We start from the raw sequence: 72,089 nt of genomic DNA on the forward strand, positions 1-72,089 counted from the left end.
TACTGTGCTTGGCACTGCATGAGAGAGAAACATTCTAATGAAACTATTTCTTTTCTTACTCGTCACACTGTCTAGAGTGGCTCACTACTGTGAGTGCCCACCTCAGGGCACACTGTCAAAAACAGGGCAGACACCTCAACAGGTGGTTCTAGAATTAGATTTCCCCAAGCCAGTGACAAATGTGAACTCCTGGATCACTGTAACAGTCTTACCATGGAGTCACAGACAGTCCCCTTAGACTCTCCATTCTTATCTTGCCACCGATACAAACTGGACTTAGTGACAAATGGTCACTTACACCAAAAATCACACCATATTTAGACTGCTTCCAGGCCCAAAAGACTAGTCACTTACACCAGATCAATTGATATCCTAGATCTTACACCAAATATAATACCTCTAGCCAATCCTGTAATAAACTTTCTAAAAGTTTATTAACCAGAAAAAAGGAATAAGAGAGTCATTTACAGGTAAAAGAAACCAAACATATAACCTAAATTAATTATCATGTAAATCCTAACAGTGACAGAATTGTAGTGATCTGTCAATTCAAAATGTTTTTCAGAGTGGACCCCGGAAGCCACAGGATCTCTGCCTTCAGAGTCTCAGGCCCTGTCAGAGTTCAAACAGCTAAAAAGATTGAATAATTTCTTGTGATTTTGTTTTATTTTGTTCAGTCAGCTTCTGGTACACAGGATGAGCTTCCTTGGAAGTAGCATTTTTCCGGTGCAATTAACAAGTCCTTTGCATTGCAATGTTCCTAGATGATCCATCTGATTTAGATAGTAATTCTGGATGGGCTTCGGGTACAATCCCATGTCTGAGTTCACAAGTTCAGAGCAAACATTTTCAAAGTTATAAAGTAAAAATTACACATTTTCTTATAGCATGGAATACCTACGTTACAACTGAGATGGATGCATGCAGCAATTTACAAGCATTTCACAGAATCTAAACACTAAATACATTCTTATAAGACTAATACCTATTTTGAGCAAAACTAATATACCATTAACTGTTCTGGTCTCCAGCTATAAGTTTGTCAGTTCTCTGCTAGTGCCTGCAGCCAGGGCAAGAGCTGTTGTTATCTGGCCTGCCAGCATCACAACTGCAGCAGAAAGCTGTTGTTCATTTTTTTTTTAAATACCTGAAATCGTGCCACTTCAGTCAGCTATAGTGTTACAGTTAACACACTGTTAAGCATCAGGGGTGAATCTGTAGTTAATTCTGGAGGTCCAGAGCCCTCTGGCAGTCACTCAACCTGGTCACCTTATCCAGTTGAACCCTCTGCTCAGGGAGTTCCTAGAACTCTGGTGATAGTTTCTGGGCAGCTATAAATTAGGCTTTGTTTTAGGTGTGGCTTCTCAACTGATTCTTACAAATAACTTAAATGGGGGATTCATTCAAACATTGGTTTAAAGAGGTTTTAACTCAACTATAACATGATTTCACACAGCTCATAACAGTATGCAGGTTAAGGATGGCCTGAATACCAATGGTTATTTGCTTTGATAAGTTCAGTAGCAATTGTTTCAACATTTTTATAAGCACCCAGAATAAATATAGGGACTGTTTAAGAAATCGAGGAAGTAAATAAATGTTCTTTCATTGCAGTAAAAATAGTTATGTGAGACTTATGTTATTCTAAAGTGTTCACTGACCTTCTGCTGAACACGATGGGGGAGGCCACTAGGTTCAGAATTACATTCACCTGCCATTCTGCAAGCCTGTGCATGCACCTCACAATAGTTTTTTTTCTGTACAAATATACATTCAAAATTCACTGGGTTGTGAGTGCTGTCAAATTGTTATATTTTTCTTTTTCAGATTTCTTTTCTAATGATTGTTCTACAAATTGTCCAACTGTTAAAATAACTGTGTGGAAACAGAAACATGGCTGGAGCACTTGGGACATATGGTTACATCTGATGAATTACTTGAGCACTGGACCATGCTGTATACATACAGAGATTTTTGAACATGTTGTCACAGCAAATGCTGTTATGGAGGCAAAAGTACTGAGTTTGCTCTGGGGAAGCATATTGCTGATTTGAGAGTGTAATGGCCCCTGACAAACCTATTCATAAGTGTTACATACAGTTGACACAGTAGCAGTAGTTCAGGAACATTTTCCCTAATTGCTTTTTGCGGTTGTTGACAGGTTTTGTTTTCTCAAACAAAATCAAGAAAAAATAAGTCTATTATCCGAGTACATAGTAGACAAGAAGCCAATCATTTTGGCTTCTGCTGAAGATTTTAAACTATATTTTTATACTGTAAAATATAAATATATTTTTCTGTAGTGGTGGGTAGGATATCTGAGTTAAAATTACTGTAAATTAAGGTAGTTTACTGTTAAGCTCTTGGAAGTTGACAATATAGTCTCTACAATTGGCTGAATTGCAAAAAGAATATATTATCTGTGGAATTATGCCTTTTTATTCTGTTATTCTGTTTGTCAAATGATCTTCCTTTCTACAAATGCATTTGCAATTCATAACTATTTGCTGAATAGCCTAGATCAGCAATTATTCAGCCTGTGGGTATTTGTGAACTGTTTTCTGATTATTTCCTATTCATAATTTGTGGTGTGCAGCTGGTCATGCAAGATACATATCTTTGTTTGGATGACTCTTGATTTGAGAATTGAATGACTGACACCTTTTAAGCAAAGAAATAACAAGTAACAAATAATAACAACACCCTTGTAGAAGTAAGAGACAGTTGCCAGGATTTGCAGGTCCGTGGTGACCTACTTGGGAACAGTTAAGACATGACTTCTCTGAATCACGGACTTCCGACCATCCTTGAGTACATTACTGTAGTTCTGAATAGCATCCTGGCTGAGTTTATTACTGTTATGATAGTCTTCAGTTCTGAACCTCAGAATGCTGTATATTGTAGACTTGTTTGATGACATCCTGCCATCCTTCAAAACACAGAGGGTCAGCATTGTGGACTGCACCCTAGACTGCCTCCTTCGCTCTTTGAGTCTGCTGGAGTTCAGCAGAAGAGGTATTCTGGGGCACTAGAGCTGGTACAGAGGCAAACACCCTTCACACAGAAGTCCTTGTGCTTTGCTGGGTACCCAATATTCAGGATTTGAGGACCCTTGCTTCTTTCTTGGGGAGTGTGTGGGGGCAAACATCAGCTAACATTTTTCACCTGTGACAATTATCTGCAATCCCAAATGAGAGCTTTGCAGGAAACAGATTTTAGCCACAGGTTTGGATAAAGATCATATAAGTGTTGCATGAATTGCTCAGCCATGCAATTAATGAGAGATAACGGGCCTCAATTTGTTTCCAAACAGCTGTTTTCCTGTAAACATAAGTGGCATTCTGTAACCCTGCTACAAATGCATGACTGAAAGGTTGGAACACATTTTAAACAAGCAGACAAAAGGGATATTAAAAGGAAGAGTTTGGGATGTTTTGAACTTTCCCTTAAAATAACTAATACTAGATGCAAGCAATTGTCACAGTGTCAATCTCTTACAAATGTCTGGGAGAGTTCTCAAAATATGAAATAGATTCTGGGAGGATGTGACACTGTCCACCAGAGGGTGATGGCTTTTTGGTTTGTTTGTCATGAATTTCCATACAATAAACAATTAGTCTCTCTCTCTCTTCCTGTTCTTTTATCTAATGCAAGTTTTGTTCCTGGAATGAATATAGAGAGGTAATATGATAGAGAAATAAGCAGCCTTTTTCACCAAAAAAAAATAATTCAAATACATTAGCACTGAGTGGCCTATGCTTATTTTTGATTATTTGAATTATATCACTACATGGTGGAAACAGAGGGTGGCACAGAGAGATGGTTCCCCAAATTACACACTATAAGGTTTTGTTATCTTAAAGGGAGCTTCAGCTCATGACACTGCCCTGCAAAAAATCAATTAAATGCCATCATCTTCTGGAGATTGGTCTTGTGATAAAGACACTAGACTGGGACTCAAGTGACATGGATTAAATTCCTGGCTCTGCCACAAATTCCTTTGTGATCGTGGGCAAGTCTTTTGCCTTAGTTCCCCATCTAAGATAGTGACACTTTCCTTTGTCTGTCTTGTGTATTTAGACTGTAAGCTCTTTGGGACAGTGATTGTTTCTTACTACATATGTATACTGCTTAACAGATGGGGTCTTCTAGGCACTAATGTAGTATAATTAATAACAATATGCTAACTTCATGATTTACTGTTGTTTATTACCAAGGAAGTGAGTCAATTGTTGCTTCATGAAGCTGAAAGAAATTCAGAGCACTATATTTTTCTTTTTTAGCTCTTCAAATTCTGCTCATGATTAACTTCATTTACAAAGGTAATAGAAGTATTACAAAAATGTTCAATTTCTTAAGAAAATTCAAGAAACATGAAACATAAAATCACTATGTTTTTTTTAACACCTCTTTTTATCTTTGACTCTTTGATCTCTTTGTGTCAATTGAATGCTAAGCCAAGATCTGGAAAGTAACTTCACTTTGTTTAATGCAGTACTTTTCTCTAAGCTATTTTTTCATTAGTAATTTGTGAGAGTGCACAATTCAGAGATATTTAATTCCTCCGTGACATTGTGAAAGGCTCCTTGAAACTTAACAGAAGCCATCATGACTTTCATAATTAAGAAAGGGATCAAGGAAGGAATTTACAGTCCCCTACAGGATTTGAGGATAGGAAAAGTCTTTGGTGCCAAAGGTATCATATAGAACAATATTAAGACAACAATTTTTTCCAAGTCTTCAGGAATGTTTAAAGAGAAGGGCAAGAGAAATCAATCAGAGAAAATAATAGTGGCAGGTGACAGCAGAGAGGCAAGCAATATAATATTATATGCCTAAAAGATTATTACTAGATACGCTACTGAGGAGCCAAGACTCAGCACTTCCCCGCTCCTGCCCCTCCCTCCCAGAAAGTCCTAAGTGAGAAGTGCTGGAAGGGAGGGGGAGGAGCAGGGAAGCCCCGCATCTCCACTCCTCTCCCTCCCTCCCAGAAAATCCTAAGCACCGCTAAACAGTTGTTTGGTGGTGGGGGAAACACTGGGAGGGATGGGGAAGAGGCAGAGAAGCGGAACTTGAGCGGTGCTCCCTTGTAAAGTCACTGCTCTTCCACAGACTCTTACAAGCAGGCAGCCACACAACATTATAAGGGACCATTGCACAACTTTAAACAATCTTGTTCCCTAATTGAGCAGGGAGATAACATTGAAACAACAGTTCATGGGACGACTTTAAATGAGGAGTTACTGTTCATACTGAAAGTGCACTGGTAACTGGGGAGGAAAGAAATGTTCTGAGTTAAAATAAAACACAACTTATAGCAATTTAAAATGTTTGAAAGAGTTAATATTGTAAACTAAATTCATACAATAAAAATGGTGTTCTCTGCTATAAAAGCAAAACTATTTTAGTGGATGATTTTGACAGTAATTCTGCAAGGCTGAGCAACAAAAAATACTCCAACATATGCTATTTTTGCCTTGCATTTTCTTCATGAAAGTATTTCTTTTTCTTAGTGGAAGATATAAGGTAGTGGAGCTGCCATTCATTAAATGGTTTCAGAATTTTCAAAAGTCCCTATGTTTTAATAGTTTATATAGTAACCTTGTTGAAGGCAACAATATGTCATGGCACCTTAACATAACCAAAGAATAACATCCCTGGTCAACTGTAAACTATTCAAAATGTCCATGGTGAACACATTTTACATTTTGTATTGGTATTTTTCCTACATCATAACTGAAATACTTCTGGTATCTCCTTTGTTGGCATAGTATTTCTGAATGGAGTTAGCTGAAATCTTGCACACAATAATTTTTCAGCAAAAAATGCATATTTGTTGATACCAAATTTGTGTCAATTTCATCTGTTTTGAAAAAAAAATCTTAAAAAATTATAAGTGGCCTGTTTTGACAAAAAAAATACATTTTGACTTTTGGTTTGAAATAATTTTGTTTCAAAATGTCTTTTAATTTTATTTTTTAAAATTCCATTTTTTAAAGAAAAGCTCAATCAGAACAAAATACTTTGTCTCAGCCTAGCTGCCCTAGAGCTCAGAACTAGTGGCAACCCCTGAAATACCCCAGCTACTTAAACACATCTTTGGCCCAGATCTCCCTCTTAAAGGTGTGAAGCTTCTGGTTACAGTTTAACTCTCCTAGGGGCAAATGATAGTTGTGAAGCAGTCAACGCACACACTTTGCGCAATCTAACACCTTTATGTAAAGGGCAGATCATACAAATCAATTAACATTTGACATTGCAGTGTCCCTCACTTCCTAATCTCTCTTCTGTTGTGAGTCCTGGGCAAACCATCTGGGTTCATAGAGGTAGGCAGGGTATCCCCTGCCTTATATAGGCTGTTACAGGGTGTGTGGTCTCTCATGGACTGCAGAAAATGCTTAGCCCTTTTAACACCTTCAGCTCCCTGTGTCAGGTGACACCCTTGCCAGCTTCCCCAGTCAGGTGACTTTATTGCCAAGGTGACTTCTGCACTGCTAACCAGTTTCCCTGTGCAGGGACTGTCTTTTGTCTAGAGTGTATAGATTCCCAAGGAGTGGGTATGTTTAGAATCCAAAAATTGTTATTCTTTTGCCACCAACCTTTGGAATTTTCAACCCAATATAGAAGCAAACAGACCACAGAAAAGGCAAAAGTCTGCACGTTCAAAATGGAGCTTGCAACCTGAAACAGAAACAGAGGGTTCATAATATCACACATAATTCATGCACACATAATTTGTATAGACATATTCCCGATTCATGACAATACCTAGCTTTCACACTGAGCCCAAACTGCTGTTTTGGCATTCAACAAAATAACATATTTTTATCTTTATTACTATGTTCCAGAAACAAGACACTGAAAACTCTACGAGAAAATGTTATGATTCTTCCAGCCCAATCAGTGATAGGAAGTTGTGACACTGAGGGTACGTCCACACTACAGCTTAAAATCAATATTAGTAAAATCGATTTTATAAAACAGGGTTTATAAAATCGATTTTACGCGTCCACACTAGGGCACATTATGTCGGTGGTGTGCGTCCATGGTCCCAGGCGTCCATTGATTTCAGGAGCGTTGCACTGTGGGTACCTATCTCATAGTTCCTGCAGTGTTCCCTGACCCTTGGAATTATGGGTTACTACCCCAGTGCCTGATGGGGCAAAAATCACTGTCATGGGTGGTTCTGGGTACAGCCTCACCCCCTCCCTTCCTGAAAGCAGCAGACAGCCATTTCGCGCGTTTTTTACTGGGTGAAGTGAGCAAACGCCATTTTACAGCAAGCATGGACCCTGGTCTGATCAGTACCTTGATCGTGGACGTTGTAAACAGTTCACGCATTCTCGTGCTGTCTATGCTGAACCATGAACAGCAAATGCAGGAGAGGAGGCTGCAGCTACGGCAGCGCGGCGACGAGAGTGATGAGGACCTGGAGACTGAGTTCTCCGAAACCGTGGGCCCCTGCGCTTTGGAGCTCCTGATGGTAATGGGGGAGGTTCTACCCATTGCTCGCCAATTTTGGGCCCGAGAAACAAGCACAGACTGGTGGGACCGCATAGTTTTGCAGGTGTGGGACGATTCGCAGTGGCTGCGGAACTTTCACATGCGTAAGAGCACTTTCTTTGAACTTTGTGACTTGCTTTCCCCTGTCCTGAAACGCCATAATACCAGGATGAGAGCAGCCCTCACAGTGGAGAAGCGAGTGGCAATAGCCCTCTGGAAGCTTGCAATGCCAGACAGCTACCGGTCAGTCGGGAATCAATTTGGAGTGGGCAAATCTACTGTGGGGGCTGCTGTGCTGCAAGTAGCCAAAGCAATCATTAAGCTGCTGCTACGAAAGGTTGTGACTCTGGGAAACGTGCAGGTCATAGTGGATGGCTTTGCTGCAATGGGATTCCCTAACTGTGGGGGGGGCCATAGATGGAACCCATATCCCTATCTTGGCACCGGAGCACCAGGGAACCCAGTACATAAACCGCAAGGGGTACTTTTCAATGGTGCTGCAAGCACTGGTGGATCACAAGGGACGTTTCACCAACATCCACATGGGATGGCCAGGAAGGGTTCATGACGCTCATGTCTTCAGAAGCACTACTCTGTTTAAACGGCTGCAGCAAGGGACTTACTTCCCAGACCAGAAAATTACAGTTGGGGATATTGAAATGCCTGTAGTTATCCTGGGGGACCCAGCCTACCCTTGATGCCATGGCTCATGAAGCCATACACAGGCAGCCTGGACAGTGGTCAGGAGTTGTTTAACTACAGGCTGAGCAAGTGCAGAATGGTGGTAGAATGTGCATTTGGGCGTCTCAAAGCTCACTGGAGAAGTTTACTTACTCGCTCAGACCTCAGCCAAACCAATGTCCCCTTTGTTATTGCTGCTTGCTGTGTGCTCCACAATCTCTGTGAGAGTAAGGGGGAGACCTTTATGGCGAGGTGGGAGGCTGAGGCAAATCACCTGGCCGCTGATTACGCGCAGCCAGACACCAGGGCAATTAGAAGATCACACCAGGAAGCGGTGCGCATCAGAGAAGCCTTGAAAACGAGTTTCATCATAGGCCAGGGTACGGTGTGACTGCTGTGTTTCTTTCCCCTTCCTGAACCTCCCCCCCCCGTACTGACTCCTGCTGCAAGCAACCTACCCTGCACCCTTCCATAACAGCTTGCTTATGGAAATAAAGTTACTATCTTTTAAAAACCTTGTATTCTTTATTAAAACTCAGTTGCTGTAAGCAACCCACCCTCCCTCTTGCTTTAAAAAGAATGTAATTAAAAATACACCAGTAGGGGTTTTGGAGGAGGATGGGGGGGGAAGAAAAAGGCAATTAAGGAAGCCTTGAAAACGAGTTTCATCATGGCCCAGGGTACGGTGTGACTGCTGTTTCTTTCCCCTTCATGAACCTACCCCCCCATGTATTGACTCCTGCTGCAAGCAAGCTACCCTCCACCCTTCCGTAACAGCTTGCTTATGGAAATAAAGTCATTCCCTGTAACCAACCCACCCTCCCACTTTCTTTGAATAGCATGTCATTATAAGAAGAGTAAGAGAAAAAAAAAGGCACCCCGGGAGTGGTTTGGGAGGAGTATAGGAGGGAAGAAAAAGGCCATTAAGGACATTTCAAAGTAATGACAGCCTTTTGGTTGGACTGTCCGCGGGGGTGGAGTGGGCAGGTGCAGAAAGCCTTCCCCCACGCGTTCTTACACGTCTGGGTGTGGAAGATGTGGGACATGGTGAGTACTGAGGGAGATTAAACATGGGCTGAAGTGGCACTCTGTGACCCCACAGCTCTTCCAACAGACTTCGGAGGATGTCAGTTTGGTCGCGCAGCAGCTCCAGCGTTCCATTCCGCCACCGCTGATCTTCCTGCCGCCACATCTCATCTCGAGCGTCCTTCCTGTCCTCACGTTGGTCCCTCCTGTCCTCACGTTGGTCCCTCCTGTCCTCACGTTCACTGGCAGCGTTCCTGTCCTTTGCTACCACGTCTTTCCACTCCCCCAGATGAGCTCTTTCACTGCGGGTTACTGCCATTATTTCTGTGAACATCTCCTCCCGTGTCCTCTTCTTCCTTATTCTCCTTATCTGACCTATCCGTCGGACTGGGGTAGGGAGGCTTGAAAAATGTGCAGCTGCATGAGTGGGGGAAAAGAGTGATAGAAGGATCATAAGAGATACATTTCACAGAACAATGGTTATACTCTTTCACAGTGAACTACACTATTCACCATACGTAGCACATGTCACTTCACTACAAGCTCGCCCTTGGATTCTTTTAGTATTTAGTGCTTGCAGCTGTGGTGTCAGAGATCAACACAGACGCAGGTCCGGGGATTACAAATCAGCTTGCAGGCGGACATGGTAAGGCATACATCTAATGGCAGTTAACCGTACAACCTCCTCCTTTCCCCCCTACCCGTGGCTATTACCATGTAACATTCATGCTTGGCTGCCAAACTGCTAAAAAGCACATCTTTTGCTTCTTTTCTTATGCCATCAGAAAGGTTAAGCACTAGAGGAAAATTGTGAATGGTTTTCCCCCCCACTCTGCATGTCTGCTGTAATGGCAGGTCACTGAAACCTTACCACCTCCCCCTTCCCCCCTCTCCCTTGGCAATTAGCAGCGAAAATTCCTGCTGCCCAAATGCTAAAAAGGTCAGTGCCATTAGAGACACCTCCCCGTAGGAATGGGCTGCTTTTTACCTTCCCCCCCCATGGCTAACTGCAAGGAAAGGATTTTTTTAAAGGCGCAGGAAAGCAGCAACGAAGGAATGGTCATCTCTGTCCCCTTAATAAACTACATTACTTTTTACCAGGTGACCATGAACGATATCACTCTCCTGAGGATTACAGACAGAGAAAAAGAAATTATGCTTCTTGAATGCCAGCAATCCCCGGGACCATACGCAGCTAGGCTTTGTCATGCAATGATACCCGATTACGTGCTCCAGGCATGGCGTGCTAAAGTTTCGTACCATGGTGGACGGAATAAGGCTGCCCTGCCCAGAAACCTTCTGAAAAGGCTTTTGGGGTACCTACAGGAGTGCTTCATAGAGATGTCCCTGGAGGATTTCCGCTCCATCCCCAGACATGTTAACAGACTTTTCCAGTAACTTTAATGCCAGCTAATGCATGCAAGCCCTCATGGCAAATCAATCATTAAAAAACACTTGCTTTTAAACTATGTTTTTTATTTAAAAAAGTACACTCACCAGAGGTCGCTTCCATGGCTTCATTGTCTGGGCTAGTGGCTTGGGAGGGCTGGGAGGGTAATTCTGTCTGGGTGAGAAAAAGCTCCTGGCTGTTGGGGAGAATGGAGTGCTGTGTGGTCTCTGCCATCTCGTCCTCCTCTTCCTCCTCCACATCTTCGCCGTCCGCAGAATCATCAGCAATGGCTGAGATTACTACCCCCACCTCTGAATCCACAGACAAGGGGGGGCTTGTCGTGGCGCTGCCCCCTAAAATTGCATGCAGCTCCGCGTAGAAGCGGCATGTTTTTGGCTCAGATCTGGATCTGCCATTTGCTGCTTTTGCTTTCTGGTACGCTTGTCTGAGCTCCTTCACTTTAACTCTGCACTGCACCAAGTCCCTGCTATGACCTCTCTGCCTCATGGCATTAGAAATTTTTTCAAAAGTTTTCTCATTTCGTCTACTGGAACGCAGTTCTGATAGCACAGAATCTTCTCCCCATGCTGCGATCAGATCCAATAACTCCTGTGTGTTCCATGCTGGAGCTCTTTTCCTATTCTCAGGAGACTGCATTGTTACCTGTGCTGCTGAGAGCTCCACGCTGGCCAAACAGGAAATGCAATTCAAAAGTTCCCAGGGCTTTTCCTGTGTACCTAGCCAGTGCAGTAGAGTTCCTTTACCTGTCCAGAGCGGCCACTGGTGCACTGTGGGATACTCCCGGAGGCCATTAACTTCGATTTCCGTCCACACTAGCCCTAAATCGATTTTGTAAAATCGATTTTAGGGTTACTCCTTTCGTTTAGCTGGAGTACAGAAATCGATTTTAAGACCCCTTAAAATCGATTTTAAGTGCCTTGTAGTGTGGACGGGTACAGCGTTAAATTGATTTAACGCTATTTAAATCAATTTAACGCTGTAGTGTGGACCTGGCCTGAGTCAGCAAGGGTTAAACAACCAGCAGGCTAAGTGACCCAAAATCAACCTTTATGGATATATTAGAAAAGTATTGAAGTGGTAATGAGAGCCATTCTTTGTAGATAGTTATCAAGGCATTGTGAAATAGACGAGACTTCTGCATTGTTAGAGAATTAGAGGTAGACACTAATTGTATTTGTCTGTGTTTACCTATATCTGTTAGAAGTTTAACAAGGTGATCTAATTAGCTTGTAGATGCTAACCTTCTGTTCTTCTCTATGGTATTTTATTACTATATTCTATTGATTCAGAGATCGAAAGGGGATATTAAGATTTAGATTAAACTTGTGGAGTAATAATATCATTCTCTTTATTTCTCTTTGAAGTTTGTAGTAAACTACCTGTGAAGCATTTGAATGGCTAATTGTCTTATGCTATCAATGCAACTAGTTATCAATGTATGCCTACTAAATAGATTTGCTTCAGAGTAACAATGTATATTACCTATTCTTCCTTGGTAGGAGGTCCTGCTGTGACAAGAGACTTCTTAGCCTCCTTAGGAACTATAAAAAAGTTCCCTGGCCTGATCCCTTTAATCTCAGATCTGCTTAAACTTTATCAGGGGAAATTCAAGTTGCAAGACTGAGGTCCCCAGGTATGTCCTGGATTATCTGTGATATTTCTCATGGAAGACTTTGAACAAACTCTGCACATGGACTGCCTATACTATAACCCAAGGGTAGTCAATTATTTTTTGTCAAGATCCAGATTTCTTGGTCAAGGTATAGTCAAAGTCGAGATTCGAGAGGAAATATATATAAATAAGTAATGATAATAGGTAAATAAAAAGATTTTGGGGTCCGTTCAAACATATCTGGTGGTCTGCGTTTGGCCCATGGTCCACCTATTGACTACCCCTTCTATAACCTGTTAAACTGATTCTGGAAGGAATTTTTTAAAAATCAGCAACTCACAAACTCTGCTATGAAACTGCCCCAGGAACTTTATTCATATCTGAATATATGATTATCTTTAACCACAGTAATTCTTTCTTTCTTTTCTAAAATACATTTTAGATCAGTTAATAGGAATTAGCTGTAAGCGTCAATTTGGGTCAGACCTGAAATATTCATTGGTGAGTAATATGTCTGATCTCTTGAGATTGGTATAACTTTATATATGGTGAATAAGATTTTAAGTAATCCTCAATATATAAGACTCGGCTGTCTGTGTGGGAGCCCAAGGCTGGATTGCTTAAAGGGAACTGTATTTTAGCTTCTGGATAACTAGTAAATTATTACAGAAACTGTTTTGTTGCTAGCTTGGTGAATCTAATTATTAGAAGAAAACCACCAGTTTGGGGAATCATCTGCCCTATTCTTTGCAGTTTGTCCTGACTGAGAATTCTCAGTATAGCCCCTCCAGCTACCACGGTCACAGAAATATTGGAAAACTCATAAGAAAGATTGTTCTCAAGAAATTTCTTCTCCAATTATTGATAACTAAGTGTTTCATTTAATTCAGATAAGTTTCAACTATGCATCCTAATTTTTGATTGCCTGTTGAAACTTTGCCTGAAATTAGACCATGCTGACTATTTCATAGAATTATAAAGCTCTAAGAGCTATAGACCTCCTAATTTCTGGATCATCACTTAACCCCAGTTGTAGATAGCTGTATTGTTGAAAATCATAATGAGAAGATGGAAAAGTATCTTTAGGTGGTGTCTTCAGTCAAACACAAATGATTGGACTCAATGCAGGGGTGATTCTGTGAAATCCTGTTGCCAGTGTTATAGATAACGTCAGACTAGATGATTTGCCCTTAATATCTATGAATTTGAATGAATCTTGAATTTCATCTGCAATTAAAGCAGATATAATTCTTAGACTTTCCTGCTATGGTCTCTATGGGTATCAGTCACCATGGTAATTTTACATCTTAGAATTTCGAGCATCCTATCTTCTCTCAAAATCTGCTTTAACTTTAGGATCTCTAGTGGCTGGGATCCTCACTTTACATTGGCAGCCATTCTACAAAATGGAGTTCCAATCCTGAAAAGTCCTTACTCACATGAGCAGTCATACTGATGTGTCTGACTTGTATTACATGACATGAGTAAATGCTGTAGAAGACACAACCTTTTTGTGCAAAATTCTACAAAACAACAGTTGTGAATATCATACAGATTTTTGACCTGATCACAAGAGTTTTAAAGCAATAACCTGAATATATTTTATTTAATGTCAAATGCATAAAACTAGTCTTTTTTTAAAATACCTTATGGCTTTTCTAAAATTCACACCTAAGACTGAGCTTCAGAAAATATAAGAACGAAATCCTGAATAAAGAGCAAAACCAAACAAAAAAGGGCTTACATGTGGTATTTATTTCTGATGTTAAAGCAAATGTGTACACAATATTGGGAGATCACTACAAACAAAATAATGTAAAGTGTGGATTGATTTTGCACATAATCAACATGGATGATATTTACCAATTTGGATTAAATTCAAGCCATTCCACTGCACTGAAATGATCACTTCCAAAGCTATGTTTTTGTTCCACTTTTTTTCCTTTCTTCTGTTCTATTACAAGCGCTGTTTACCGTTGTGCTCTTTTCATAGCTGAGGCATTTTCAGAAAGTGAACACCTTCAATATATTGTCTGTTACAAAAGCATTCTAAGTGTGTCATAAACAGAGTGTTAAGGGTTAATGTCTCTTGTACCTGTAAAGGGTTACAAGCAGGAAACTGGACACCTGACCAGAAGACCAATCAGAAGACAAGATACTTTTAAGTTTGGGTGTGAGTTCTTTGTTCTTTGTTCTTCTCTCGGAGGGTCTGAGAGAGACCAGACATTACTACAGGCTCTCTAAGTTTCTTTTCAAATAGAAGGTAAAAACCAGGTGGTTTAGGCTTTTTAATTGTTTTACTCTATTTGCAATTGTGGATCTGGCTGGTTAACTTTTATATGTGTAGTTGCTGGGAATATTTTGATTTGTATTGGTACTGGGGGGAAAGTCTCTCTCTGGTATCTGTAAGCTATAGGGCCCTGTATATTTACATCTTGAAGTTACAGAGATAATTCTTTACTTTTTCTTTCTTTTATTAAAAGATTTCTTTTTAGAGAACCTGATTGATTTTTTTCTTGTTTCCCTTGTTTTATCCCAGGGGATTGGGATAACTCACCAGGACTGGGAGGGGGAGACGTGAGGAGGGAGAGATAGAATCTCTCTCTGTTTGCCTTGAATCTGTTTGCCTCTTTGTGAGAGGGAAGGGAGATGCTTCTCTGTATGGTGATTTAAGAGGTTGGATCAGTATCTCTCAGAATAGCCCAGGGAGGGAAATTCTGGGAAGGGGAAAGGTGGGGGAATGGCTTATTTCTCCTTGTTTTAAGAACCCAAGGGATCTGGGTTCTTGGGGTCCCCAGGGAAGGTTTTGGGGGGACCAGAGGGTACCAGGGCCTGGAAAATTCCTGATTGGTGGCAGCATATCAGACCTAAGCTGGTAATTAAGCTTAGGGAAATTCATGCTAGTATCTCATTTTCCGAACTCTAAGGTTCAGATCTGAGAAAGAATGCTATGACAAAATGATATGACACTTTTCAAAACACTGGGCCTAAGAGGTTCTTTTAATGGAGTTGAAAGTGAAGGTATTATATTCACATATAAAGTTAACCTTCTAGCTAAGTCAAGTATAAATAATCATGACAATGTTCAAAAGCCTTTAAGTTATATATTTAAAATGTAAATACTTGATATCTGTTTAATTCATGGCCTTTTGGTATCAGCAGCAAAAAGAGGCAGAGAGTTTCTATCAGATGCTTTATATCAATTACTTTGTCCATAGTTTTTACTACAAAACATACATCAAAACAATTGTTTTAAAGGACATTTATTGCTATACTTAAATTTCACTTAGAGTGAAATTAATTCCTGTGCAGAGGACCAACACCTCTTAAATCCTTGGAACAGGGCATCAGTGATGTATGGCCCCATTTATTTGGACCCATGAGGTGAATTTAACTTATACATTTCTGTGAAGTTGTGACAACTACAATATTTGCCATTACTAAGTTATAAAACTAGCCATGTTTCTTCTTCCTAGTCTATACTGTGAGGATATATAGTTAACATTTTAAAGCAGCAACAATGGCTGGATATGGGTATCTCTAAACTCACTTTAAAGGGACATATTTCCAGAAGTCTGTACTAATATTACATCCAGAAAATGTGTGAATTAACATGAAAATGGATAGCCTTTACATGCAAACATGGTTAATTGCACAATAAATTGAGTACTTGTTTATGTGCCCGTGTACCTAATTTGTACACACATTTATCCTTTTGTCCACATAGTATCCTAACCTGCAGAATATTCCTCTAGCACTGTGGTTCCCAAACTTGTTCCTCCGTTTATGCACGGAAAGCCCCTGGTGGGCCAGGCCGGTTTGTTTACCTGCCGCGTCCGCAGGTTCGGCCAATAATGGCTCCCACTGGCCACGGTTCACTGCTCCAGGCCAATGGGGGCTGCTGGAAGCAGCGCAGGCTGAGGGATGTACCGGCCACCACTTCCAGCAGCTCCCATTGGCCTGGAGCAGCGAACTGCAGCCAGTGGGAGCCGCAATCGGCTGAACGTGCAGACGCGGCAGATAAACAAACCGGCCCAGCCCGGCCCACCAGGGACTTTCCCTGCACAAGCGGCAGAACAAGTTTGGGAACCACTGCTCTAGCATTATTCCTTACAACTGTCAGGAGTCCCATTGCACTCAACAGAACTCATTCTAGCAGTAAGGAAACACCACTACCTGATCCCATTGCATGATTAGGGCCATTCTTGGTACATGAAATTAAAAATCTGATTTTTTAAAATATGGTCTGATTAAAACATTGTTTCTCCTGGTCATGTACACATACTTGTGCTCTCTCATTGAGCTAGTGTTAGTATAAATAACAGTGTTGCTGCAGTGGTGTGGGTAAGCAGCCATGCCGAGTACAAACCTACCTGAAACACAGTATGAGTATCATATCCTAGTTCATAGCGTTGATATAGCCTGAGGGTATGTCTAGACTGCAGTTTGAGCCAAGGGTTAGTAGGACTTGAGTTAGCTGAACGCATGTTAGAAATCCCCAGGGCTTGAGCATCTACACTGATTGTTAACTCTCCATTAGGGATTTTCTAACCATGGCTTGAATCTGGGGCTCTGGCACCCACACTGCAGTTCACACACATCCAAGTTAAACCAACTATATCACAGACTCCCTACTGTCCTCCTGTAATGTGATTGTTCTAGCCCTTTGACCAAGGTGCCTGATGGAAAAACTTTATTGCCCATCCTGCTCATTATGGGAAGTTTGAACAGCCCCCTGCCCTCTGAACACAGCCTGCTGAGCAACATGGAGAAGACACTTTTCAAATAGTTTTCTCTTGTTTCTGCTCTCACTCTTGTCAGGAAACAAGCAGAGCTTCCTTGAGGTGCTGATGGACATTTTAGTGGTATTTTCTGATGCACCGAAGGCATCTGGCACAGCTTATAATAGAGCAAGAGGAGGAAGCAGAGGAGGAGGAGTAGCCATGCATGGCAGACTTGCACTAGCCAATGCTGCTCAGGACACTCAGTACAGATGCCCCCTACATAGACTGCTGCTTCTGAGTCAGGGCCACAAGCAGAGACTGTGGGACCAAATCATCATGCAGATCTGAGATAACCATCAGTAGGTCCAGAATTTTCACACAAACATAGTTATATTTCTGGAGCTTTATGAACAGCTTGCTCAGAGCCTCTATCTTAAAGAGATATGCCTGAGGCCATCCTTCCCAGCCCAGAAGCAGGTTGTTCTTACCATCTGGAAGCTGCCTACCACAGACTACTACAGATTCATTGCCAACCAGTTTGGTGTTGGATGCCAGCGTCATCAATGCTGTCCACATTACTGTGGCTTGCTGTGGTCTTCAAAAGCTTTGTGAAACCAGAGGTGAGCATCTCCCCCTACACGGACCTATGACAGTGAGGTGTTGCTGAATAGGCACACTCAGCCAGAAAGTGCACCTGCCACAGCGGAACTGGATACACCTGGGCAACAGAAACTAGGGATGCTTTGTGCTCCCACATTATGGACTTGGATGGCTCAGTGGAAGAGGGGGAATAGTACAATTGTGAATGTGCTTTTGGGGCACATGAGGCTAACTGATGGGGGGTGGTACAGTGCTTGGGGAGGAGTAGGGGATTGATTGCCATAAAATGTACTTATGTGTGACATGATTTATGAAATGGGGGTGAGGATAATTCACCGTATGGATTCATATAAGGAAGTGATTGAAATGTGAGTTCTGTACCCAACTGCATAGGGGAATAGTGTTTGCTTGCTAATTCCTAATTGTTCTTTATCATGTATTTAGAGTTATTATTTCAAATACTGATTGTATGATGAGATGTAGTGCTAGCAATAAACCTTCCTGACTATATAAAAAGCTGCCAATACAACACCGAAGGACCAGTTACAACGCAACCTTTCCAAAACACAGACACAATGTGCATGAACAAATGAAAACCCCCTATGGCTTCATGGTCCCTGGCCGCCATTCTTCTTTCCCTTCTTTCCCTGTTTTGCACACACTTGGCACCAGAAGCATCCACAGGAGAGGGGGTGCTGAATGGGACTAAGTTGCCCTGCCCAGCTGCTCATGGGACCTGATTGCATGAGTCATCCAGCCATAGAATGTTTTGAGTTGTTTCTGGACTGAGGGTATGTCACAGGGGAATCAGGCAATGATGTGGGAGAGGCAGCAGAAGCCAGTGCTCTTGAGGCCAAGATTGAGCTGAGCCGTTCAAACAGTTCTCTCTGCTGATCTTTATCCTCCTCCCTTATCTGCCATTTCTATTTCAGGAAGTATGTAGCAAATGCCTGCTCCTGTGCTGAAATCTTCTCCTTAAGCTGTGAAATGAGCCTCAGGCTTTCCTCCTCCTCCCAGCATGCCTTTTCTCCAGTCTTAAGTTCCTCTTTTTCTGATACTGGTCTTACTTGTTGGTTCTCCTCAGAACTTCAACCATAAGTCCATCACAGAAACATTTCCTCTTGGAATGGTCCATGAAGGTACATTTTGCCAGGCTTGTTCTGCACTGTAGGTGAGTTGTGGAGGTACAGCACCCAATAGAGGTTGAGGGGCCATAGGAAAAGATAGAGAGGGGTATTGTCTCAAATAGCTCAGTAGAGCAGCACAGAAATAATTCTTGTGGAATTTCAAGGATATAAAAAGTTACATTTCAAAACTGAATTGCAACATATTGTGAAAGGGATGCTTCAGTCCACATAATCTTCCTGAACACGGCCTGGTTAATCGCTGCTATATAGTTAAAGAAGTACAGAGACAATGGAAGTTAAAAAAATCTAAGTTATTTTTATTTTATAAAAATTGTACTACTACTTGTATGGGAGGGAGGGGGAGTCAGTAAATGGCCTTATTACACAAAGATTGTTCAGGACTTTCAACATTTTGGAGGACATAACTGTTCTATCAGCAAAGGGACATGTTACAAGCTGGTGGTGGAAACCAACAGTGTTTGCAACTGAAGCATTCAAATCCATTGTGACTGAACAGTGCATCTGTGAATGGAGTGGGCTGATCAGCTACTGAGGTAATGATGGAAAATATGTCCTTCCCTGCAATGTGACTACCAATCTGGAGTTCCTGCTTCAGTAAAAGTTGCAGCTATCAGCACCCAGGATTGAGGGAATTAATAGGATGCTATGTTAGCTTCCACATGGCTTACCCTGTTATGGCTGCATGCAAACAAGAAGTACTCCATAGCCTTCCTCCTCCCTGTCCCCGGCATGTTTCTGGACAAATATCCAAACCCCGATTGTACTTGGGACACATGATTTTGTCAGCTGTGGACTTCATGGACTACCTCTAACTGAAATGGACTAGATTTGGAAATGGAATGTATTTCCCCAAACATACACACACAGTGCTGGCTCCATGGATTGTTGAGTGGTTACAGGATGGCAAATTTAGACACGGCAATCTAAGATTATTATTTTTAAGAAGCTGGTACATCCCTATAAAAAAAACAGTGTCTTGCCAATAAAAATATTCTTTAAAGATGTTCTTTACTGTTTGCATTTCCTGGTTGCCATTTTGAACTCCATGTGGAGGTGGGGTAGAGGAGGAGGATTGCCAAGGAGCTGAGATACAATTTACCATTAATGGGGCTTCTCATAACTTTTGCATTGGTTTGTAGAGCAGAAATCCCTCCCATTATTATTAATAAACATTACAATAGAGCCAGAGGCTTACTGCGCTCAGGAGCAGCTTTGATACCTACCACAATTGCTGTAGGCCTGGCAGTGGGCTGTTGCTTGGGGGTTATGTCAAGCAGCTCCTCTGAGTATGGACCCAGAATTTGCTGCCGAACAATTGGCTCCACACTGGTTGCAATTCCCAGCACCCAGTCAAACTCCTCATCAAACAGACATAATGTCTGCAAGTTTCCCATGGTGTAGTTCTGGGCCTTGACTTTTTGGTACTCACTCCTGAGCTGCTTAATACACTCCCTGCACTGGCCACTGGTATGAGCTTCTTCACCATCTGCTGGTACGCATGATCATTCCTTGTACTTTTACTAAAGTCAACAGTTTTGCTTACCTTGCACCAGAAATTCACGAAATTTGGCTGTACTGTGACTATGAAGCAGTGCACTTTGAAAAAGGAATCATTCTGGTCATTTTCCATTTCAAACACAGCAGGCTCTCTGATGGTGTGTTTGCTATTTGGTGGGCAGAAGACAATGGAAGGGTTAATGCTGACTCACTGAGTTGCTGCTGTACACCAAGGGGAGCTGTGTCTGTCTTCAGTTGAGTTGACTGGAGATAAAGAAAGTTGACCATGGGATTGTAGGATACTTTTGGTTGCTCCCATGCCCTAAATCAATCAGGGCTGCATCTACTCTGCAAAGCAATAGTGCTTGAACCCTATGTCCTGGCTTGACTCAGCTCTGACTTTCCATCCCCACACAGTCAGGTCCAAGCCCAAGCCTGAGCGATTGTGTATAGACCGAAGAGGGATTTTAGGAACAAGCCTGAGTCTGAGCCAGGGCTTACATTGCCATGTAGCCAGACCACTTGAGAGTTTCCAGCCTAGAATTATTAACATCATGTATGAGAGAGAAATAGGTAACAGTTAATATTTTAAAAATACATCTTTCATTGTTATTGAGTATTTTTATGTTGGTGTTTTCTGAAAATAAATTAAAGTAGAGGTCAGTTTCAGAAAATCAAATGCACATAAAAGGAGTATCAGGTAAATAATCCATGTAAAAGAGGGACTATATCTGGAGTTTTAAAATTGCAATGAAAATGCATTAGTGGTGTTTCTTTAAAAGGGTTTATATAAATTGTAAGGGGAAAGGAACTTTATTTTCAATGTCATTTTCTCATGTTCCATTTTTTTCTATAACAGCTGAGATTTTAAACACCACCATGGAGATTTGGATGCTCAATTCTCATCAATTTTAATGGGAACTGGGTGTTAAAATCCTTTGGGGTGACTGAAAAGCTCATCCAGGATTTCCCTTTGTTCATGAGATCAGTCTCTAAAACCAGCAAAGCACACAAAAACCTTACTCTATTTGGAAATCTGTCAGCATATCTGTTGGATCCCCACTACACTGAGTGGAGTGTAGAGTGTGGTTTTACTCCAGTTTAGGATCCCAACTCTTGAAACATGGAAACAAAATTACTTTGCAGAAGCCATGATATAAACTGGACACTAGGAAAGTTTAGACTTGAAATTAGACGAAAGTTTCTAACCATTAGAGGAGTGACGTTCTGGAACAGCCGTCCAAGGGGAATAGTGGGGGCAAAAGACATACCTAGCTTCAAGACTAAGCTTGATAAGTTTATGGAGGGGATGGTATGATGGGATAGCCCAATTTTGGCAATTAATTCACCTTTGATTATTAGCAGGTAAATATGCCCAATGGTCTGTGATGGGATGTTAGATGGGGTGGGATCTGAGTTACTACAGAGAATTCTTTCCTGGGTGCTGGCTGGTGAGTCTTGTCCACATGCTCAGGGTTTAACTGATTGCCATATTTGGGGTTGGGAAGGAATTTTCCTCCAGGGAAGATTGGCAGAGGCCCTGGAGGTTTTTCGCCTTCCTCTGCAGAGTGGGGTACTGGTCACTTGCTGGAGGAGTCTCTGCACCTTGAGGTCTTCAAACCACGATTTGAGGACTTCAATAACTCAGACATAGGTTGTGGGTTTGATACAGAAGTGGGTGGATGAGATTCTGTGGCCTGCATTGTGCAGGAGGTCAGACTAGATGATCATAATGATCCCTTCTGACCTTAAGTCTATGAATCTATGAAACAGTACAGACAGTTATCAAAGCTGGATTGTTTTCCCCACTTCTTTTGTAAAAATGTGATATTTTTGGAAAACAGGGAATGTCAGAGGCTAGAGAGGTAAAATGCTCTCAGATATACCTTGCAGAAATGACTAACGTCCTGAGTAAACCAGTCTAAAATTTAATTTACAAGAAATTGTGAAGTGGAAGATGTAGCTCTCAATAATTTTTCTTTTCACAATTGACTAGGTCTCACTAAAGTCACTAGTGATTCAGCATCTATTGAAATCAATGAGAGACCTTCCATTAATTTCAGTGGTATTGATAAGTTCCTTATGTGATTAAGTGATACTTTGGGTTAATACACTAACCTTTCACTTCTGGCAATCTGAGTTCAAATTAAGGCTTAGATGTCAAGATAAATGGGAAAAAAGCTGAATAAATTATTTGTGATGAATAATTTGTCCAGCTCTAGTTTTAACTTATTTTTATGGGATGTTACTGCTCATCTCAAAATGTCTATATATTGGTACAGAATTTTAGCAGAACACAACATGAATTAATATTTCACTACAGCTCTTTCCTAAGCAGGCCACCAGCTCCAAATTATCCTTTCACACCCAGCAGGGAATAAGGAGCACATAAAAGAGAGAGACAGAAATATAATGGACTCTTCAAAACAGGGATCTGGTTTTTCTATGTATCTGTATAGCCCCTAGGATAATGGGACGTTGATCCTGACTGAAGCTTTAGGGTGCTACTAAAATATAAATAAAGTAATGAAACAATATAAATTAATAATATGGGGCCCAGAGATAGTAAATGATATCTTTTGGGGAAGGCATAACATGACAGGATGTCTCATATATTTTCCACTTAGAATGGCTGGGGATTGTGGGTAACAAACTTGCCCATTTTGTATTCATGAAGATCCTGATTCAGCAACCTGAAGTATGGTTTATAGTTAAGCCCACTTAAATATGGACTTAACCATAAATATGTCCATAAATTCCATTGAGTTCAAATGTTTTTTCATCAGTAAAGCCCTATATCTTTAATCTACTAAGTATTCATTTGGATATGAAAAATTAAGAATCAGGGAAGGCCTTTTAATTGTACATATCTAAATTTCAATGTCTCCCATTATAGAAACCATTTTCTGTACTTTCCTTAGTTTATAAAATACAGTCAGTGTATTCAAATGAGTAAACACTGTTTTGCTATTGCTTTGTTGAAATTATTTTGTTTTAAGTTAATGAACTTAAATCAATTCCTTTTTTTTCCCAAGTATCTTTATAATTTATTGTGGAATACTAAACTACCGGGATCATCAAGAACATTAATCTTTAATAGAAGGATAATGTAGTTGTCTTTCCAGAAAATTTTAATTAGAATGTACTCTTCAGTTGCTCGATGCCAGATAAAATTCATCATCTTAATGTTCAATTTATCATGTTTTGGCAAAAAAAAAAGTAGCATTTCTGTGTAAATGAAATGCAAAGAAAATGTCTTCCCTCTTGAAGAGAAAAAGATGTTTCAAACAACTGTTTTCAGTCTGTGCTAGAATACTATAGGATAATATATTCCACTTTCCACTTTTAGTCAAGCAGTTTCATTCTTCACCTGACTGGGAAAGTCCTTGGAATAATTTTTGCTGTCTGTATCCAAAGTCTCTGTTTTTCTAAACCTACCATTTGGAAAACCTGGAATGAACATTGTGGTGTAAACAATTCTTCCCTACAGACTGGCATCAAACCAGTACACCCATAAACTCTCTCCTTCATATCAGCAGCTGGCTCTGTCAACATCCAAAGATCTTATTACTTCTATAAACAGTTGCTATCAGTCTGATAACCTTAAAATACACAGTCATATCATAAAAACATTAAACTTCAAATCTCCGAAGGTTAGGCTGAAACTTGGAAAATGCACATATGCAGTTGAGTAAAGGGAAGTAAATCCCTGGGTGGGCTACTCAGACTTTGGATTAGCACGTGTAAGAGGAAGGACGTGCTGCATACCTGCTTACTCCCCCACCACTGCAGGTGAGTAGGGAGGGATGTAGAATGCGCAGAGTCTTGGCTCCACTCTGACTTGTTGTTAAGTGTAGCTAAAATGACATTCATGGTATGGATGGAGGGAACATGCTGTATTGTTGACCAGTGGTGAATCATAATCCCACTGTGGTAAGAAGGAAGCAGGGGAGGAATGGCGGTGCCCCTGTGTTAAAATGCTTCCATGGGCTCCATGTTGCTTATGCACCAGTCTTTGCTCAGCTGGTATCAAGCGAAGTGCCCCAAGGGTCGGTCCCGGGGCTGGTTTTGTTCAATACCTTCATTCATGATATGGAGGATGGCATGGATTGCACCAGGGGTCAGCAAACTTTCAGAAGTGGTGTGCTGAGTCTTCATTTATTCACTCTGATTTAAGGTTTTGTGTGCCAGTAATACATTTTAATGTTTTTAGAAGGTCTCTTTCTATAAGTCTATAATATAGAATTAAACTAATGGTGTATGTTAAGTAAATAAGGTTTTTAAAATGTTTAAGAAGCTTTATTTAAAATTAAATTAAAATGCAGAGCCTCCAGACTGGTGGCCAGGACCCTGGCAACATGAGTGCCACTGAAAATCAGCTTGTGTGCTGCCTTCGGCACGTATGCCATAGGTTGCCTACCCCTGGATTACACCCTCAGCACATTTTCAGATGACACTAAACTGGGAGGAGTGGTAGATACACAGAAGGGTAGGGATAGGATACAGAGCGACCCAGACAAATTAGAGGATTGGGCCAAAAGAAATCTGATGAAGTTCAGCAAGGACAGGGGCAGAGTCCTGCACTTAGGACTGAAGAATCCCATGCACTGCTACAGACTAGGGACCGAGTGGCTAGGCAGCAGTTCTGCAGAAAAGGACCTGGGGATTACAGTGGATGAGAAGCTCAATATAAGTCAGCAGTTTGCCCTTGTTGCCAAGAAGGCTGATGGCATTTTGGACTGCATTAGTGGGAGCATTGCCAGAAGATTGAGGGAAGTGATTATTCCCCTCTATTCAGCACAGCTTTTGGCTCCCCACTACAGAAAGGATGTGGACAAATTGGAAAAAGTCTAGCAGAGGTCTAGAAAATGATCAGGGGGCTGAGGCACATGACTTAGAGGAGAGGCTGAGGGAACTGGGCTTGTTTAGTCCACAGAAGACACGAGTGAGGGGGGATTTGATAGTAGTCTTCAACTACCTGAAGTGGGGGTTACAAAGAGGATGGATCTTGGCTGTTCTCAGTGGTGGCAGATAACAGAACAAGGAGCAATCTTCTCAAGTTGCCATGGGGGAAGTCTAGGTTGGATATTAAGAAACACTATGTCACTAGGAGGGTGATGAAGCACTGGAATGGATTACCTAGGGAGGTGGTGGAATCTCCTTCCTTAGGGGTGTCTGTTCCATTTTGTTTCTTACAGCTGTCCCCATACTCCATTTTGTTTTTGTTCTCCTCCTGTGGCGTCCCTTCCCTGGCTGTTAAGTTGCTTACCAGGGCCACTGCCCTTCTCAAAGGGAGGGCCCCTTGAGTTGTTTAACAAGAGCCATTGCCCTTCTCAAAGGGATGGCCACTTGTGCTGCGTGCTAAATGGGACCACTGCCCTGTTCAAAGGGTTAGTCCTGTTATCACCTCGTTGAACCTGGGCTCGGTGTAGGGCAGGCAATGTCCAGAGCTGCAAAACCTACTGTGTTTTTAAGATCCTGGGCATGAGTCATAGGTCTCATGTGCTTTTGAGTCACCTATTGCACAGGACTCTGCCCAGACATGTTTCTGTGCTCACCTGCCTGGTTTTTCCCCCATGCCTCCTCCCCTGTGACAGAGGGAGCCTATCACGATTACTGGCAGGAAACTGCCTGAGTTTGCCTTTAAAACCAGACATTTTTGAAACCAACATCAGAAAGGTTCCTGCATTGCTGCCTGGTCTGATCAGCCAGGGGTTCTGGGGGGTCCTTTCTCCGCTCTCATTTTATTTTTGAGCATACCCCTGGTTTTTTACCCCTCCCCCCATGAAGAACGAATTGCTACCTGAGAGATCTCCTGATTATTGAGACTGTACCGAGCCCTCCTTGCTTCTTCTGATGTTGCTGCTGCTTCTGCCTTTGCTGCTGCCTTGGTGACTGGTAAGAATCCCTCTGTGAAACTTTCTGTACTTTTATTTTATTACTTTAGCTGCCGGCTCTGTTTCCCCAGCACACAGACTCAAGCTAAACCTTGGTCTGTGTCTTAAAACCTCTCTTAAACTCCGCGGCACTTTGCTGCTAAAAAATAAGTTTGTGCCGCTGCTAAGCTCTGCTCCTGTGGGCTTTGCCTCGGGGCTTCCTGCTTTCAGCTGTATCCCTTGGCTTTAGCCACCATTCCTTGGCTTCCTTGAGAGCTGTATCCTGGGCACATACCACTCTGCCCTCTGTGACTTCCCCACAGCATAAGGTACACCATAGGTTTTGGGGTTTTTTAGTTAATAAGTCATAGTTTGTTAAGATTGCAGAGCTTGTAAGTTCACCTGCCTTGTTACAGTTTACTGTTTTGTTGCTCCGTATAGTTGCTTGTTATAGTTTTGCTTAGAATTATGATATTTGTTGCTTTGCCTAGTGGTTGGTTAAGATAGATAAGGTTTTTGCTGCTTAAATTCGTCTTCCCGCTGTCCCGATCTCTCCCTGAACTTTCCCGTGTCTGTTTTTCCCCCGCTCCAATCTCCCCCTTTGTGTACTTCTCCGTGTCTATAGACAAGGTTTTTGCCGCTTGAATTCGTGTCTGTTTTTTCTCCCGCTCCAATCTCCCCCTCTGTGTGCTTCTCCGTGTCTCCCTGTTTATAACCCTTTGCCGCTTTTTTCCCCGCATCTGCACTCTCTCCGAACTTGCCGACTCCTTGCTGCCTCCCCCCCGCGTCTGCATCACCCTCCGAACTTCCCAAACCCCTTGCTGTTTCTCCCCCTGTGAAACTTCCCAAACCCTTTGCTGTTTTTTTTCCTTTGTTTTTGGTTTCCGCTGGTTGCTTAAATCTCTCTCTAGCCCTTCTTTACACTTCTCTGCTGCCCCTCCCCTACCGAAAATCACCATCACGCTGCTCCATTGTCCTTACCTTGCAGCGCTTCAGAGGCCCTCGCTGCTTCCAGCCACACTCTCCTCTCATCAGTTGCCACTAATCATTCACCCTCTCTCCTGTTCCTTGACCCAGCACAAATTAAGTCATTAACTTTCTTTTATACCGTTACATTGCATAAGTTCACTTATATTCTCATTTTACTTGTAATTATAACACCCCATTGGTTGCTTCCACTTTTCTAATATACTTTGTATTTGCATTGATACCATTGTGTTACATTGTGTATAAGGCCACCAACCACTTAATACATTCTATCTAAGATTGTTGACCATTTTATATAGAAGCTACCATTTTATTTTGCATTTCTTTTTGATACGCTTATTGACTGTACTGTACCCCATTGTGCTGAACCCCACTTACTGTACCCCACTGTTAGAACTCCCTACACTGTTCAATAAGAAGAACCCCCCCATCATTGTCTATTGTAAACACCCTATACACCCCATCCCATCGTATTTCATTGTTAAATTCCCACCACTTCCTTTTTCCTTTAATAAAGAAATTAATTGGCACCCCACCTGTGTGGTAATTGCTCCCTAAGATCCCATATACCTGCTGGCAGGGACAAGGGGTTTTTGAAAAAGCCCTGGCTGGGATGATTTAGCTGGTCCTGCTTTGAGCAGGGGGTTAGACTAGATGACCTCCTGAGGTCTCTTCCAGTCCTAACCTTTTATGATTCTATGATTCTATGACTTCTGGTAGCTGAAATGTGAATCCATTATCTTCTCAATAGTCTATGGACCAGATCCTCAGATGCTGTAAATCAATGTAGCTTCTAGCCTACAGTATCATCCAGTGTGGTACGTATAGACTGGCAGCATGTGTCCTTTATGACTTCAGGAATGTATTGGATATTTTTGCCAGTGCAACCCATGTAATTACGATCATACTCTAATTAGTAGTGAATGCAAGCTAATGCACCCCATACATAATGCAGCATTTGGTTGCATGTACAAATCTTAAAGAGTGAAATTAAGTTTGAATATTAACTCTACCTCCTTGAATGTATTCATTATAGGTGGTTTTAATTATGTGATCACATACTATTTTTCTAATAATCAGTATACACTTATCTAAATAACCCTGTTAATAAATTGAATGTATTAGAAAGAGTGCCTGTGAAACATTAAGATCTTAGTTACACTGCTGGAAATCCATTTACCTCAGTAGAGATATTTTGAATTTAAACCAGCATTTCTGAGAAGAAAAGCTGGTTCTGTCTTTATTGAAATGATCTGGTTATACCTCCAGCATGAGATGATAACGTTCTATTGCTTATCTGCAGGAATGGCAATGGAGGGTGTTTTGTTTCTTTTATATTTACAAACACGGGAACATTTTATTTGTAGCCACCACCTAAATTATTTAAATCGTAGGAAAAAATGTACTGGAATTTTATTTGGAGTAAATTTAAAATTGGTGGTTCACCTTTCTTCCTTATTCTGATAGACTTGGCCAGGGGTAGGCAACCTATGGCACGCGTGCCGAAGGCAGCATGCAAGCTGATTTTCAGTGGCACTCACACTGCCCAGGTCCTGGCCACCAGTCCAGGGGGCTCTGCGTTTTAATTTAATTTTAAATGAAGCTTCTTAAACATTTTGAAAACCTTATTTACTTCACATACAACAATAGTTTAGTTCTATATTATAGATTTATAGAAAGAGACCTTCTAAAAGCGTTAAAATGCATTACTGGCACACGAACCCTTAATTCAGAGTGAATAAACGAAGACTCGGCACAGCATTTCTGAAAGGTTGCCAACCCCTGGACTAGGCAAAGTCTACTTCCTTTATTTCATTATGTAAGCTTTCAACGCAGAAACTATTTATTATTATAATGATTCACAATCTACGGTATACTCAGGGTCTTGGAAGGGAAAGGTGTTTGTGAGGAGGAGGAGGGGAAATAAAAAGGCTAATTGAAGGCCCTGTACAATAGTGAATACAACAGCTCAATTCTTCAGACGATATAATTAATTCAATTTCAGGAGTCTGCAATTACTTAGGTTTCATAAAGGTATTAGGCTGCATCTCAGCCATAATGTATTTTTATCAGTGTCTCAGCATAGCAGTGTTCATGCAGGGGAAGCAAGTGGAAAGCTCCAAATTGCCATTTCCGTGCATTTCTAGGTCTTTATCCATCACCAACAGATGGGTCTATAGTTTGTAGATCCCCCAAATTGTTCAGCCCACTTAAGATTGTTATTCAGCTGAGAAGCACTATTCTTTGATTTATAAACTCAGTAATAGTCTGATTTGAGATAACAGAAACCAATTAAGTAGTGAGAGACTGGGGATTATTTACTTGTATTTTCTGTCAGAAGGCATGGTTGTTGAAATGATATGCATCTGACAATGTAGTGTTATTTCTGTTGACAAAATTCAGAATGTCTTCAATATGGCAAAAAGCATATTTTAAAGCTCCTGGAGACTGAGGAGTTACTGACGGGCATTGTGCACCTCTTCCCTGGTGATGTGAGGAAGGGATGAGCTACGTCCATCGGTAAGTCTCCAGCTTCCAACCAGATTTCAAATATAACTGTCGCAGTGTGTGTGTATGTATGTGTGCGTGTGTGTGTGTCACTTGGCCTGTAGTGAAGATGAGTCCTTGACCTCTCAACCCCCATGCACTAATAGTCATCAGTTAAAGCCTCCCAGCATTTAAACCATAACTTTCTGTCAGAAATATACTAATTTGATGAGGGGTACCCTTTTTGTTGTGTTATTGTGGAAACTTCTAGGAAAAATAGAAATGTCAAACAACCCAAGCCTGAGTCACCAAAGAAACGTTAGGCAAAGTAAACCTAGCGGTTTTTCACACATAACTTTGCAGTTGTGAAGAACTTCCTAACTACCAAATTTGATCTTTAATTTCAAGTTATACATGAGCTCTCTGAAGATATGGGAGACATCAAAGCTTGTTTGACCTACCTACATAACAAACCAAGAAAAACTGCCATAGAGCTGAAGAAGGTTAAAATGCAGAATGTTTCTTTAAGGCAAAGGCTATCTGGTCTTCAGGAGAAACCAGAAGATATTGAAAACAGATAATACAATTTACGGTTCCTGGGGGTCCCTGAAGGGCTGGAAGTGGGGAAAAAAACAACCACCATGATCGGCTTTCCCCAAAACACATTCTCTGAGGTACTGGGATTGGATTCCAGCTTGCCTACCCTGGTAATGGAAAGGGTTCGTCAAGTGGCTGGGGTCAGAAGGAGCAAGAACAATGATAACTCCAAGCCCATCATCTTTAAATTGCTGAAATTTAATGACAAAGTTAAGCTCATGTCTGCTGCTTGGCAAATTGAACTCTTCAATATAAGGCTTTTAAATTTTCTTTGTATCCAGACTTCTCTGTAAATTTAAGCAAGACAAGAGCAGCATTAAATGACATCAAACGAGCCCTCAGGGGATCAGATATTAAATACAGCCTTAAATATCCTGCAATCCTCATAATGAAGCTGACAGTCCCTGTGAAATATTTCAATACCCCATCGAATGCTTGGCAAGCACTACAGGAATTGAGTCCAAATCTGACTAGGAGTAAGAGCGTGATCCTCTCATAAAGGAAAAGAAAATAGAGAGTATAAACCCCGAAGAAAAGGATTAGGAAAACTAGGCAACTCATCCACAAATCTATTTGTCATATTTGATAGTGTTATAGGGTACAATTAGACAAGCTATTCAGTGTAGCTTGATAATCAGTACTTTCAATATATTGATTAGCCAATATATAAGTATATCCATATATTCATATCTATATTACCTCCTTATTTCTATTTATATTTATAGTGAAATATATATCTGTTTATGTTCATAATATGTACACGAGGTTAATATATTCATAACTATTTACTTGTGTGGTATTTGTGACTACATGCATCACTTTAAATGGGTATCTGCATATTTATTTTTACGTTTCTACCCATACTTAACATTTATATATTTATATCATTTATGTCACTTTATATTTACCATTTCATTAGTTTACTGGTATAAATATTGATATATCATATGCATATTTGCAATTTTATACTATTACTTATCCATTAATATCTATGAAGCAATAGCGTTCATTCATTGATATACCTTGGCATATGTAGGTATTTTGGTAAATATATGTATATTTCTGACAGACTCCTAATTAATTCATATTATGTGCGTGAGGTGGGTTCAGACATATACCATTTTGGATCTGAACATTCCCGTCTTGGAAATCTGGGATATTAAAGATAAGATGGTGTATAGTATCAGAGGGGTAGCCGTGTTAGTCTGGATCTGTAAAAGCAGCAAAGAGTCCTGTGGCACCTTATAGACTAACAGACGTTTTGGAGCATGAGCTTTCGTGGGTGAATACCCACTTCGTCGGATACATCCGACGAAGTGGGTATTCACCCACGAAAGCTCATGCTCCAAAATGTCTGTTAGTCAAGATGGTGTATGTTTTCATTTGGTTTGGGGTTTGTTAGCCTGTAGAGGCTCTTGGAGACTGTCAAAATTAACAGTGCCAATTAACAGCTAAGCCACCATGGATTTTTCATGAACTCTATTAAGTTTTGTTCCTGGAACATATTTCTTAATGAGTCCCTCTAAGAGCATCAAAACTTTGAGGCACTTAAAATCAAATGAATGCCATATAGCTTTCCTCCAGAAGACCCATTTAAAGAATGAAGATTCAGACAAAACTATGGATGGGATGTAAATGTCACAGCTCTTTCAACTCAAGAAGCAGGGGAGTAGCAACAGTAATCCACAAAAGCCTAACTTTTCAATTTATTCTGTCATCAGATCCAGAGACAGTATACAACATAATTGAAGGCATTTTCAATATTAAGAGATTAAGTCAGGCGAGTGTATATAATCATAGTGGTGGGAACACCTTTTATTGCAGAAATAATGGACGTTATTTCCAACAAAGCTGATATTCCCGTGGTACCTGGAAGAGATTGGAAAGTTGTCATGGATAATATTATAGACAAATCTCAGTGTTCTAGGTAAAAACCTCAGACCTTTGCAAACTATCTGTTATCCCTACTGAAGGAGTTTGGATGAGTGGACTTTGGAGACTAAAGCATCCTAGGAAGTATGACTACACATATTGGTTTATGCCTCCTAGTCCAGATTCATTGCATTTTATGTTATCTAAAATGGTAGCTCCTGCATGTCTGGAGATCGAAGTTGGTAATATCATCATCTCTGATCATGCTCCAGTTTCTCTTCATATAGATACTGGTCATAGTACTACAAGATTATTAAGATGGAAGTTGAACACACATCTGCTTAGAGACTCTACATGTCTTTAGTTGCCAACTTCTAGAAGGAAAATACAAATAGCTTCTCCTCTACTACAGCTTTATGGGAAGCATTGAGGGCTCCTTTAAGGGGAGAATGCATAAAATTAGTATCTGAAAAGAAGAAAGAAAAGAATGAATTACTTAATCCTTTAATGGAGGTTGTTGATAAGTTTGGAGTGGGGGAAGAAGAGATGACTCATAGCTGCTGATACCAGGGAGACACAATGTAAAGGTGTAGAGGTACGTGACCGCTCCATGTGTCACCTCTGGGAGGAAACTTCCAGACCCATCACCCAATCCTGCTGGCTCCTAGGGGGCTGGGGCCACAAGAGTGCGGAGCATGTGCCTCTGGGCCAGGGCTGTGGAGACTCACAGCACCTTGCTAGATTTACCTGTGTGTGCAGGAGGGGATCTTTATCCTTCTCCCACTGAGCTTTCCCCCCCCGACCCCGACTGTTTCCAGCTCACTTGGTCCCTCTCCCTGGCTTGGATGGGGAGTGGAGAGGGCGGGACACAGAGCTGCTTCTCATGCGGGCTGAGGGTAGCCATTTCATGGGTGCTGCCTCTGTGCAGTGCAGTGGTTCCCTAAGAGAAAGTCCAGCTAGCGAGGTGGCAGAGTCCCACCCTTTCTTCTCCCTGCCTAGGCCCGGCTGCAAGGGACAGGGGCCAAGTAAGGTTGCCAACTTTCATTTCGTAAATATGCACCCTGACTTCCACAATAAGCCAAAAATCAAGCTAGTCCCATTTCAAAACAAAGACAATCCCTAAGAACCACACACTCTATGTGACTAGATCCCCCTGGCATGCAGTCTGGGACTGTTGTGGGCCTGCTGTGCACCCCCAACTCTCTGCCCCCCATGCCTCTGCTTGCCCCTGCTTCCCTCCCCCACCCCCATTGCTCCTCCTTGTCAGGAGCTGATTAAAAAAAAATAAAGAAGAAGCAACAAGCTACAAGCCAAAAACTAGCCAACAAGTGACTCACAAGCCAATTGAGCCAAAAACAAGCACAATTTCTGATTCCTCAGCACATTTCCAGCTCGCTCAGCCCCACTTCCCACAGCCGAACTGGGAGCAGAGGGGCTGGGTTGCCGCGGCTACCATACTGCCTTTTGTGGGCAGCCGCCATGATGCACAGAGGCAACAATCTGGAGTGGCTACCCTGGTATGATAAGCAGCTCCATCCTACCCCTTCCACTCCCTGCCTGGGCCTGGCTGCCATGGAGAGGGGCCAAAGGAGCTGGAAATGTGCTGGGGGTGGGAGGTGCAGCAGGAGAAGTAAAGAGCTTTCTTCCCCACCCCACCGGTAGGCTGAGCAGAGCAAGTCCTGCAAGGGCAACTTGACTCTCGCAAAAATATGGGGGGTACCTGACCGTGGTGACCCCCCATGAAGCATAACCTCTGAGGGAAGCATAAGAACCCTCAGAATAATGAGCTGCTGCACTCTGTCATTACTTCTAAATACAGATACAATGAATGCATGTCCACCCATATTGAATTCACGCTTAATAGAGTAAAAAAGAGGCATTATGAATGGGAAGATAAAGCGGGAAAACTCCTGGTGAGAAAAGCTAAAATGACTTAATCCAATAACACTTTATCTTCTTTTGTATAGAACAATGGTCTTTTGGTACTAGAACTTGATAAAAAATAACAATTTAAAGACTTTTATGAATTCCTTTACACATCTTATGGTGAGTTGAATTCCAATCTATTTGAGCAATTCATGGAGGGATTACACCTAAATACATTGTCACTACCTCAGACAGATTATATGGAGAAAGATATCTCTCTTGGCTCACTCAGCGTTGGCAAAGCAGCTGGATGCAGTGGCTTTCCAGAAGAATTTTATAAGACATTTATCAATCAATTAGTACTAATATCATCAGAAGTCTATAAAGAAATATTTACAAAATAAATAATGCCATGGGACATGAGGAATACAATAAATTACTCTAATTCTAAAAAAAAGACAAGATGATTTTCAGTGTGGCAATTAAGACCCCATCTCTCTGTTGAACACATTATAAAATTCTGACAAAGATTCTTGTTTCATTTTTAAACACCATTTAAACACCATTTCTGACCAAGATTTAAACACCATTCTGACCAAGATTTAAACACCATTCTGACCAAGATTTAAACACCATTCTGACAAAGATTCTTGCTTCACTTTTAAACACCATTTAAACACCATTTCTCCATCAATCATTCATATAGACCAGATGTGTTTTATATGCAGCAGATTAGCAGTGGAAAATTCTCTACTTAACTGCCAGGAATAAACAACTGATGTTCCAGCTGCTATAGTATCATGGGACGCTGAAAAGTTCTTAATTTTAAGTGGAATGGTCATATCTACAAACAATCCTGAGAAACTTGGGATTTGGACCTAAATTTCTTTCCTGGATTGATATTATTTACAAGGATCCCTTGCCTCTGTTCTGACAAATGATGTTATCTCCTCCACATTTTAAGGAGCACTTCAGGGATGCCCTCTATTCCCTCTACTATTTGATATAGCCATGGATTCTCTAGCAGAGTATATCAGGCAGACACCATCCATTGAAGTAATTACCATTTGGGACAAAGAGTACAAGAATAGCCCATATGCGGATGATATTCTGTTCACTCTCAAAAATTCTTCCTTTTTGATTCCACTGCTACTATCAGCAATAAATTACTTTGGAGAGCTATCAGGATTCCAGACAAACTAAAACAAGTCTCAAGTGATGGATATTTCTCATAGACTAAATCCATCTCAAACACAATCATTCTCCTTTCGTTCATACAAAGAGATAATGTACATAGACATCAAGATTTGCTCTAATTTATCAAAGATAGTCACTGCAGACATGGATGTCATACTGAGACAAGTAACAAAAAACATGAAGAAATGGCATTCACTACCAATATCTTTATTGGGAAGGGTGGAAGCTATTAAAATGAATGTAGGACCAAGATCAATGTACATGTTTAGATTAATTCCACAGAAATTTCTTGCTTCAACTTTCACAAGAATAAATACAGTTGAACAACAATTCTTAGATAATACATAGTCACAATGGATATGCCACAAGATACTTAATAAATAGTGGGCAAATGGAGAGGTGGGAGAGTGGGGTTACCTGAATTATATCACCTGGCTTTTCAATTTAATTGTTTTAATAAGATGGTTATGTCCCTCCAACTCTTCCCAAGCTCCAGTGTGCCTTGAGATTGAAAAAAAATGATTCACAGTTTTGACTCTCTTTTTCTGCACTTACATTCTTAGAACAGTTGTCTGCACCTTTAAGGGAAAACACAATATTTACCTGCTCTTAAACTGTTCATTGGAAAATCAAGTCCGTTATCACATCTGATCTCACCAACTCTCTTTCCACACCAATCTGAAATAATGCCTGATTTAAATTGGTTAACACAAATCCACCTAGCTAACCAAGGGCATAATAACCGTATAAGATATCAGTGAACAGATCATTTTAGCTTCTGTCACATATCTTCATGATAAATACCAGCCACAACGGAGCAAGATGCTTTCTACAATACCCTTTGACTCAAAATTACAAAGGAGCTGGGAAATTGTTGGCAGGCGACAAATAACACCGCACTTGAAGTGCACCTTAAAAAGTATGTTAGCCAAAAACATCTTGTTGGTAACACATTCAAATGGCTGAACTACTTGATTTATCCTGCTGACCACACCATAAAAGAAAAATAGGAGAAGGAGCTAACATTTCCATTTCCTCTGACCGTTGGGAAAATACCTTGTGTAACAGTTGTCTGTTTTTGCATTTCTTTCAGGACAAAATTCCAAATAGTTATTATCTGTCTCCTGAGCAGCTGCATAAAGCTGGAATTGCCCCATATAGTAAATGTTGAAGATGGAACAGCTCCAGTGCAAACCTGTCTCATATAGTTTTTGATGATCAAAAACTATGTGAGACAGGTTTGCATTGGAGCTGTCCCATCTTATCAAAAACTATATCCACATTTTGGAATGAAGTGTGAGATGCTTTTTCTAAGGCGTCCAAGCTACAATAACTCTCTGTGTTTTGGATTTTCTAGTAGATCTACTCTGTTCAAGTAATTCCAGGAAATGGACTGCTGCAGCATTTATTTTGGCCAAAAGAATCATTTTACAAAAAAAAATCTAATATTCCCCCTACATTCTTTGACTGGCTAACTAAGGCCTGGTCTACACTACGCGTTTATACCGAATTTAGCAGCGTTTAACCCTGCACCCGTCCACACAACAAAGCCCTTTATATCGATATAAAGGGCTCTTAAAGCTGATTTCTGTACTCCTCCCCGACGAGGGGAGTAGCACTGAAATCAGTATTGCTATGTCGGATTAGGGTTAGTGTGGCCGCAATTTGATGGTATTGGCCTCCGGGCAGTATCCCACAGTGCACCATTGTGACCACTCTGGAAAGCAATCTGAACTCGGATGCACTGGCCAGGTAGACAGGAAAATCCCCACAAACTTTTGAATTTCATTTCCTGTTTGCCCAGTGTGGAGCTCTGATCAGCACGGGTGGCGATGCAGTCCCAAATCCAAAAAGAGCTCCAGCATGGACCGTATGGAAGATACTGGATCTGATTGCTGTATGGGGAGACAAATCTGTTCTATCAGAGCTCCGTTCCAGAAGACGAAATGCCAAAGCATTTGAAAAAATCTCCAGGCTATGATAGACAGAGGCCACAGCAGGGACTCAACACAGTACTGTGTGACAAGCGTAACGGAAAGCCAAAGAATCAAATGGACGCTCATGGTGGGAGGGAGGGGGGAATGAGGACTCGAGCTCCCACAGTTCCTGCAGTCTCCGAAAAGCATTTGCATTCTTGGCTGAGCTCCCAATGCCTGAAGGGTCAAAAACATTGTCGCCAGTGGTTCAGGGAATATGTTGTCAATTTACCCCCGCTTCCTCCCCTCAAAGAAAAGAGAAAAAAATCATTTCTCCCCTCTTTTCAATGTCACCATATGTCTACTGGATGCTGCTGGTAGACGGGGTGCTGCAGCGCTAAACAGCAGCATCCTCTCCCCTCCCCTCCCCAGTGGCAGATGGTATGGTACAATATGACTGACAGCTGTCCTTGTCATCATCCTGTGAGTGCTCCTGGCTGGTCTCGGTGAGGTCAGCCAGGGGCACCTGGGCAAAAATGGGAATGACTCCCGTCATTCCCTTCTTTAAGCTCTGTGTCCTGGAGATTCAGTCCTGGCAGATGGTGCAATAGGGCTGGTAACCATCCTCATCATAGCAGCTGGAGGCTGAGCTCCTCTCCCACCCCCCTTTCATGTCTAATGGAGATTCCAGACTATCATAGCAGCGGGAGGCTGTGCTCCTCTCCTCCCACCACCCTTTAATGAGTAACGGAGATGTCCTGCCTGGAATATCATAGCAGCTGGAGGCTGCCTCCCCCTCATTTTATCTCACTAAAAAGTCAGTGTTTCTTATTCCTGCATTCTTTATTACTTCATCACACAAATGGGGGGATAACTGCCACGGTAGCCCAGGAGGGGTGTGGGAGGAGGGAAGCAATGGGGGGGTTGTTGCAGGGGCGCCCCCTAGAATGGCATGCAGCTCATCATTTCTGCGAGATATCTGGGGCTCTAACCCAGAGCGGCTGTGCTCTCTGGTTCTTTAGTAGACTTGCCCCATATTCTAGGCAGGACTGACTTTATTTTTAGACAAAACATAAAGAAGGGAATGACCTGGGAAATCATTCCCATTTTTGTCCATGCGCCCCTGGCCGACCGCAGCAAGGCCAGCCAGGAGCACCCATGACAGCAGCAGATGGTACAATATGACTGGTAACTGTCATCGCCAATTTCCAAAGCAGCAGACAGTGCAATAGGGCTGGTAACCGTCTCTGCTAGCTTGCAAAGGCAAATGAATGCTGCTGTGTAGCACTGCAGTATCGCATCTGTCAGCAGCATCCAGTACACATACGGTGAGAGTGAAAAAAGGCTAAACAGGTTCCATGGTTACCATGCTATAGTGTCTGCCAGGGCAATCCAGAGAAAAAGGGCGTGAAATTATTGTCTGCCGTTGCTTTCAAGGAGGAAGGACTGAGTGACGACATTTACCCAGAATCACCCGCAACAATGTTTTCGCTCCATCATGCATTGTGATCTCAACCCAGAATTCCAATGCGGGGGAGAGACTGCAGGAACTATGGGATAGCTATGGGATAGCTACCCACAGTGCAATGCTCCGGAAATTGACACTAGCCTCAGTACATGAACGCACACTGCCGAATTAATGTGCTTAGTGTGGCCATGTGCAATTGACTTTATACAATCTGTTTTAAAAAAACGGTTTCTGTAAAATCGGAATAATCCCGTAGTGTAGACATACCCTAAGCTAACCAACACTGCCCCTGTGGGAAAAAAACTGACAATCTATAGAGTCACAGGATCCACCTATGAAGACATTTGGTTTTTCTTTAGAGCATTCCTGATAGATTGGGTTTCTGATGCATCTCCTTTCTCGGAGGGGCTGGGGAATGCGGGGAGGTGGAGGCATTGTTAGAGAATTATTTATCTTATAACATTCAGGAGCATTTATCTACAGATATTTCATATTGTGTTATTTTTAATCTGTACTCTGGCTGTGTCTTCTTTGTCTTTGTATTTGAATATGTCTCTATGGATAGTTAAAACTTCTGAAAAATAAAATTAAAAAATAGATATTCTATATGTTAGAATTCTGCTACCTTCACCAGGGAGCAATAGTGAAGTTCTAAGGCTATAGAGGCAAGTACTCATAGTGTGTGCATTGCTCAGAGCTATTGGAGGGCATGGTGATTTGTTTGCTACCTGTTTCCCTGACCAATCTAAAACTCTTAAGCATGTGCTTAACTCCAAGCAGGAGACAATGACATATGGGATGTACTTGAGCTCTTTGTAGGATGAGCCTACGTTTCTGACCCAGGAAGTGGTAGTTCAAGTTGTCAAGGGTTTATGTGATAGACAGGCACACCTTTTGTGCCATAGGGCTTGTCTACATCACAAAGTTGCAGCACTGGTGAGGGGGTTACAGCGCTGCAACTTAGGAGGTGTACACATCTGCAGGGCATCACCAGCGCTGCAACTCCCTGTTTGCAGCGCTGGCCGTACTCCCGTTTTGTCTCGGGTGTAGAGGATCCAGCGCTGGTGATCCAGCGCTGGTAATCAAGTGTAGACACTTACCAGTGCTTTTCTTGACCTCCGTGGAATAAGCAGGTATCCCAGCATACCTGAGGAAGTCTCTCTGGTAATCAAGCAGGTCTCCTTCCCTGGTTTGCTCTCGCGTTCCCCGAACCCCGGAGCAAGCAGGTCTCCTTCCCTGCGGTTTGCTCTCGCGTTCCCCGAACCCCCGAGCAAGCAGGTTTTCTTTCCCTGTGGTTTGCAGGGGGGTTCGGGGAACGCGAGAGCAAACCGCGGGGAAGCAGGTCTCCTTCCCCGGTTTGCTCTCACGTTCCCCGAACCCCCGAGCAAGCAGGTCTCCTTCCCTGCGGTTTGCTCTCGCGTTCTCCGAACCCCCGAGCAAGCAGGTCTCCTTCCCTGCGGTTTGCTCTCGCGTTCCCCGAACCCCCGAGCAAGCAGGTTTTCTTTCCCTGCGATTTGCAGGGGGGTTCGGGGAACGCGAGAGCAAACCGCGGGGAAGCAGGTCTCCTTCCCCGGTTGTCTCTCGCGTTCCCCGAACCCCCGAGCAAGCAGGTCTCCTTCCCTGCGGTTTGCTCTCGCATTCCCCGAACCCCCCTTGAAGCCGCCCAACAGCGCTGCAGTGTGGCCACATCTAACAGCACTTGCAGCGCTGGTTGCTGTAAGTGTGGCCACTCTGCAGCGCTGGCCCTATACAGCTGTACTAATACAGCTGTAACAACCAGCGCTGCAAAATTGTAGATGTAGACATACCCATAGACTATTATGTCTCCCTTGGGAACAGCTTCCCCCCTGGACATGCAGGCATTTCAGTCTTCCTTGCAATGGAATGATACCAAAGCTATCTGCTAAGGAATCTGATTGGGCATCCTAAGACTGGCTTCATTCACAAGTGCGTTCAAGCCACTAAAGGGTTTTCCACACAATTTCTGCATGCTGTTCAGTAAGTTCTATTTCTCATGAATGGAATTGCTGAACTGCAGTGGCAACAATTTAAAAATATGCACACACAAAACTGGCCAATTGCAATGAGGATTCAGATTTAATGCTTGATCTCGGACCGTGAGATAACTTTCACCTGGGTGAAGGGAAGTCCCATCACAGAAGGGTATTACTAAGAGAATAATCCATGTTGAGAAGATGAAATGAGGAAGAAAATAACACAATAATAATTAATATCAGGATTGGGTTAAACTGATGGAGGTAATAGGTGCCCTTATCTGAAACAGTAGCAGCCTACATCCAAAACACAGGCATATGTCACTGCCCAAAACAGAGGCGTTTGGCTGGGTACTCTTTAGTGAAGGTTTATGTGTCTGTGAAAGAGGCAGAGAGAGGAATACTGCAAGGAAGCACCAGACACAGACAAAGAAGTACTTGTAGCATTTCCCTGAGAAAGAACTAGAAGAAAGCTTTGTGGTGACGGCTGCCTAGAAATAAGCTTGGAGCTGTGAGCAAAGCAATGGTCTCCTGTTTGACTCCTACTGTGCTCAGGAAACAGGACTTTGTATATTCTTTTTAAAGGAACACAACTGTATCAAAGATCTTTGATTCATCATTAATTTCTCTCCATATCTGAAACAACACACAGGCTGCTCAGTTTGGGCCAACCACTCAGGTTAAAAAGGGGTAACCCTAACAATCATCATGCTTCATGCTTATTTCTCCATTTATCTGCTTAAAAATTTCAAGCATTAACCACCAACCATTATGATGGCCAATGACTGAGAGAGGCTTTTTTTTTCTGATTTCCTGAGCCTAAATGCCATCTTAAAGAGCATGGTGGTGAAAGCTAGAGTAATTGATTAAAGTTAATATATATTCCTGCCTTTGATCTAAAGTTGTGAAAACTTAGGCACCGAAACTGAAAATGCTTGCAAGTGCACATAATTATGAATGTTTGTAGTCTCAATGGAATATGCATAAAATGACTTGTACAGAAGGGACAGCAGAATCAGGGCCTGAATTGATATGGAGCAAAGGGACATGGTTTGTTGTTTTAAATTGCATAATGGAACAGATGGCCTGATTTTCAGAAGTGCTGAGCACCTGCAGATCTCAGTGAAATGAATGATCATGGTGAGCACTCAGCTGAGGCGATGTGGGATGTGGTGGTGGGGCATGTGGAATCATGTTTCCCCTCCCCACCTCCCATTTGCTGCTTGGCTTGTACTGAACATGCTCACACTGACTGAGCATGCTCAGTAACACTGCTGAAGCTGGCTGCCCTCATACCCCCCCCCCACACACACACACTATTGTCAGGCACGGGTTGTCACGCAGCATCTCTGAAAATCAGGCCAAATGCCATTATTTATTTCTTAAGTCATTGACATTCCCATATCTTGGAACTGCTAGTGAACACACTGCTCCTAGGGAACCTACAACTCTTGAGACTTCCATTGTAGACTAGCTTCCGAGAATGAGCTAATGTCCAGAGCCATTATAGAGCTTGAAAAGGTTCATTGGCAAATCTGAGTTCTGAGCAGACAGCAGTCATGTGAATTTTTATTTAAGATTTTATTATTTTAATATTTACTGTAGATGGTCACATGATGCTTGTTAAATCATGCTTGACCTGTTTCTTTTAATTTCAATATTATGAGGCAGATGTAGTCAGAATTTTTCAGTCAATTTTTTTCTGAGGCAAAATGGGAAATTCTGCCATCAGAAAATACTGAAGATAAATGTTGTCATTTTCAGAGCAGCTCTAGTGAACATGGAAGCTGTTAGCTCCTTGAGGCAGGGGCCATCTTTTAGTTCTGTGTTTATAACGTGCCTGGCATAATGTGCTCTTGGCTTATGAACTGGGACTTCTGGATGCTCCTGCAGTAGAAATGATAAATGAGAAAATATTTGTTTTTAAATAAAATAAAATAAATGAGTAACATTTTCAAACCTGAGGGTGAAATCCTGGCCCAGTGAACTCAATGGAAGATTTGTCATTGGCTTCAATGAGGCCAGGCTTTCAGCTAGATGACTAAAGTTAAACTCTAAATCCATATTTAGGCAGCAAAATTCTGGGTGGCTGGATTCAGTGATGACAAGCTAGTTCCCTTTAACCTCAGTGGGAGCTGCAGAAGCCTACTACCTCTAAGAACAGAGTCATTTTTACTGAGGTGCCTAGATGTAGGAGCCTAACCTTAGACATCAGGTTTGAAATTTTTGGACTTTATGAATAGTTGTTTGTGAGTGGTATGAAAGGTAATTAGACGCAACTCCAATTGACATTCAATGAGAGTTGGGTGCCTAACTCACTTAAGCACCTTTGAAAACCTGACTCATCCTTATTTGTCCAGCTTCTATTTATTACCATTATTAATTCATGGTAGGATGATCACTGGGACTCACTCCTTCCAAGGAGAACATTCAAACTATCCTATGGCATTTCAGCAGTTCCCAGACTACTTTACAAAACCCTGCACTTCTTTATCTGAGTGCTCAACACATCATCTGACTTCAGTATGGGCACATATACTAGAAGAACTAATCATAGAAAGCCAAATCCTGAGGTCTTTCCTCAGTTTTCATTCAAGGCTTGGATCCAGATCCCACTGAAGTTAATGGAAAGTCTTCAGTGGGATTTGGATAAGGTCTTCAGTACTTATTTAGGTAAGTGACAAACTGAAAATATCTGTGTATAATGCAAGGGTTATGTGCACTTTACTTGAAATATGAAACTAAAGGCTAATAAAAAAGAATCTATGTCCTAAAAAAGAGAATTGCAGTGGGCAGCAGTAGAGAGAGAGTTGACACAAGGCAATATCACAGGAAGACGGTTCCCGTTTCCCTTCTCACTAGAGAGAAATGGAGAAAGAAAGCAGCCAGGCCTTTGTATGTGTTTTTCTTTCTGTGATTTTACAGGTCATTAAGATGGAATAGTACCTTTAAATGGCACAAGCAGTAGGGGTTAAGAGAAGCTGGCTCATTGAAGTTTCAATAATTATGTACTGGCACTGAGTTCCTTAAAGAAATGGGTAAAGAGACAGTGGGGTGGTTGACCTCTTCTAAAAGCATGGCATGTGGCCTAAAGGGACTGTAAAAATAATTCTCTTGGGAGCCATGAAAGTTAGTGTCTGGGGATTAAAATAAATCTCTGCACCGAATGAAAATGTGAATACTTCTTTTCACTTGCATTTTTCACAGTCCATGCTATTATTAACCTTGTTGAATATTTTAACTTTAACATTTATTTTAATGACGTGCTATAAAATACTAACTACATGTAGAAAATTATAAGTAATTTCTTTGAAATGTGTTATATAAAGCTTGTTTGTAGGTTCAAAGGAACAGTAAAAAGCAATTAGCCAAACCTATATGTGATTATTACTTTTAGTTATTATTTCTACTCCAGAAGTATCCATAAGGCCTCAGGATCAGGGCCCGACTGTGCTTACAAACATATAGGCAGTCATAGGGTCCCATGACTGTCTTTTTCTTTGTGCTACTTTACATTACTATTTTGTTCACAGAGCCTTGGGGCCCAATACTTTATGGGAGCGTAAATATATAAATGTGTGCAGGGTAACAGAGAATTAAGCTCCTGGAATTGTCCTGATGCCAATAATACAAAGTCCTATTGAAATCAGTGAGAGAATTTTGCCTGATTGCCAAGATTCGGTCCAAAGAGAATGCAGGAAAGTCCGTTATAATAGTCAAAGGAATTGTTCATGGGTGTAAAATTAAGCAAATTCCTGAGGGCTTGTCTTCACTGCAGAGTTAACTTCATTTGTTACACAAGTGTTGCCCCTAACATCCCATCTATTTATAAAAACCATTAAAACCACCACCACATTTGAGTTAAATCCAGTGGGCTGGCCTGCTGGGGGGATAGGTTACTGTTCAAGTTACTAGAGCTTGTCAGCTGCTGCCAGAATTACTCTGTGTGGTGACCCAAACACTTTGTGAAGCTCAGGTATTATTTTGCACTGTGACTGGAGAAGAAGTCAATGCCCTGGGATAGCAGGGGAAAAAAGAAGTTGGCATGGTGGCACTTACCTGAAATACAAAACAGAAGATGGAATTTTGTCTGAATTATCAGTTACATCTGAAGCTGAAGCCTGAAGCTGAACAGCTGTGACCCTTTATGAAGCAAGAGTTGATAGGAAAATGTGGTGTTGCATTTGTTTTTTCATTATAAACTGAAAAGATTGGAGTAAAATAATTCTCTCCAATATAAATTTAGTTGCACATTAAATACTAGAAGTGAGATTCTGTGCTGAGCCCCTAAGAGGAGCATCAAAGAACTCACAGTCAGGTTGTGGGGCGAGGAGGGGTCTTTAAGCCACCTTTATGCCCTCCAGATCCTGGTCTGCTCTGTGGCCTCCAGCATAAATTAGATTCTTCAGGGAGCTCATCTAAATTATCATTTCATGTACCACAGGCTGGGTAATAACATGAGAGCCCTCCATATTTCCAAAATTAAATTGGCTCTCTATTAAGAGAACTATTTACAGAGGTGCTGCAACTACAGCTAGCATTCAAGCCATGTGCAGAGAGACGGCTTCCTGATGCATCCTCCAAACTCTTCTCTCCTGCAACCTGTGTTCCTCCCTCCAAGTTCCAGGTGCCACAATTATTGTAGCTTTTCCCCAGCTGTCTGTAGATTGAAGCACTGCCTGAAATCTCCACACCATTGTGTGCTAAGGTCTCACCCCCAATAAAGTTCTCCCAGCTCTAGCCCCGCCTCCTGGACTGTCCCCTACCCCAAGGCTTTTAAGGGGGTCTTTCGAAGATAGCATTACTGTTATCTTCCCACCAGGGCTTTTAGAGTTTCTCTACAAAACTCTAGCCCTTTATGCTCAGTGTGAGGAGGCCAGAATGGGGCGAGTATCAAGGGTTTTCAATATAGTTCAATATGTGTTTGACTCAGTGTTTCTCTTTAAAATAATGGTCAATATGGAAGTCCAGAGATTGCAATAAAAAAAACAGTTTCTTTCACTTAGAAAGATGCTACCAATTTGAAAGCTATTCCCTATATTTAAAATGTGGGTTACTGTTAGAACTGGCAGTATCTCTCCAAAAAGAATAAACCTTTTAAGTGTGGCTGCTGTGATTAATTAATATATATTATATATTTATTAAATATCCCAGAGCTATCATGTTAAATAGCTTGTATATATTTCTAGCATTCATTTATAATTAATCACACAGTAATTTTTATTTAAATCACTTGGGGCTTGATCCAATGCACATTGACAACACTGGGAGTCTTTCCATAGACTTCAGTATCCTTTGAATCTGGTCCTTATAGGGAATTAATATTTCTGTAAGAGGTACATAGTTATTATACATTTAATTGTTATTTGCAATGATTTAGCAACCATATTTTCAATCAAATATGTTACGTTGTTAACAAAAGATGTAATTGAATTAAGCATATATATAAAAAGGTTAAAGCATGGCTGAATCTTGGTCACATTATCTCTTCAGCCTGCATTCACTTCATAAAATAAAGTTCCTTTTACATTGAATAAATAATTAAATATTGACTACTCTCTGCTTCAAGGCAGTGTTTCCTTTGGCACTGACTCAAATGTACTTACTGATATACAACAGAGAATTAACTATGGTCTCTATGTCTCCAACGTCCCCTACAGTAATTGAGCTTATGGACATATTATTGGGGAATATGGACATATGAAGGAAACCTTGGCTCCTCTGCAGATCCAAAGCCAATGTTGTGAGTGGTAAAAGCAAATCCCTATCCCCAGGCAGGGCCTGTAGGGGTAACAGAGCAGGTAAAAATGGAGCCATTGCAACAGCTACTGCAATGATTGCAATATCAGCCCTGTGATAGTCCTCCTTTAAGAGGTGGCAGAGCAGATAGTATCTTCATGTTACCTGACTGAGTGAGAAGAAAGGCTTCAATTCTTCATCCAGTCTCTCCAGACACTTGTTCATTTTTATTGGTCATCTCTGAATTCCGTCTACCTTGTCCATCTCCTTCTGATATTTTAATAATAAGCCACTTCTATTTTCCAATTGGCTCACAAAAAAACATAGATTTTTCTTATAGGTGTGCCTATGTCTTGCCTTTGCAAGGCTTTTAATAATCTTTTCCCACAGAACCAAGAACCTTCTTAACATTAACAAATTCTAGACTGTGTCTGGTAATATTCATTTTTATTCTCAGTAGCTCATTTATTGAAGTGGGGTAGCTCACTCTGGGGTATCCTGGCCAAAAGCTTATCTGCTTTCTTAATTGTTTTAGTGATACTATTGCTCAGTAACTTAGTGTTCGATAGGCAGAGGGGTTATAAGTTGAAGTTTGTAGCTAGTATATTACTTTTTTTTGTGCAGATAGATAGTAATGGTTGCATTGTATTACTTCATTTCTCTGAATTTTTTGTCTTTCTCAAACATTCTTTCAGCTATTTTGATGGTTATTCTTCTACTGGAATTTTTGTCTCTTATAGCAGTGTTTCCCAAACTTGGGATGCCGCTTATGTGGGGAAAGCCCCTGGCAGGTCAGGCTGGTTTGTTTACCTGCCATGTCAGCAGGTCTGGCCGATCACGGCTCCCACTGGCTGCGATTCCCCGCTCCAGGCCAATGGGTGCTGCGAGAAGCGGCACGGGCTGAGGGACGTACTGGCCATCACTTCCAGCAGCCTCCATTGGCCTGGAGCAGCGAACCATGGCCAGTGGGAGCTGTGATCCACCAAACCTGCGGACGCAGCAGGTAAACAGGGGCTTTCCCTATACAAGCAGCGTCTCAAGTTTGGGAAACGCTGTCTTATAGTATAAATAGAACTACTGTCCTCCCCAAGCATTCCTCCTTTCCCACCCCCGCATCCCGTGATCTTTGGGTACATATTACACCTTTTTCTTAAGAGTGGGAAGGATATATTTTAGGGCTGTCAAGCGATTAAAAAATTAATCACCCTGTTAAACAATAATAGAATACCATTGATTTAAATATTTTTGATGTTTTCTACATTTCAAAGATTTTAATTACAACATGGAATACAAAGTGTACAGTGCTCACTTTTTATTTATTTTTTATTACAAATATTTGCACTCTAGAAAAAAACAGAAATAGTATTTTTCAATTCACCTAAGTACTGTGTGCAATCTATTTATCATGAAAGTTGAACTTACAAATGTAAAATTATGTATAAAAGAAACTGCATTTTAAAATAAAACAATATAAAATTTTAGAGCCTGTAAATCCATTCAGTCCTAATTCTTGTTAAGCCAATCGCTCAGACAAACAAGTTTGTTTACATCTGCAGGAGATAATACTGCCCAGTTCTTGTTTATAATGTCACCTGACAGTGAGAACAGGCATTCTCATGGCACTGTTTTAGCTGGAATTGCAAGATATGTATATGCCAGATGCACTAAAGATTCATATGTCCCTTCATGCTTCAATCACCATTCCAGAAGACATGCATCCATGCTAATGACAGGTTCTGCTCGATAAGAATCCAAAGCAGTGGAGATTGACTCATGTTCATGTTCATTATCTGAGTCAGATGTCACCAGCACAAGGTTGATTTTCTTTTTTGGAGGTTCAGGTTCGGTAGTTTCCTCATTGGAGTGTTGCTCTTTTAAGACTTCTGAAAGCATGGTCTACACCTCGTCCCTCTCAGATTTTGGAAGGCACTTCAGATTCTTAAATCTTGGGTCAAGTGCTGTAGCTTTCTTTAGAAATCTCACATTGGTACCTTCTTTGTGTTTTGTGAAATCTGAAATGAAAGTGTTCTTAAAATGAACATGTGCTGGGTCATCATCCAAGACTGCTTTAACATGAAATATATGGCAGAATATGGGTAAAACAGAGCAAGGGACATACAATTCTCTCCCAAGAAGTTCAGTCACAAATTTAATTAACCCATTTTTTAATGAGCGCCATCAGCATGGAAGCATGTCCTCTGGAATGATGACTGAAGCATGAAGGAGCATATGAATGTTTAGCATATCTGGCATATAAATACCTTGCAATGCTGGCTACAAAGGTGCCATGGGAATGCCTGTTCTCACTGTCTGGTGACACTGTGAATAAGAAGAGGGCAGCTTTATCTCCTGTAAATGTAAACAAACTTGTTTGTCTTAGTGATTGGATGATGAGAAGTAGGACTGAGTGGGCTTATAGGCTCTGAAGTTTTACATTGTTTTGTTTTTGAGTGCAGTTATGTAATAAAACAAAAAAAATCTACATTTGTAAGTTGCACTTTCACGACCAAGCGATTTCACTACCAGTACTTGTATGAGGTAAATTGAAAAATACTATGTCTTTTGTTTATCATTTTTACAGTGCAAATATTTGTAATCAAAAATAACATACACTTTGATTTCAATTACAACACAGAATACAATATATATGAAAAACATCCAAAATATTTAATACATTTCTGTTGTATTCTATTAACAGTGCAATTAAAACTGTGATTAAATGTGATTAAATGTTTGAGTTAATCGCGTGAGTTAACTGCGATTAATCGACAGCCCTAATATTTTTTTTTATTTCCTATTAATTCTCCATGTTGGATCTCTCTGTACCTAGGTCTGTAAAAGGATATGATAGTAAAATATCTGTGCTGTTCCAAAGATGCTATCGGTGTTTGAATGAAATTGTTCTATCATTGTACATGAGATGATTACTAATGTTAACTCTATTAGTTAAGAGTAGTTGTTTCCTATTTTCCAATCATTTCTGTCTATTTTGGGTGTACCTCAAGTACTGTCCTTTTCTTCTCAGGTACTTCACAATTCTTTGTACTTAACTATTTCCTGTTCTTCATCCTTCCCCCTCCCCCTTTGCTATCCTGATTTAAGGAGCTCTCTTATTCATCTCTCTAATCTTACCATTTTCTACTTCTCCACTGAAAAACACACTAGACCTTGAGAGTTTCCAGCCTGCTTCCCAGGCCAAGGAAGTTCTTACACATTTGGCAAAGATTTGTTTAAATATCCAAACTCAACTGAACCTCCAAGACTTTTGAGATTTTCCCATTGTTTACCATAGCACAGCTCCATGTCGAATCAACATCTAAGCATCTGCATTAGCAAGAGTGAGATTTTCAAACTACAAAACCTTATGGCAGCTGGACAAGATGAAGGCAGATGTTTGGGCTTGAAAACTAGCATGGAAGCCAACCAAGAAGTGCCATCCCAACCCCATATTTCTTCTCTAGCCTGGGATAAATGCTATGAGCTGGGGCCATGTGTCATCACAAAGTGAGAGGGGGAGTTAAGAAGAGGAAGTAGGAAATCTGTCCTGTTTGTTTCCCATTTAAACCAACTCCCTTCTGATAAATATCACAAGAGACAAGCAGTGGGGGATATAACTTGCCTTGCCTAGTTGAACTCTTGGTCAAGGTAAATTAGGATGATCCTGAAGCCTTAAAATATCTGAAAGCAAAAACTGTGCTTGAAGAGAAAGCAATTTTGTGAATCTTGTCCAGTATCATTTCCAATACAGTCAAAAATAGAGGCAGAACTTCAGCATTTACAGGACACTAGAATTATATCCAAGTTTAATTGGAGTACACCTGTAGTCCCAGTAACAAAGAAGTATGGGTCTGTCTGTATCTGTGATGAGTTGTCTTTCCATTTACCAAATATTGCATGTAGATCAGTATCCTTTTCCTAGAACATTTATTTGTCTCATTAGCTGGTAGCAAACATTTCTCCAAGATTGACCGAGCCCAAGCCCACCCACAAATGCAGATTGTAAGAAATACCACCTCACAATTAATGCACACAATAACCTATTTCAATATAACAGATAAATGTTTGGAACAGTGGCCACGCTGGCTATTTGGTAGAGAGCCATGGACAAGGTATTAAAAGGCATTTCTAGTACTCAGTGCCACTTGGACAATATACTGGTCACAGTAGCTTGTGATGAGTAAAACCCTGAGACCTTCCAAAAGGACTTGTGAGTCTGTCCAAGTATGATCTTACAGCAAACAAGAAGAAATGTGTGTTTTTTCCAAAGATTCATTTGCATATTGTGGTCATTCTATTGATAAAGATCGTTTGCATAAATCACAAGAGACAGTTAAGACAACCCAACCTTTTGGGTCACAATTACATTCCTTTCTGGAGATGGTGAGTTACTGCTATATATTATTACCTAACAAAGATAGCACTATAGTCTCTAAATGAACTGTTACACAATGTGTACAGTGTTGCTGTAGCTCTATTTGTCCCAGGTTATTTGGAACTCATTCGTGTTTGTGTCATTTCTGTATGGTCTTAATGTCGTGTAGCAAGTGAAAGCAAAATACTATCTCCATTCATAATTAGAGTTCCTGTCCCCAAGAGAATTTATAATGGAAAACACACACATTATGAAATATTTTTTTAAAAATTTAAAATGAAGGATATTGCATCTGGTATTTCAAACTGTTCTCAGGGAAAAAAAACTTTCAGCACACACACCCTTTCTCAGACACACACATTTTTGTTAATCTAATTTAATCTAATCTAACCTAATCTAATCTATCATTTTGTTTGTATGAGTATACCCTGTCGCTATCAGTTGTGCATCTAAGAAATCATCCAGAGAGATTCAGGAGGGGAACAAGCTTTTCTCCTGTATTTGCTAGTTTCTAAGAGAGAACTGCACCACAGTTAACAACAAATATGTCTGTTCATTCTAACGGCTATGCATACAATTAAATAGAACTTTTAAACCCATCTGTAATAGTGCCATCTGGAGATTCCCTATAGCATTACACTCCGCACATTGATTATTGGCTCACATTCTCTGCTATACCAAGCAGCAGCTCAGTGCAGTGAAGAAGGGTGGAAGAACAGTCAGGGAGCCATTTAAGACTTATTCTTAGGTCAGAGCTATACCACATTGATTCTTGGCACAAGATAGAGCAGAGTGGGCAAACTATGGCCCGCAGGCCGCATCCAGTCCGTGGGACACTCCTGCCTGGCCCCTGAGCTCCTGGCCCAGGAGGCTAGTCTCCGGCCCCTCCCGCACTGTCCTCCCTGCCCCGTAGCCTCAGCAGTGCAGTTGCAGAGCCACGGCCTGACCCACTGCTCTGGGCAGCGTGGCTGTAGCGCCACCAGCCACCAGTGCTCCAGGCAGTGTGGTAAGGGGGCAGGGAGTGGGGGGATGGGGTTGATAGAGGGCAGGGGAGTTGTGGGAAGGGTTGTCAGGGGGAGGGGGTGTGGATGGGGGTCGGGGCAGTCAGAGGGTGGGGAACAGGGGGGTTGGATGGGGTAGGGTTTCTGGGGGCTAGTCAGGAATGAGAGGGGGGTTGGATGGGGCAGGAGGAGGCAGTTAGGGGTGGGAAGTCTGGGGGTGGTCAGGGGACAGGGAGCAGGGGGTGGTGGATGGAGTAGGAGTCCTGGGGGGGCCATCAGGAGATGGGTGGGTTGGATGGGGCAGAAGTCCCAGGGGAGCCATCAGGGGGCAAAAAGCATAGGGGGGTGGATAGGAGGTGGGGTCTGGGCCACGCCTGGCTGTTTGGGGATGCACAGGCTCCCCTAACCGGCCATCTATACAATTTTGGAAACTCGATGTGGCCCTCAGGCCAAAAAGTTTGCCCACCCATGAGATAGAGCAATCTAGGGCCTATCCAGCTCTGCAAACTGGCTACAATCCCTAAGGACCACAGTTGCAGAAATTAAGCTGTTGTGCTAATTTCCTACTCTTTTCTTTGTAAATCAATATACTGCATCTCTATAGAGGCAGCCCCACCAAAATATGTTTATATACATCTCTCAACGAACAGTAGCAACTAAACTATGACCACCAGTGTTATTTATATGCTAACTTGTGAAGCAACTGAGTTGTGACAACACTGCATTTTAAATGAGCCAATTTTAAAATAACTAATGCCATTAATACTTCTCAGAAATACTGTAATTCTCTAGCCCTCTACGAAATGCATCTTTGCACTGTTTCAGGCAATCTGTCATCTGGGGGAAAAAGAATTTCTAGGAAGCAGAATGGATGAGAGAAGAAAATTTAAGGGGAAGAAGCACCTACAGTGAAGATAGGCACATAAAAGATGACAACCCTCTCTGGGTTGATTTTACAGATGTCTTTGCAGCAGGCCATAGTTGAAACACAAAAAGAGCTCTGCAAAGCGCATAAGAGATAGGAAGATCATCTCTGAACCCTGCTATTTCAGCCCTTCTTGATAAATCCAGGATTAGTTGCCAGTAGAAATAGAAGGTCCCTAAACTGATTAACAGAAATAATATTGACAGTATAACAGTAATCTCTGGCATCAGTAGAGACTGGTTCCTGCCATCTAACAGGGATTATAAGCCATTTCTGAAGCACATGGTGTGATCAGGATCAATAAACATATTTTCTTTCTGCACAGTAATCAATAAAGATACATCAGCAGAGGCGGCTCTAGGCACCAAAAAAGCAAGCACGTGCTTGGGGCAGCCCATTTGCAGGGGTGGCAGGGATCCAGTATGGGAGCTGAGAGCCAACAGGGGGCCCTGGGAGCTGTAGTTCCTTGGTTAGCTCCCTGCCTATAGAGCCAGCCCTGGTGCAAGGAAAGAACTACATTTCCCAGCATTCCCTTGGTCACTACCAACTGGAAAGAAAGGAGAGGGACCTCATGCTCCAGCCTGCTGTGAGTGGAAAGCTGCACTGTGAAGGGTAGAGGTGCCATATTTTAACATTCAAAAAACAGGACACTCCAGGGGGTGGGAGGGTAGCCCCACCCTGCCACCATCCTCTCCCTCCATGTTCCCTTATCACCCCCTCCCAGGATCCCACCCCCTATCTAAGCACTGCTGCTCCTTGTCCCCAGCTGCCCCCTCCCAAGACCCCTGCCCCTAGCTGCCCCCCAGGACTCCACCCCCATCTGAGCGCTGCTGCTCCTTGTCCCCTGATTGCCCCCTCCTGGGACCCCTGCCCCTAGCTGCCCCCCAGGACCCCACACCCTATCTAAGCGCCGCTGCTCCTTGTCCCCTGATTGCCCCCTCCCGGGACCCCTGCCCCTAACTGCCCCCTGGGACCCCACCCCCATCTAAGCCTCCCTTCTCCTTGTCCCCAGCTGCCCCCTCCTGAGACCCCCCTCAGCTTCCCCCCTAGGACCCCACCCCCTACCTGTCCCCTGGCAAACCTCTGGGACTCCCATGCCTATCCAACCGCTGCCTGTCCCCTGACTGCCCCCCCGAACCTCTGACCTATCTAACCCCCCCTTCTCTCTGCCTCTGACTGCCCCCCGAACCTCCACCCCATCCAACCCCCCTGCTCCCTGTCCCTTGACTGCCCCCCCCCGAACCCTCTACCCCTTCTCCAACCCCCCAGCCCCCTTACCGTGCCACTCAGAGCAGGTTGTCTGGCTCCGTGCAGTGCCAGACATGCTGCTGCATACATGCTGCCGTGCTCCCCCGCGGAGCCCACAGCCCCCCCCACACACACACCCAGCACCTGCCTTCCAGATTTGAACACCTCAAAATTCAGCAGTGCTCAAGCTCAGTATGGGCAGCTGTTACTTCATTTCTCCCAAATCAAATATACTGATCCACTGTAACTTGCTGTAAAAAAAGTAGTATAAAATTGAGCAAGAAATGCTTCCCAGTGGTTATTAGGACTGGGATTGCTATTTTCAACAGCCAGTGCTTTTGTCTGTTTGTTTGTTTGTTTAAAAGGAAGACAGTGATATTGCACTGGCAAATTCCCCATAGAAAGAAAGAGTGGAACAAAAGAATAATAAAGGCATCTCAACTTTTCCTCATTTATGGAGGACAGTCTTATAATATGCATCCAGATATCCTCCAGTCACACAAGCTGAAAATTGTTCCACTTTACTGCAGCTCTGTAACCAGATGGGAACCAATCCTGTCTATGTTCTGTGCACATCCAAAATTCCTGCTGAATGACCTGCCCTGGGAGCAAGTTACCGGTGTAGGTGGTGGTGCGGGGGGAGACCAGGGCTGGGGCAGCAGGAGGTGGGTGGGGGGGCAGCACAGGGCTAGGGTAGCAGGGGGCTGCGGCGAGGAGCCCAGGGATGGGACAGGGGACAGCCAACATTTTTTTTGCTTGGGGTGGCAAAAAACCTAGAGCCTGTCCCATACATCAGCAGACAATTTGGCCAAACATATTCAATTCTTTCTGGTACAAAGATCTGTTTTGGATGATCTGTCTAGGTCCTTTTGTTATAATCAAGGTATAGCCTTTCTTGGTTAATTGCCTTTCTTTATTAACATTTCCCTTTGGGATAGAAACTACCTCCATTTTATAAGAAAAGGTAAGATCTGATTCTCATTTCACTGAGTAGTAAATGAATATTTGACCTTATTTTGGTCACAGAGTTGTAGTGGAATGAGAGCTGGCCCTTCTAAGAAATCAATCTTCATTAACAGACGCTGGTTAACACTTTGGCTATGTCAGTACTGCACACACCTTATGGTGGCAATTAGAGTACATACACTGCACATCCCCCTAGCATGAGTATAAACAGCAATGTAGGCAGTGAGACGCTGCTTTGGTAAGTAGAGTAAAGACATGCTTCAATCCTATTAATACCTCTATATTATACACTGCTAGCAGAGGTGTTTAGTGCACACCTAGCTACATGCTTGCAGTGATAAGCAGGCTGCATGTGGAGACCTGCACAGATACAAAATTTATATCCATAGATACAAAGTGGATATCTGCCAAGCTGCAGGGCTCTACCAGGAACTTTATATCTGCAGATATACATTTTGTATCCATGCCGGGCTTTAGGCTGCATCCACAACCACGTAAACCTACATGTGTCAGTGAAAGGCTCTGGAAGAGATGAGGCAGCAGGGAAAGGCTTTAACAGCTCCCTGCTGCTGGAGCCTTTCCCCTCTGCATCTCTCCTTCCAGAGCTTTTCCCCACTGCTGGACTCTGTCACTGTGGCAGGGAAAAACTCCAACAGCAAGAAGGTACCAGGATCCTATTCTGCTAAACATAGCAGTGTAGCCAGAGGATGCACGGCTTGGACACGTAAAGAGCCATCTAGGGAATATATCCTAAGGTTCAGAGGTGTCATTACCCACCTAAGATGTACCTCATCATTTACACTACTATTTCTACCTTTGCTAGGGAGGTCTGAGTGTATGTATTCTATACACCGCCATAAGGAGTGTGCAGCATAAACACATTGATAGGACTCTGTGGGGAACCCAAATTTTTTATCAGTGGATTTTTTTCCCCATAATCTTACATTAGGATCAGATCCAGCCCTTCTACGAAATCCTGATTAATTTACCAAGTATTGGATCTGATCCTAAAGTGACTCTGTGGGAATACCCTATTTATTAAAATTCCTCCTGGAAGTGAAAGGAACTGGAAGTTCCCATGAGCAGCTTTGTAGTTACAGCTGTCTTAGAATTAATTAGGAAATGATCAGAAGCCAGTCAGGAATTGCATTAAATGCCAGTAAGGAGAGAGGAAAAAAATCTCAAAGGAGAAATAAAAACCAAACCATTGTTTTCAAAGGATCATTCTTTTAAATTGGTTTTGAAACATTTAGCAAAATGTCAGAGGGAATGGACATAAAAGACAGCATGATCTGAGATCCACTAGCGCCTGCAGAAAGTGGTGTGGGGTACACCTGCCTGATCCTTATGGCTGATCCTTGCTCAGTGGGACCCTGAATTAACACAGGGGCCTGTATTAGCCAATCTTTAGCAGGAATGGAATTTATGTCACATTAGGAGGGAGGAGAACTAAGTCTCCAGACCAACTTTTGCCCTGCTTTACTTTTGCTTGACATTAGTTTAACTTCACTGCTGGCAATGGAGTTACAGAGATGTAAAGTAGGTATACATGAGATTAGATTCAGGCCCTCCATAACAAAATAAGGGCCCAATCCCGCATATTGTTATTTACAGCGGTTATCCCACTGACATCAAACGTGATGGGGTGTATTTATTCATCCAGTAAATATGTTCTATATTTGCTTTTGGTAGATATCTATAAACTTTAAAATAATTTTTCTGCATTTTGCATATTGATAGTAAGTTTTATATTACCACTGGGGGTGTGACTGGACCCATATATCACAAAATTAACATATAGGTATATTTTTATATAATTGTAGAACCCAAAGACTACTGATGTTTTGGTACACAAATATTTGGCTAAAAAAGCTATTAAAAGCAGATTCACAAGACTTGATTTGTGAAAATGTTCCAGCTTCATTTTTTGTTAAGAAGCATAATTAAAAATATCCCTTTTAATTAATAGCGATCCATTTCCAGGATTGATTTAATCCATCCCTGCTTTGGAAAGCAAGCAGTAGATTCTTGGACAGGAACTAGATAGAACTCATCTGGGGAGAATAAACCCTTTAATGAGCATAGAGTAATAATATCTCACTCTTATTTAGTAGATCAGTAGATATCAAAGCAATTTACAAAAGGAAAACAAGTATAATTATCCCCATTTCACAAATGGGGACACTGAGGCAGAAAACAGTGAAGTGACTGGCCCAAAGTCCCTTGCAGAGCAATGGCAGAGCTAGGAAGAGACTCCAAGTCTGAAGCCCAGTCTAGTGTTCTACTAGGCCATGCTACCTACATGTATTTAAAGCACTTAACTTATTTTCTGCTTATTGGGCCCTAATTTAAACCAATGTAATCAAGAAAAAAGGTTGATGTCAGTGGAGTTACAAAAGTTTCACACCAATGTAAATAAGAACAGAATTAAGCTTACGTGTTTGTTCTTTTTGCTTTAACAGTAGTAAATTATATGGGTAGGGCTAAAAGATAATTGATTGCAGAAAAGCAAATGACTTGAATTACAATGCATTCATTGTCACAACACCATTTCCATCTACTTACCTGCTCTGGAGGGCCAGTTCTGTTTGACAGATCATTATATTTTTAACTATCATCCATTATGAATAGCAAACAAATGTGTTGACAATGCAAAACATTTTCTTTCATGAGTGTTAAAAGATAGGCTATTATTATTTAGAACATAGCAAAAGGATATGACAGAGATCTGGTAATACAATTATAGTTGCCTTATAATGTCATTCAGATGTTATTAGCAGCATTTTTCTGCCATTTCCCTCACATCCTTTATTTCAAATATCAGAGGGGTAGCCGCATTAGTCTGGATCTGTAAAAGCAGCAAAGAGTCCTGTGGCACCTTATGGACTAACAGACCTTTTGGAGCATGAGCTTTCATGGGTGAACACCCACTTCGTCGAATGCATGCGTAAGGTGCCACAAGACTCTTTGATCCTTTATTTCAGTAAGCCACATTCCCTTAAGGTCCAGTTCTGCAATCCTTAGTCAACTAAGTTCCTATTTGAGTCCATGGGACTTTTTCTTGAGTATGGATGACAGAATTTACCCCATGATGTATACATATTTGTACCCATAAAGTCAAAATGCATTTTGTTGTATCATGGCCTAGAGTTTCAAATAGGGGATTGGGATAGAAGAGGCCTGGATTGTATTCTACTTTCCGGTTCTGGTTTCTGTGTGATCTTGTGCACATCACTTAACCTCCCTTTCCTAAAGGTAGGAAGAACTTTATTATTATACCCATTTTATAGATGGAAACATTAAACAAAGTTTTTTTTGAGATATTCTGATGAAGGGCTCTATATGCTATGGGCCAGATCATTCATCATCATCATCATCACTCCCATAACAGCATTGGTGATTGGTGCACGGTTGTGGGGAGGCTGCCCCACTCCTGGAGAACAGGGATTAAAAGCAACCAAGCTAGGCTGATTTGGAAAGCAGCCACAGCTGTGGCCAGCTCAATCAGGGCCCAGCCTGCCCTTATAAGAGGGCTGGGGGTCAGGAGCTGGGGAGTCTCTCTCTCCAGCCCTGGAGGGAGAAGGACTAGCTGCCTGAGAGGAAGGTACCTGAATTGGAGCAGGGCTGGGGAATAGGGCAAGGGAGCTGGGGAGCTCCAGGCTGGTAAAACCCCAGGCTGCAGGCCTTGTTGACGGCCTGCAGAGGTACTGGGGCTGCAGAGATATAGCCCAGGGATAGGCAAAGGCAGCAGGTCCTAACTCCTTGCCAGTGATGAGCAGTTTACAGACTGCAGTCTGCCCCAGTGAGCAGGAGCTAGATGATGACTGGCAGTAGCCACTGAGGCAAGGTGGGAAGAGAGGTTTGGGGGTTCCCCTAGGAGGGGAAACCCAGAGAGTGGGGTACTGCTGGGGCAGAACCACAGGAAAAGGGCACTGGGGTCTGGGAGGGACACAGGGGCCTAAGGCAGATGAGCCACTGACCAGCAGAGGGTGATCCATGCTGGAATCAAGCTAATTCCCAGGACAACCAGCAGGAGGCACCGTGCTGGTGAGTATCACTTCACTACAGGCACCATCATTGATGAGCAATCAACCAATTGTCTCCACCCCTGATGATTGTGTGTCAGTGCTTAAGTCTCTGTGAAGACCATTTCTGTTCACTCTTTTATGTTGTCAATCCATCTCTTCTTCTGTCTACCTCTTCTTCTCTTCCCCTGTACTGTCCCTTGGAGGATGATCTTGGATAGGCCAGATGATCTTGTTACATGGACATAACACTTCAACCTGCACTTCTTCACAGTCATTAGGAGGTCTTCATATGAACCAGCGCATTGGTTGAGGATGTTGCGGATCTCTTCATTAGTGACTTGATTGAAGTAGGAGATGCCCAGTTTTTTACGGAAGCATCTCATCTCTACTATCTCTGTTTTCCATTCAAGTTCTACTGTAAGGGTCCATGTCTCGCACGCATACAGAAAAATGGTGATGACCAATGCATGCAGCAGTTTCAGTTTGGATTCCAGGGAGATGTTCTTATTCCTCCAAATTGGCTTTAGTTTTGCCACTGCTGCTGTTGTTTGTGAGGTTCTTGACCAAATTTCTGCCTTGGATCCTTCATCAGTGATGATTGCCCCCAAATACTTGAACTGTTTCACTGTCTCCAGCTCTTGTCCACTGACAGTGATATGTGAGCTGATCCCAACACATTTATTTGTCATCAGTTTAGTTTTCTCTGCACTGATTTCCATGTCATATTTTGTGGTGTTTTCATCCAATTGTTTCACAAGATTGGCAAGTTCCTCTTCACTGCCTGCCAGGCCATCAATGTCATCAGCAAACCGAAGATTTGAGATTGTTTTCCCCCACAATGCTGACAGTGCATATGTGATCTTTACTCCAGGGATAAATCACCTTTATGGTGTTCCTGACATAGGAGAATCCCCTAATGATGTGAAGCAGCATAGCCCACTTCACAACACCCACTCTCCCATCTAGTGTGTGTATGTGTGGGGGGAGATGGGGGAGATTGTAGGCTGGCAAAACAGCACTAAGACCATTTCAGTCAATGTGTGCTCCAACTTATACTCAGGGTGTGATCCATCCCCAACCTGATCCACAACTGTGGGAGGTGGAAAGGTGGATTTCAACTAGCTTTGCTTTCTGTTCTTCATCTGCACAATGCACAGGCTCCATGCATCTGAAGATTAAACACTGTATGTGTGAAGGATTAAAATTATTTTATTATTGCTAGGTCTTGCAGGTAGCTTGTACAAATTCATGAATTTCTACCTTTAATATCAGAAAAGCATAATTTCTTAATTCCTCAAAGCCATATTGTTCCATTCCCAATGGTAAACTCTGAGCCAAATTCACATACAGTCATCTTGTTTCAAGTGGCATGGTTCTACTTATCATTGAATGGGAAGGGACCTTAGGAGGTCATCTAGTCCAACCCCCAGACAGATTTTTGCCCAGATCCCTAAATGGCCCCTCAAGGATTGAGCTCACAACTTTGGGTTTAGCAGGCCAATGCTCAAACTGCCGAGCTATCCCTCCTCCACTTATTGGCAGGGTGGGTTTTGTCCCTCAATCTGTCTGACTCTTCACTCTTTCCTTTCCTGAATCTTGTTGCTCCCTTCAGCCCTCTTCCCCGCCTCGCCCCACCCCAGCATCATTCTGGATTATTATATGCTTAATATGAAAATAAAAGGATACTCTGCTGGTGATTATGAGTAGCTGCTGAATAATCATCTTTCAAGTCACTTCATTTATTACTTCTACCCTCACAGTTTACAGAAAATGTTCTCTAGTTCACTTAACTTCTGGCAATACAAACTTTTAAATAGTGATATAAACAACTAAGCCCAAACCAATTTAGCTTAACACAACCATATAAAACTCTTGTATGACAAGTATAATAGTTTTAGACATTTACAAAAAAGTTACATTTTGACTAACCTGCAGCAAAACTATTCTGTAGTTCCGTATAGAGACTTGAGATGCGCACATTAGAAGCAGACTTCCAGATCTTTCACAATAACCAGTACAAGATTTTGAAGACTACAACATAGTCATTTTACCTACTGGGGAAAGAAAGAAAAAAAAACATGTTAAGGTAGTTAAGCTACCTCTGTTGTTTACTCTTATACCAACTAATTTCCTTTTTCCCCATCACCAAGATCCATTGATTATAAAATTCCTGTTTTTGTAGTGAGCCTTCTATACAGTAACTTCCTTTTTTTGCCTCTCTTTAACCTTGCTAAATCCTCTCTTTCCTACACACTTAGTTTTTTACTTCCACACTTTGCCAATATCCAAAATATTTCTGGTTCTTCTCCCTAAATATTTCTGCTTTATAATCCTGCTTGGTCCTTGTGTCGGGGCACTATTAGTAGCACCCTGGTCAGTGAGGTTGCTACAGCACAGGGAACAGTGCAGACTTAACAGAAGCCAATTTCTGTCGGGGATTATTGATATTGGGGTAGCAATTGCTAAGTTAATGGGGCAATTGGTTCAGTAACTAGGAGGAACAGAAAGCAGAGGAAACTCAGAGGGTGAGTTGGGGCTGACAAGAGAAGGCTGTGTGGAAGTCTTCTCTTGCTGTAAGCCTGCCGTATGCTCTGTTATATTTGTACGGGAAGAATAAATACATATGTGATGAAAAGGTAACAACCTGGTATGTGTTTGTGGTTAAGAAACCAAGAAACTAGCCAGGCAGCGTAGCACACTGGGTAGCAACAAAGGAACTCTGTGACAGTCCCATTTCTTTTTTCATACTTAAATTCCTTTATTTCTGTGCAGAAAATATTGTGTAGCTTTGATCCACTAACTGTTAAAAATAAAGTTATTTCATCATTCAGAATAATCATTATTTTAATGTGTTTTTTTCAGTTATAAAAACATATACAATATGTGTATACACATACATAAGTAGAGAAAAAAACAGGCTGTTAGCAGATGAACGAGAGTCCCATGATCCTTTGTAAATGATCAAAATCCCAGTATGCTTTGTATTTATAATCTTTTGCAATCAGGCTAAATTTTAGTGTGCTGTTGAATGATGGGCTGTTTGTGATCACTTGCTCTGATCCACTGGCTCTTAGAAAATGTCCAGATGTCCATGAAACCAAGACACGGGATGCTTCTTGTTACAGGTCTTTTGTGACTGACAAGATAATTACTTGTGACGGATGTCTTTAGCTTATCAGTTATGTAAATGGAGATGCCATGAAAAGAACTCCACAGGTCACAAGAATGGAATTTTCTTTGGTGGTGTGTTTTGTTTTGTTTTGTTTGTAAACAACCATGATGTGTAAATTGGTGAGGTTCTGAAAGATAGTTAAAATGGAGCAGGCTGTGGAACTGCTTCCCCTGATCAGTAAGATATTTGCCTTCCTATATTGTGCTGATTAATCTTTGAGTTCAATCCTTGAGGCCATTTAGGGAACTGGAATAAAAATCTGTCTGGGGATTGGTCCTGCTTTGAGCAGGGGGTTGGACTAGATACCTCCTGATATCCCTTCCAACCCTGATATTCTATGATTCTAATAATTTTTGATGATAAATTGACTGAGTCTGATTATCTGACCGCTTAACAAGAGAATCAAATCTTGAAATAAGAAAGCTGTATTATAAAGAATGTGGGGCCAACTTTTTCCAAAGTATTTAGATGTCTAATGGGATTTTCAAAATTAGATGAGGTACCTAACTTCTACTGAAAAACACTTTTGTAAGTCCCACTGAATAGCTATCTGCATCGTTAGGCCCCTAAAAAAATTTAAATCTGGCCTCTATGACCTGAATCAGAGCCCAAAGAAGTAAATGGAAAGGCTCAAATCAGTCCTTTAATGCCTGATTGGATGTGTTCCCGAGAGCCAGTATGCAAAGGAGAGACAGAGAGAGAGAGAGAGAGTGTGTGTGTGTGTGTGTGTGTTCTCCAACGTATTTGGAAAGAGACAAGTGCCTCTTTCATTACATGTAGCCAGCTCCCTCTTGACCATGTAGGAGCCCTTCTGTAGGTGATCTGTAGCTTGCAGGTTTGGAAGGGGCCTACTATAGATTTCATGTTTTTGAAATGATCGTTTTTTGCCCTTAGACCTAAACACAAATAATGTATTAAAAAAAAGTTTATTTATTCAAAGAAAAAAAATATCCAAACTGACTTGAGCATTTTTTTAAAATATCAAATTGTACAAACTATATCTTTCCTTGATAAAGGGTTGGTATTCTCTTTCAGCCCACAGGAATATCTTTAATGAGTTAAACATTCCTGAAAATAGCAATTAAATGAAAGTGCTTAACACTGCTTGCACTATAATAGTCATAATTCAAACATGACAATTGTGAGTAAATCATCAGAGATGAACACGGACATCTCGTTGTTTTTTCTTATTGTAAGACAATTCAAAAATTAATATTTTAAAAAATTGAGTTGGGTTATTAGCCACGTCTTAACATTATGCATTGTACCAACTAAAGAGACTGTTTCATTATCAAAAACCTTGTACTGGAACATTAGGGGGATCTAATGAAGATAAAACAGCCTATCTAATTTTCTAATGGAAGCATTTTTCTAATCTGAGCACTCTTTATGAATCTTTAATAATGATTTATTTTTTGGGATCCCGAGAATGACATCATTCTCCACACTGGAGTCTTAATAAAGCCACTAGGAGATCATAAAAATACCACATGAACTCCTACTTCCAGCACAATTTTTGTAAACTGTCTCCATCCTACGTAAAAGCTAATTATAATGCAATGTGATTAGCTAGATTTAATATAAATAATATCAATGGCTCATGTTCTCACAACATGATTCAGTTTAAACATTTAAATTATGAATAACCAAAGAAGTTTTTATACATATTGCTCCTGGGAAAGGGTAAAGTTGTTTATAGAATGGCTGCTTGGAGCTATAAAAAAGATTACATCTGGAATACGTTACTCTTTTAAAGGCATATGTACTGCCTCTTTCATGAAAAAAAAATAAAGTTCTCTGTCCACCTGGTGGCAAAATATAGGAATTTGTGAAGACTGTGTTCATATGTTGTTCTCCTTAGAAGCTGAAGTTACATATATTTAAAAGAAATATATTCGTAATACGTTATTTTGAATTGATCACAAACACTATTTCATTGTTTACATCAGTAAAAAGCAGTTCTGTTTAAAAATACTCTTCCTACATATATCTTACATTTAACTAGGGCCTTTCTTCCCATTGCCCACTGTGGGAGACTTTAAAAAACTTTGTCCTATTTGCACTACTATATGGTCATTAAATATTGCATACAATTTTTTTAAAATGGGGATTTGACTAATTTTCTTAGCCAAAAATGTTCTTCACCTGCACCCATTTACACATGCTATTATAGGGGGGAGGGATAGCTCAGTGGTTTGAGCATCGGCCTGTTAAACCCAGTGTTGTGAGTTCAATCCTTGAGGGGGCCACTTAGGGATCTGGGGCAAAACCAGTACTTGGTCCTGCTAGTGAAGGCAGGGGGCCAAACTCAATGACCCAGGTCCCTTCCAGTTTTAAGAGATAGGATATCTCCATTACATAGAGAATGCTCTGCATCACTTAACTACCACACTTCACCCAAGAGGTGGCTGTATTTCAGTGGTGACAGTTTCATCCCAAATATCATGCGTACACTAAACTGTACAACACTCAGTATAACCACTGGTGAAGGACTGGATTAACTTCATCTGCATTTGGAGCAGTGGTTGAGGGAGTTTAGGCATTTCAAACATGATGCTTAGACATCTAAGCCAACACAAAGACATGCTCTCAAAGTGCAGCATTCCCAGGGATATCTATATTTCATGAAGTAGAGGCTGAGTCAAAAGCACTGACTTCAGTCCTATCCTTAGTGACCACTCCAAGAACCTACCTACCAAATCTACATAAAAAAGATCGTAGTTGCTTCAAGCAAAGCCACAAAGACCCATATGTCTCTGCAGCCATGGTCAAGGGGTGCACAGGCAGCTAGTGGTGGGGAAAGGGCACACACACTAAGGTGACTTTAAGCCACTTTTGTTCTCCTCCTCTAATCCTGTGCTGGCTGTTCATTGTGAGCCAAGTCTGCTAAAATTAAGGGCTGCTCTAAGTTACACTGGCTACTAATGACGCTGAGTGGCCAGTTCAGCAACTAGTACTGAGAAGTCTCAACATACCTCATTTATCCCAGACACACCTCCGTATGTGCAGGGGGGAGGGGTTGACATAAAAGCTAACATGCCATTCATAAGCCACCAGAGGGTCTTCCTAGAGTGGGATGAACCTCACAGTGGATTTGGGGGTGCAGCACATGGGGTTTGCACTGTAGCTCAAGACTGGGGTAACTGACTGCACCATGAATGCCTATCCTACGCAAGAACTTGGGGTTCCAGATTTGTAGACACACCTTTGTTTCTTTCCTACTTTTTGTCCGGTCCTCAAGTGTGAAACTTGTGTACAGCTCCCTATACAGTGCATTTCTTCTGCATATAAAGGAGGAGATCTAAAGTCTAGTGGAAGGGGGAAACTTTAAGAAATCGTCTCCTACAGCAGATTGTTTAATCTGCCACACACATCTCACACGTGAAAGCGGCCACATTTTTTTTTTAATTAAAAAGTAACCTGAGGTGGCTTCACCAAGTCTAATGAGAACTAATCCTTGTTTCTAGGAAAATAAATTCTCAGGTCTTAATTTGCACAGATCCATTTCCTTAGGTTACTGTCTTTCCCAATTAAAAAATGTTTTTTAAAAAATATTTCTGGCTATGATTTTTTCTTCCAAATCTTCTCAGCTTCTTTGAAGTGGAAAAAAATACTCTTTTTGCACTTTTGATTTAGAATCTCTCATATCAAGTTCTGAGAAGTGTTTCACAGAGGTGAAGATAATATCATCCAAAACATTTCACCTATAATGAGAGGCATTATTAAAAAAACAGTTCACCTATAGTAAGATGTAATATCTCTTTAAAGAGTGCCATTATAAATGGAGTAGCTATTTAGCGTCATCTCTAAATTAGGATTAACATGTAGCCTGACACATACGCCATCTCGTACCCTACAAGGGAACCCTGATGAACTGGTGGGGGGAATCAAGTGAAACCTAATTGTGGCCTCATTTTTAGGGCTGGTCATGTGACATAGAAAGTGATTGGCAAATAGTATGGTGAGTTCAGTTCACGATTACTCAAGGAATCACATTGTTAATGGTTTGAGAGAACTCACATGATATCTGGTTTAATTGCAAAAATGCTCGTGCACCCTAAAAGTGCTATACATTTTAGAAGAGATGGTTATTTGGACAGATGTGCATTATTCTTTATTCAGTGTTAATTGTTCTGCTGTTTAAGGATTTCCAGGTCACAGAGTGGAAATATTAACATGTAACTAAGACAACCAATCACACACAAATAGCAAATAATCGAAGCAAATAACAATTTGAAAATAACCCCTCACATGATATTTGTTTGTATAAACTATTGGTTGAACACTGGGAGAAACTGGGATCACTTTGCAAATGATTCATGCTCAGAAAAAATAATGTCTAAAGAACTCATGGGTCTGATCCTCAGCTGAGGTAAACTGATGCAGCTCCACTGACTTCAGTAGAAATGTGACAACTTACACTTGCTATGTATCTGGCCCATAGTTTTTAAAGAATTGAGAGAAGAAGGAGTGGGTATATAAGGGACAAAAAGAATCCAATGTCAAAAACTGACATTTGCTTCCTGACCCCATGGTCAACAGCTAAATCACATACGTACCTTTGACTATTAACTTTATAATTGTAGGTATCCTCAGGACCTTCACGCAACAATAAAAGAAAGAAAGAAAGACAGAAAGAAAACTATAATACCCCATGTTATAATTATGGATGAACTGTAAAAATATCAAGACATTAGTACATATACACACATAGGCATTTAAGGTAATGTTTATAAAGAACAAATATTTGATACATTTATTGCATGTATGATTGTTATTTTATCAATAATTAAAGAAAGTTCTCTTGAGATAAACCTCTATTCTTTGACCTCAGGGTGTATAAGAGTTGTTATCATTTTGGGGAGCCACCCAAAGAGAACAACACAGTCATGTATACAAGGAGTAATTCTGACTTTTCGTCAAGCAGAAATTAATAGTGCATCAAAAAATATAAGATCAGTCACTCAAAAGCCAGGAAATGCCAAGGTGGCAATAGGTAACCTTGACTTTGTCTCTGTGAGCAAGCAATAAGAGTAAGCTCTGAGCACCACATATCAAATTATATATCAAACAAAATATGTTACTATCAAACCATTTAGTACAATGCTCCTGTTCAAGATTAGTACAAGTTTTGAAACACACATTTATATGGTGTAGAAAAAAATTACATTAAAAGTGTTACGGAAGCAAAGTCAAGCATTCAGAAGCTGGACATTTCCAGAATTAAGGTGGCCTGCACCACCTTTATTTGCCTCTCTTCTGCTTGTGTATCCATGTTGATACATTCTTTAATTATATGGTCTCACACTCTCCCTGCCACATTCAACAAGATTCCTGCCTCATTCAGCACACAGGATAGATGGGTACACAGATAAGGACCTTTATCACATTCTGGGGTGCAAACCATACCAGTAAGGATTTTGCTACAGCCTCCCCTGCAACCTTGGATCCTTCATAATGCTGTGCTGTTATAGCTCCCAACCAGCTGCTCACAAACAGCCTTCCAGCACACAGGTCATACCCTGAGTGTCTAGGTATAGCTGCAGCCTTGGTCCAGCAGCTCTGATCCCAGCAGACTTGGCTATTACTTGCAGGGTGACCCCAATGCACTCCTGTTCCCAAAATGTTTGTTCTGTACTGTCCAGCCCTCTTCTGAACAATTCAGATATTAAAGCCTTGTTGCTCTTATAAAGAGTCAATACTCAACAGTTTGCTACTGTAACTGGTGTTACTAGACAGTTCAGTTTAAACACAGTATTGGATGGAATTAGATTTAAAATATAACACAAGTTTATTAATAAAAAATAGAATTTTAATTAATGTATAGGTGAAAAAGTTAGAAATGGTTACAAAGCAAATTAAAGTGAAAACATGCATCTAAAAGTCTAAAACTTAATCTAGCAAGTTTTGGTACAAGCCTTTGTTTAAGATGGCCTTTCTCACCCAAAGCCTTCCAACAAGACTGACTGACCTTTCTCTCCCACGGGTGCAAAGGTTCTAGTGTCTTTGTCTTCTCAGGTGAAAGACAGACAGACAGAAAGAGATAACTTGGAATTCTTTAACCCTTTCTTTTATAGTGAATCATAGAATATCAGGGTTGCAAGGGACCTCAGGAAGTATCTAGTCCAACCCCCTGCTCAAAGCAGGACCAACACCAATTAAATCATCCCAGCCAGGACTTTGTCAAGCCTGACTTAAAAACATCAAAGGAAGGCGATTCCACCACCTCGGTAGGTAACCCATTCCAGTGCTTCACCACCCTCTTAGTGAAAAAGATGTTCCTAATATCCAACCTAAACCTCCCCTACTGCAACTTGAGATCATTGCTCCTTGTTCTGTCATCTGCTACCACTGAGAACAGTCTAGATCCATCCTCTTTGGAACCCTCTTTCAGGTAGTTGAAAGCAGCTATCAAATCTCCCCTCACTTTTCTCTTCTGCAGACTAAATAACTCCAGTTCCCTCAGCCTCTCCTCATAAGTCATGTGCTCCAGTCCCCTAATAATTTTTGTTGCCCTCCACTGGACTTTTTCCAATTTTTCCTTCTTGTAGTTTGAGGCCCAAAAAGGACACAGTACTCCAAATGAGGCCTCACTGATGCCGAATAGAGGGGAATGATCACATCCCTCGATCTTCTGGCAATGCTCCTACTTTTACAGCCCAAAATGCTGTTAGCCTTCTTGGCAACAAGGGCACACTATTGACACATATCCAGCTTCTCGTCCACTGTAATCCCTGGGTCCTTTTCTGCAGAACTGCTGCCTAGCCATTCTGTCCCTAGTCTATAGCAGTGCATGGGATTCTTCCATCCTAAGTGCAGGACTCTTCACTTGATCTTGTTGAATCTCATCAGATTTCTTTTGGCCCAATCCTCTAATTTGTCTGGGTCCCTCTGTATCCTATCCCTACCCTCCACCATATCTACCACTCCCCCAGTTTAATGTCATCTGAAAACTTGCTGAGGGTGCAGTCCACGCCATCCTCCAGATCATTAATGAAGATATTGAACAAAACTGGCCCCAGGACCAACCCTTGGGGCACTCTGCTTGATACCAGCTGCCAACTAGACATGGAGCCATTGATCACTACCTGTTAAGCTTGATGTTCTAGCCAGCTTTCTATCCACCTTATAGTCTATTCATCCAGCCCATACTTCTTTAACTTGCCAGCAAGAATACTGTGTAAGACCCTATCAAAAGCATTGCTAAAGTCAAGGAATAACACGTCCACTGATTTCTGCTCATCCGCAGAGTCAGTTATCTCATCATAGAAGGCAACTAGGTTAGTCAAGCATGATTGAGAATGCTTACCCACTCTGGAGGCCAAAAATCTAGGAAGCTGAAGGAGATCTAATAAATTTTTGTTTAATTCCACTGATTAAAATTCATAATCAAACCAGCAGCACAAGGGTTTTCAAAGCTAATATAGTTTTCAAAATGCTACTGATGTGTGACTTTTGACTCCGTTTTTTTCATCATAAAGTGATTTGTACTGAAATTCACCCAGATTTTTTATTTTCAGACCAGCTCAGTTCATAAGATATGTGTTTCCCACCTCTGAAAAATCAATGTAAACACAAGCTCTGACAGCCTGTTATCAATGTTTCACAGAACCTAAAATCACCCTAAAAAGATAACCTTCCAAAACTCAGAACAAAATACATAGTCTCAAATTTGCCTGCCAATCTTTCTCAAAGGAGACAAAAGATAGCAAAGTGTCTTTAAGAGGTGATGGACTGCTATGATTCATTTCTAGAATTGTGTTTCCCTTTGGACAGAACTTTCATCAGAACAGGATAAAGCTTTCTGCTATCTTGTTTGACAGTGAAGCCCACATTTCACACACCTTGCTGCAAGGTTTACGTATGTAACCCTTCTGCCCCTCTGAGTTGGCAGCAACAAGGGCCGGGTTCAGTATCCAGAGGTTCCGTTTCAATAACCCAATGCCAAACCAGCTCGAGCCCCCACCCAGTGACCTGGGAAAATCTTACACACACCCCTAGGCGCCTCAAAGAGGCAATGCTTCCCCTCTCGCAAGCACAGAGTCTCGGTGTAGCAGAAAAGATTTAATACATGAGATAAACAACAAAAACTAAATTGGGAAAAACACCTCTACTAGAGTTCATAGACCAAACCGTGAGCAAAGACCCACCCCAGGAAATTGGGCTGTGTCCTCTTTCCTGGGCTCTTGAGTCCAGCAACCCCCAAATCACCCACAGGCCCAAAAGTCTCTGTCCTGGGTCAGTGCAGCCCAAAGTTCGAGAGTCTATCTGCAGGTCTCCCCCCCCAGCCTGGTAGAAAGGGGCACCTTACGTGGTCCGGGGCCAACTGCCCTGCCTCTCCGTGGATTCTGCTCCCACCTTCTCCACGAACTGCTCCGCTTTACCAGCCGCTCCACTCTGCTCCTCCAGCCGTTCTCAGAAACTGCTCCGCTCCGCCAGCTGCTCTACTCCACCAGCTGTCCTGTGAGCTGCTCCAGTTGTCCCTGCAAACTGCTCAGCTCTGCGGGCCGCTCACAGCTACTCCGCTCTGCCAGTCGCTCCGCTGCCACCAGCTGTCCCGTGATCCGCTCCAGCCGTCCCCACAAACTGCTCCACTCCGCCAGCAGCTCTGTTCCACAGTATAGCTTTGGGCTCCCCACTAGTTAGCACAGTACTCAGTGCTCTCAGCTCAGTGATTTTAGCTCTTTAGTGATTTTCAGCTCTTAGTGATTCCAGCTCATAGTAGGGGAGCCCCAGTGCTAGTGCACCATTAGCCCAAAGTGATTTCAGCTCAGTAACCTGTAATTAAATTCTTAAGGGAATAAAAAAACAACTCTGACATTCCACAGTGGAGAGGGTGCAACTGGTGCTTCTGGCTCCACAAGGAGACTACACCACCAGGCACAGATACCTGTCCCCAGCCTCTCTCTATTCACTGGGTTTTGGAACCCATGTCCCATGTCTAGCCAGTACCACCCAACTGAGGGTGAGCAATTTGTCACCAAGCAGTCCCACAGCTTGGCAGTCTGGGATAGGGTGGGCGTGCCTATGCAAATACACTCTCTCACATTCTTTCCACCAGATGTCAGGGTAGAGCTTATCCTGACTCTGCTTACACGTAGTTTAAAGTACTCTGTGATCTCTATACCGTTTCTCCCATGGAACTATTTAAAGGTGGACCTTACTCAAAGGAATGGGGGGAAATACAGCATTCAAAACTACTGTTTCTCATTTTAGAACATTGGTTCCATTCCCTTTACCTATTTGGCACATGGGAACTGCAGTTTCAAATTATCCAAAAGGGAGCATTCAGTGGTTCAGAGAATTCATAGTTTGTAGACTACTGTAGCACTATTTAGTATGTATATAAAAACTCTTCACTGTACATCCAATGAAAACTATTTAGAGTCAGATTCTGTGGTGCCTTCCAATGGATACCAAAGGAGAACAGTGTACAAGGAAGCTTTCACATGCGCCTGAGACAGTGCTCAGGGTCAAACAGTCTCTGTATCCTGGGAAGGAAAATCACTACTATTGTTATGAATCCATAGAGCTGGGTACGCCAAGAAGAAAAGGCTGCACTATCATAAAGGATGAAGCAGGCTGTGCATTCCCTCTGAACACGGGGAAGTTTGTGTGGCTCCTGAGGGACAGGATTTGGCCAATTTTCTTAGGCGGTCATTAATTATATTGAGGGTAAAGTCCTGACATTAGTACCAGTGAACACAGGCTTCTTGGCACTAGTAGCATGCAAACTACATCTTGTGTGAGCAAAACAGCACTGACGTTGAAAATTAAAGTATTTATTCTACTGAAACCCATTATTTTTGCCATGTTTTAACCTCTGTATTTTCTCTGCCATGTGTAACAACATTCTGACTTGGTGAATTCAAAGGTAAGACACACAGTGTCACAGTCAGAAAGGGTCAGGAAGGAATTTTACCTCCTATTGACTTCATTGCATGTGGCCAGCTGTGCATTATGGAGTAGGGATGTAGGGCATCTGCAGTGCAATGGCCCCACACCTGGACAAAGAGACTCTCCGGACGAGTTCATGTAGTGGGAGCTAGAGGAGAGGTCTGTCTGAGGAACAGAGCTTTAGAGAGGCGTGTGTGTGTGAAATAAATATTTTGGAGCTGAGTTGAGGGTGCTGAGATGATTGCTATGATGATGTTTCCATAGTGTCAGAGGAAAGAA

This window comes from Gopherus flavomarginatus, chromosome 2, assembly GCF_025201925.1.
Source record: "Gopherus flavomarginatus isolate rGopFla2 chromosome 2, rGopFla2.mat.asm, whole genome shotgun sequence".
NCBI classification, from domain to species: Eukaryota; Metazoa; Chordata; order Testudines; family Testudinidae; genus Gopherus; species Gopherus flavomarginatus.